Below are 72089 nucleotides of genomic sequence, written 5' to 3' on the forward strand. Positions count from 1 at the left end.
CATGCGCAGTGCCAACTTTTTTTATCTATGGAAGCATTTAAGTGAAATTTGATACTTTAGCGCTTGGAACAAAGGAAAATCTAACATTAGTTTCAAAATTTAGGTTTGCGCATGCGCAGTTCCAACTTTCTTATTTCGAAAAGCATTGAAATGGAATTCTTCTCATAAACTGAAATTGAAGTAGCACGTCAACAATGGATTGTCCATGTGCAACGCTATCTTTCATATTTGTGGCCGGATTTTTACGATTTTAACAGAAGTTGCATCTTACAAATGGGAAATGATTAATGAATGCAAGTGGAAATGCGCTTTATGTAAATCGTTTACGATTACTTTTTAACTTGTTCTACTTCCTTGCTTCCCCCCACCTTCCGTCTCAACAATTTCCACTCGTTTTATATTGATTATGAAAACTGCCGCACATTTCCATCAGGTGCATAATTTTATTCAACAAACGAACATTGTTACTAATATACCAAGTGATTGATATTTTTTTGGAGAGACTCTAGAACGACAACTGACGTTGATTTTTCGTGTCACTAAAATAAAATAAAATTATTACGTATCCACAGACCTACCAACATTTGTGACCCAATTCTCCTGAAATTTCAGTTGAAGGTACTCTATATAAAAGCAAATTGAAATCACGGATCAAAGAATAACTAATTTTTTCAGACAAAGACTGTTAATGTGGAAAAGTGTTTTTTTGTAAATCGTTTACGATTCCTATTGAATTTGTTATTTCCACTCAATCTTTAATATGTAATACATTGTATTTTCAGGATGCCATTTTATTTGCTACATCTTATTAGTACTGGCCTTAATGATATATATTTTATTTGTTACTCAGTGGTAAACGTTGATTAACAAGACAAAACGCAAACGGGTAAACGTCATCTTTAAACGCTACTGACTTGTAAAACTGACAGCTGACGTGTAAAAATTTTACACGTTAGTAATCTAGTAATTTCATTGGCCAGAATTAATGCGAAGTCTCTGTTACATGGATAATATGATATTTTAGACATTTCTTCGAGATCAATTTAAGAACTAATTATTTACGTTTACAAATGAGTAACAAATAAAATATTGTACATTATACGCCATGTAATAGTTTTTACTGGCTCTAGGAGATGACAGGCTCGCCTGACGGCTCGCCAGTCAACTTCTCCTATCACCAGTAAAAACTCACTTACCTGGCTAATAATGTAAAATACTATTTCAGATAGAACTATTACATTATTATCTATCGGTAAATTGCTTCCTTTCGTGTCAAATCGTCGACCTTTCAGTGCACAAAATTACGTCAGCGTATTCAGCGTTCAGGGGAGGGTACCCAACTCAGTCCATCATACAACACAAGCATCCATAACCGAATACGGATTCGAACTACACACGACCGAGAATTTCTTTCCTTGATCAGTACCTTTTTAAATATTGTTTAAAAAGTTGATGTTGATGAGTTGATCATGGTTAACCGGAGAGGAAACGTCAGACAAAATTTAAAACTAGCACCTTGCAGAGAAATTTATTTTTAAATATCTTTTTAAATAACCAGTAAAAAATAAAATCGATTTTGAAATTTTTTTTTCAGGATATCTCCGAAAGTTGGATTTTTTTCAGTTTCAAAAGGGAATTTTGTTAAGCATCAAAATACCAAATTTAAACTACCAATCCATCTCTTACAGTTTCCGAGATCCCCATGGTGGCTCTCGAATTTGCATCAGCCTGTACCTATGTACCTACATTATTAACTCTAGTACTTACGTATTCATATTAGGATTTTTGATGAAAAAAAAATGATATGCCATCCCAAGGGGAGTATTCCCTTTAGGTGCAATTTAAGTATTTAAAACATTTCCAACTTTCTTGGAATTAAATATCCTACAAGTTCTGTCACTAAACAAACTGTGGATGATAGTAAAAATGAAATGAAACGGTTCTGAAATGGATGGTCGGGCTAGAAATGATTTGGCGTTGCAAAAATTACATAAATTTTATTTCGTATTATTTCTGAGGGAACTTTAGACGTCAAAAGCGATACTTATCACACTAGCCAACTTTGACCTGTGTCGCGATAATTTAAATATATTTATAAACATTTTTAAAGACAACGGACAGCATAAACACCAATTTCAAGTGGGGAGAACTTATAACCTAGAACCGGATTTTCCAAACTTTCATGGTATAAGAGTACGATTGCGTTTCACATTTCAAAATATCGCGAGTGCTCAATGGTTTTCATAATGAGAAAATACCTGGAGCTGTTTTTTCTATGGTCATCATTACTAGGTAGGTAATTTATTCCTAATTATCTATGCACATGTAATTACTGGATTTCAGTTGCTGTAAATGCGGCTTGTTCATCGAACCAAGAGTGTATCCTAATTAACAACTGTCCACATTTGTATAATTTACTACTGCAGGACAAGTTATCGGAGCAAGATGTCCAAATTTTGCAAAAGTCTCAGTGTGGTTACGACAAAAAAGCAAATAAACCGACCGTTTGTTGCCAAAGAAAACCAGACGCAGTACCCGCAGGTAAGTTATTATCATCCTTGACAGATCTTAACGCATACCTACTTCTTCAGGGATAACTTCTTTTTTGATAAAAACGCAAAATGTACGTACACATATGATTTAGGTAAGGTTAGTGTGTAAATACTTGTTGGTCAGTGTAGACAATTAAAAATTCACTTTTTTATGAGGATTTGTGTAGCCTTGACTCACTACAATCACGCATCGTAGAGGCCTGGTGCGTGTCTTGCTGCAATACCTTTCGTTGAATTCTCATTACATCACATCAACCAATTTCCTACGTTAGGAATCAAATATGTACTTTTGTGTTTTGTTGCTCATTCACTTGCTACCGATTTGCTTCTTGAAAATTGTTGAAGAAACTACTTAATAAGTGTACTTAACACCATAATATTATCGTTATACTAATTAGTTAAAAACGTTACCCTATACCTGCAGAAAACCCACTTTTCTGTCCCAAATGGGCGATTCTTTCCATTTATAAGTGGCTGATGTACTTGAACTTTTCAAAAAATAAAATACAGAGAAACCAGTTTTCGCATCGCATGTAAATTGATTTGTACAAATGTACATCTCCCTAGGTAAAAACAATTTTCTGAAGCGCGTATTTGCAGTCAATATTTCAGTCGATTCCCCAATAATATTTAATTTGCAATTAGCATGGAATTATTGTACTTACTTGAAAAATGAATTTTTGAAACAGTTCTTCCACTGTTTAGAATGAAAACGACACGCAGTGCAATTTGCTCAGGATTCCAACACGCACATGAGTAGAAAATTGTTATTGTCAATTCTGTGCCGTTAAAATTTAAATCCAAGGTATCTATGTATCTTGAATCCTTTTGAAAAATTAGAATACCGTATTACTGGTGATTTGTGCGTCTCTCCGCCCTACGTTCCCCCATTGCCACATTAATACAGCAAAAATAATTTCCAAAAATTACTGTCTTTCCTGTACCACTTTTTTCTATGCCATAAACAGCATTGTAAAGCAGTAATAAAAAGAATCATGCTAATTGTGCTCGTTTTGTACTGAATTTTGCTACACCTTCCACGCTTTAAACCTCAAAATTAACCTCAATAGTTAATTAGTTTACTAGCCTGAGCTAGCGGACTACTGCGATCAGTGTTTTTTGGACATTTTAGCAAATGTCGACATTTAAGATCATTTTAAGCAACTTTCAAAGATTAAAATTTTTTCTGTCTGTATGTATGTACGTACGTTTGAAATTTTCCAAGATAACGGCTCGACGGATTTTGTTCAAATTTTGGATATGTATATTAGGCATAGGAAAAACGAAATGTAACGGGACGAATTTTTGCAAAACAAATTTGGAACCCTGCAATGGCATCGAACTTTTTTTTCAAATAGCAATCCAATATTTTTATTAAATTATTCGAAAGATTTTAAGTTTTTGTGTACACCTTAAAATTATGCTAGGTTTTATTACAAAAAAAAACGAAGAGAAAAGTGTGAAAAGTTAAGTAACTCAACTTTTTCGGCGTAATTTTGATTTCGTTATAATTTTGGTAGCGTACATTAGGCATAAAGAATGTAAGATTATAAAAAAAGGTTTTTTAATATCTGGTTTGAGGTGTTCTATCAAGAATTTTGCCCCTGATTTTTTAATCATTAGAACGATGACCTCAAATCGCTATCAAAGTTCACAACTGATTTGCGCGTTTTTGTGTATCGATTCCTACGTTGTGGGCCAAAGTTACAGACTGTTTAATTTACATTAGCATTAATTAATATTAATATAAAAAGATAAGGGAATTTTTAATTAACACCTGAACGCTAAAACTTGAAGTCATCTATCACTAACGAATAGAAACTCGTAAATTATTTTCGTTGGTAGATATGTTTTATGTTGTACCTACGTTATACAGGGTGATTCCTATAGTACCTGCCACCGTTTGGGAGCGTGTAGGTGGTGCGTAGGGGAGTATTTTGATATAGGACACTTGGGGTCGGAAATCTAAAATAAGGGTGCCAGAGCCAAATTTACCTTCTGGAATTTCGCGCCTGTATGTAGGCAACCCAACCGACCGACGTTTCGCGCGGAGCGATGCAGAGCGAGTTAGCGCGAGGAAGCGACATGGGAGGGAAGGAGGGAAAACGACAGTCAAAAGCAATAACGTTTACAAGTGTTCAACGTGGCCCCCGTTGTTCTCAATGCACTTCCTACATCTAGCCAACCACTCCCCTCGAACTCGCGTGAAGACTCCTATGTCCTGGCGAACAGCCTCTCCGGCCATGACCACGCGCGCAATTAAGTCCTCTTCGGATTCGACGGGAGTCTCGTAGACGTGCGCTTCCATCACACCCCACAAGTAAAAATCTAATGGGGTGATGTCGGGCGAGCGGGCAGGCCACTCCACCGCACCTCCACGGTCGATCCATCTGTCCGGATAGGTTTGGTCCAAGTGTTCCCTCACCTGCCGCCCGTAGTGAGCAGGGCACCCATCGTGCTGGAACCAGTGGTCCCAGTACAAGTTCACTGGAACATTCATTAAAAGTTCTGGTAGCACCTCGCGCAGGAAAATCAGGTAATTATGGGCATTTAGACGCGGAGGGAGGATGTAAGGCCCCAGTAGGTTGTCCCCCAGGATGCCAGCCCAAACGTTTAAAGAAAAAAACACCGCCGGCCGGTTGGGTTGCCTACCTACAGGCGCGAAATTCCAGAAGGTAAATTTGGCTCTGGCACCCTTATTTTAGATTTCCGACCCCAACTGTCCTATATCAAAATACTCCCCTACGCACCACCTACACGCTCCCAAACGGTGGCAGGTACTATAGGAATCACCCTGATGTATATAATATACCTAAGTTTAACGAGGATTTACAGACTAAACTCATATGTGGTTCCTGTAGCAGTTGGCTGCTATTTTCCCTTCTATTCTAAATACTCGATTCTATTCACTGAGGAGCCCGACTGAGCAACACACCAAAGGCCCATGGTGCCTACCTCCTTTTTTTCGCAACCAGGTTCAGAGCGCGTTCCTCTCAATAAAGGATATAACCCTGTTTAGCCGAAGTTGCTTCACCCTTCCGGTTTCAGATAGCTATTCCGCAGTTCGCTGGCCCCTAAATCAAGCTTATCCTATTAAACTCACCTAATCTATCTAGAGTTCGCCTGCATTCAAGCGGCGTAGCCGATCGGAACCTGTCTGCTGACAGCGCCGCCGGCTCACTGCATACGCATATATGCTTATTACTGTAACTTCTACGGAGGTTCTCCTAGGCCCAGGTCATGATGGCACCTTTCTGTTAGGCACCCGTCTGTAAACCACATGAGCCCCTCTGGTTTGAGGAACGGGCCATCCGAGTTCAGCCATTGCTCCCTTTTCGGGAGAACTTTACAACTCTTTGGTCTTAGTAAGACAGCCCGGATCACGTCCCTTTTGGCGTGGAGGGGATCGAATCTGATGGTTTTCTCCCAAATGCTCTCGTACCCAAGGCTGCCTCGATCCTTCCATTCGTCCCAATCGTTTAACCGTATGGAAACCTTCCAAGCCTCTGCCTCCACAGCTAAGTGTAAAAGCTCTACTCCCAGAAGTGCCTTCATGGCCAAAGGTGGCGTGGATTTTTATGACTTCAGTTACTCCCAGACAGGCGAGTCTCTGAACCTTTCCTAGCTGCCTCCTGTAGCACATACATGTGCGCTCAACAGTAGTATAGTTCTTATCACAACAGTATAAAGTAAATTTGGAAGCTTCCCAGTTATGACCAACGCTCCGCCTGTCACTGTATATAAGCTCCGTTCGCGTTCAGAGTGCGATGGAGCCCGTTTAGTTCTGCAGAAGAGCCCGGAATACCCCGTCCGGCCCTGCACTATTAAATGGGCTGAACGCGTTAACCGCCCGTCTAAGAGATCCCTCAGTAACCACCCGTGCAGCTACTTTTCAGTCGATCGGTCTTACACTGGCCCGGGTAGCTCCTTCTGGTGGGTCCGAAGCTACGTAGTCCCCAGAGCCTGGAAAGTGTGTTTCCAGGAGACATGTGAGACCCTTCCTCGCGATCTTCCGCATGGAAACCTCAGTGTCTCGACTTTTGCCCCTGGTCTTTTAAAAAGATCTTACGAAGTTTTTGAACTTCGGGAAGACCCTCCATATTACTACCGAAATTCGTCAATGATCCTGGTTTAGATCTTCCAACATGATCCTTGTACCTACGCTGAGTAATCTTAAGATCTTCCCAGGTCGCAGACAGCTTAGTTCGCATGGCCCTATTAAGGAACCGGCGAACCTCCTTAGGGACCTTTTCAAGGTCTGAGTTCCATCAAGGTGTTCTCTTCTTTGTTCAAAAGGTCCACAGTTTACACCTGTCCTCATGTGCCGCTGTTATGGCGTCGCTTACCTGTCACCAATCCTACTTTCCGACTAAGCAAACGTGGCCCCAGTCAGTGGATCGGGGATTCCGACACCTACAGGGCCCGCAGTGGTATACCAGATTTAGTTGGAAAAAAATGTGCCTGTTGTCCGAACGTGATGGTTCATCAGTCACTCTCCAATTCGTTATCATGTGAGGTATTGAAAAAGAGTCCCACGTCAGATCAATAACCTCTAACGCCTACGCGTTGTGACGAATGTAGGGGTTGCTCCCTGATTCAAAATAATTTCAATTAGTTGTTTGCAAGTGCCCTTCGCGTTCGTGTCCGTGTTTAAGTTTAAATACCCTATGCAAGATGCAGAATCAGATGAATGTAAATGTGCATAACTGAGTATGGATATCTGAAAAATTGGTTGTAATAATGAAGGCGATTACGGAGGACAGTAAAGAATGTAACTTCCTTTTATGGAAATGCAATAAAATTGAATGGTAGAGAGATCCAAAACATTTTTTTTTGTAAATAACTCAAAACTTGCAGTAGACTATTTAGGTTTTTTTAAAACAAAGATTTTTTTTCGAAGTCTGTTCCGCAGTTCGAAGACCGAGGTAGTACAAGGGGCCCGAGTTGGAGGCCTAGGTACGCGGCTACCCTCCTAATCGTAATCCAGAATCCAGAATGCGTCCACCCATTTGCTGAATAATCCATGGCCACTAATACTTTTTGCCGCTATCAGTTTCCGGAAAATGTCCGGCTATATCAAATTCTTAAAAAAGGGCTTCCTACGTTATACTGTCTTATAGGGGCTGTTGTTCGGCTATGTGGACCCTAGTCTCCTCTAGTGAGGAATATTTAAATCACAAGCACGGTGTGTAAGCATACTTATGTTGACGTTTGCAAATACGTTTGAATAAAGCAAGAAAAAATAAAACTAAATCTAAATCTAAATCTTACTGCGTGTGCAAGTTGTGTATTTGCGACCCCTTTCTTCAACGCCATTTTTATAATTCGCCCAATGACACTTTTGCCTTAATTATTCCAGCGCCTTCTTTGCTCCAAGGTGACCACTACTAACTCTCGTGCAGCTGTTTCAAGACTTCTGGAGCTCTACTCCCCGGAATCAACAACTGTGACCTCTGTTGTTGTCCATCGTTACTCTCCAGTGCGCGCTTTGGAACATCGTTCTCAATCACCAACGAATGCCATTGCGCCCAGTGCGCCTTCACATGTTCAGAGGCCAACACAGCTGGCTGCGAAGAATCGTCCACCAACGTCGTTCTACACATCCGTGCCATCTCTACTTCTGCCCTACTAGAATGCGTACAATATCGCGGGCAAGGTCTTCTTGACAATGCATCAGCATTCCGATACTTTGTACCTTGGTGAAGTCGTATTCTTGTATTCCTTTGATCCTTCATGCTCTGGCCTTTTGGATTTTTGAAATTTAGTAATCATCTTGACTCTGTACCAACTGACCTTAACGTAAAGTTCCGTACATGTATTTTGCAGAAGTGCTCGATGGATTTGACAGCCGCCAGTCCTCTGGTCGTATAACACAATAATTTCGTTCCGGTTTAGAGAGCACCTTACTAAAGTATCCAACAACTTTCTCCTCTCCATCTTTTTTTAGGAACAAAACATCTCCAATTGTTACGTTACTGGCGTCGGTATCCAAAATGAATCCGATCTAAGATAACACAGTATCAACTCCAGAAAGTAGGGCACTTTTTTGGGGAAAATTTTTAGATTGACTGACCAAATCCTTTGTAAGGCCTTTCGCAGTTTCTCCATGTGGTATTCGAAGGTAATTTCCGCCACAATGATGTCATCCAGGTAGACTAAACAAGTCTTCCACCATAACCATTTTAGTACATTTTCCATAATACGTTCAAACGTCGCGGGTGCGGTACAGAATCCAAACGGCATTACTGTAAAATGCCATCCTGATCCGATCATAAATACCCTCTTCTTCCGATGGCTCAATAACACTTTCAGATTCGATGTTAAATATGTTTTAACTTCATATTGGATATTGGAAGAAAGTTGAAGTTTATCCAGACACAATAACCCGCTCAATCACGTTTGAAATTCTTGACCAATCTTAAGTCTTTCGGATTACAGTATCGTCGAATTTCGTATGCATGTGAATTCATCTTCAGGAGGGCTTGAGAAATGTTTGTGACTGACTTAGAGCTCAAGCTGCGTCTTAAGCCGTAGATAGAGGTTCAGTCGGTCTGGTGCAACAAATATCTTAGTAAGTTTTTTACGGGTGCAATTCCCTTCAATTGTTAGGCCAACAATATTAGGCGGTTTAACATACTCGTAAAAGCATGTCTCTGTCGTGAACTGTAAGTTTGTTTTATTTTCTCAGATACCAGTCTTTTACCAGGCACCGATGTATGCGGACAAGATCCAAGCAAAAGAATTGTTGGAGGACAGTTAACTGAACTTCGTCAATTTCCATGGCTAGTGCTTTTGGAGTATGACAAACGTAGGTGAACAAACTTTTCTTATACATTTCCTACATCGATCGCACTCTTTCAGCAACCGGGCGCGGATTCCATTGTGGAGGGTCTCTAATAAATAAAAACTATGTACTTACTGCTGCACATTGCATTGTAAACATTCCAAGATCATGGCGATTGTAAGTTGAACTTGTACAGATCTTGACTAATACGGTTTTTAGAGTAAGTGTGCGCCTTGGTGAGCACCAATTAGACGCTGATCCAGACTGCGAGGACGGCGACAGACCAGGTTTTGAGGATTGTGCAGATTCGCCCATAGATATACCAGTAAGTGAAGTAACACTTCATCAGCAATATGCTAGACGTGAAATAGCAAAACCGAATGACATAGCCTTAGTTCGGCTAAGTACTCCCGTTACGTACTCCAGTAAGTATAACGTTAATTAAACCGATTCCGTAATACACTTTTTTTAGAGTCAATTTCTCCAATTTGCCTGCCAACGAAACCAGAATTTTTAAATAATCGCTTCAATGGGGCAGTTATGACGGTTGCTGGTTGGGGAAGAACCGAAAACAGTACACAAAGTAACACAAAGCTAAAGCTAGACGTTAGTATCTGAGAGAAAAATAAAAAAATAGTTAAAGCGAGCACTTTCAGGTACCAATTACTCAAGATGCCGAATGCCGGCAAATTTATGAAAGAAACGGCGCCACTCTCACTGACAAGCAAATTTGCGCCGGCGGTCGAAAGGGGCAAGATTCTTGTTCTGGGGATAGCGGCGGACCCCTCATGTATCTTGAAAGACAACCTGATTATATTTGGTATCTTTTTGGTATTGTGTCTTTTGGTCCAACTAGATGTGGAACGGCAGCCTTCCCAGGAATCTACACGTTTGTGCCAAAGTATCTATCCTGGATTGTAGAAAATATGAAATCGTAACATATACATCTTTTTAATTTGTTTAATCATATAATTTAAAATATAACAAGCCATTAAATAAACAGCGAACCAATCCAATTTTATGAGCTTATAGGTAGCATAATCACATTAAAATGGTTTCAAATTGTTTCGTACGGTCTCATGACGCGTTTTACAAGTTAATAAAGAAGAATGCTAATTATTGCCATATAATTAATAATTGGAAATATACGTAAATTACTCTGAATACCTACTGTAATACTTATAATACAGGCCATTTGTGTTCAAACGGGCATCTAGCGGGAAAGTTGTGGGGTAGTTGTGATTTCTTTGATTCTATATGTTTTTTGGGGTGCTGAATCCGAATCTGAGGTTTGCCAACAAAATTTCTTGACGCAACATTGAAAAAAACACAAAAGAAGTTGAAAAAGATATTTTTTTGGCAGTTTTGTGCTTACAACTTGAAAACTATCAACTATTCGAAAATAACCTTCCTATTCAAAATGAAAGTACATAAAATTTCCTACAGACCCCACTATTTAGTTTTTTTCCTCGATGAACCGTTCGGGCTCGAGCGCCAGTTGAAAATTGGGGTATTTCAGCTGTATCCGCAAATACTCATCTTTTATTATTATTTTATTATTATTCTGTGCAAATATAAATCCGTACTTTTCATTGTCTACCGGTCTCCTGAAAAGATTTTATAACTGTTCCGTCTGGTATAAAACTCTCCCACTCCTTCGCAGATGAGCCAAGGCCCATTACGTCACCGTGTACCTGCGTTTGCAGTCTGGAGACCCTCCTCCCATTCACATACATAAACACCCTCACAAAGTTACACAGATGGACGGACGGACAGTCCAAAATCATGAACTCGCTTTTTGTCGGTGGTTAACATGTAAACAGAAAAGAAATAAATCGGGTTCAGTTGTTAGCAGAAAAATTTAAGCTGGGGTAATTGCGTTACCCCACTCCGAGGAGTACGTGATTCTTCAGAACACCGGAGCAAGAGGGATAATGCCGTTGAATAGGAAATCAATATACCCCTTTTGCCATTTGAATTTTTTGAATTAATAATGACCACAGCGCCAATTTCCCAAATTCAACAATAATTATCCAAACATGCTAAGGTAGGGTTTTGTGATTTCTTTATCTGGTTCGGAAGAGAGTGGGAATAGTTTTAGATGGCACAGTATAAGTATTATATATTATAAATGATATAATAATATGATATAGTGTTGTTCGTTAGAAATTAACTTTTCATACAATTCTGGACTACAATAAACACCTTGAATGTTATAAAAATGAGAAAAAAACACCCTTACATATATGAAATTCAAATAAGAGCCGGTAAATGCAAGGAATTCACTTATTGACAACGCTTAATATTAATTTAGGGTTTTAGTGCGAAAAAACTATGTTCTGTGGAGATAGCCGAAATACGCCAATTTTCAACTGGCGCTTGAGCCCGAACGGTTTATCGAGGAAAAAACTAAATAGTGGGGTCTGTAGGAAATTTTATGTACTTTAATTTTGAATAGGAAGGTTATTTTCGAAAAGTTGATAGTTTTCAAGTTGTAAGCACAACACTGCCAAAAAATATCTTTTTCAACTTCTTTTGTATTTTTTTCAATGTTGCGTCATGAAATTTTGTTTGCAAACCTCAGATTCGGATTCAGCACCCCAAAAAACATATAGAATCAAAGAAATCAAAACTACCCCACAACTTTCCTGGTAAAAATACAATTTAACTGGATTATTATTGAAGTAAGTACTTATTTGAGCCTCTACGTGCAATAAAGAGGGAATGGAGGTGATTAGGGCGTCAGAATAAAAAATAAAATAAAATAAAAAATTAAGTAGGTACACAAAATACAAAAATACATAAAATAATAATGTTGAAATCGTCCTTCTAGAAGTGAATCTTGTCCGTGAACAAGTCCGTGCAATAATAGTTGTGTGTGCAGTAGAGATATGTATCGCTATTTATAAAAAATTGTATTTTTTACGAAATAGAAAAATTATATTGCTAAATCCTGGTTGATTCAGCCACTTACTTTGTTAAGACAAACTAAAAAAATTCAAAATTTAGTTGTATGAAATGTTCTATGCGGGCCCAACTGGAGGAATTTCTTTTCCCTGTGTTCGCAGTAGCTATGGCGCTGTGCGATACCGTGAAGAAAATGAAGACCAGTATTCAAACGAATGAAAGAATTTAAGAAACGTGAAGGATCAGAAAAAATCAATGCATTGAGGTATTCGAAAGGTTCCAAAAATATAAATAATTTAAAGAATCTTTGAAACATATAAAGAATCCGAAAAATCGAAAAACTTGAAATGATAGAATTTAAGGAATCTGAAATCTGAAAAAACAAAGAATCCAAGCAACATCATGAGGTGCATGAGAGATGGCCCTTTAGTGATCTCTCTCTGCTAATGTACGTATGTTCCTCCAGATCTGAAAAACGGTTGGGGATTTTTAAAATCGGTTTTGTGAACTCGCTTTATTATACAATGCATTAAATAGGCCCGCTCGGTAAAATTAACGAGGTTTCAGGTACATTTCTTTGTCTACCTATTGTAATTGTACCAGTATATATATTTTTTACATAGTGATGAAATTATCGGACTTTTTTTAACGAAAAATCATATGGAAAGTGGTACATTTTGTCACGATTTTTACTATGCGTTTCCATAGCATCCATTTTTGAGTGACAGTAAAATGTCAATAAAATTATTCAATTGTGGGTTATTATGGATCACTATGCAAAAAAAATTCGTGTACAACACGTGTTGAAAGTGTCTTTTTTCCATGAATTTGCTTGATTAACTCGGGCTTCGCCCTCATTAATCAAACTACAAATTCATGAAAAAAAGTATCACTTTCAAAACTAGTTTTACAAATAACTATTATAGGTTTATATATATATCACTTCCAAGAAACACTCTAACTTTCGTATAATTATGAACCGATTTCGACCAAACTTTAAGAGTTGGTGTAACTCATAAATATCTCGGTCAAGTTCTTGGATCAGCCAATGCTGCCACATTGGAACAAAATGACCGAAAGAAATCTACCTACACCTGATCGGTCGAGCCGAAAGGGATTTTTTTGGGCTCTTTTCTTCTTTTTTTCGAAGTGTGGTGACGGTCATGAACGAAACGGTTTTAGATTTGAACCTAAAAACCAGATGGATTCTAAAAAAAACGGTGGCATCCGGAGAATGATAAAGATCTCAAGGTACCCACTGATGGATGGAATAAAAGAATCTGAATAAACGGAAAAATGGGAAAACCGAAGATCACAAGACCAGTGCCGTTAGCTACGTAATTACGGACAAGGGACCTCCTACTCGCACGAGTGTGGAGGAATTAAATATAGGTAGAGATTTTAATAATTTGACTTTAGTGCATTGTTTCTGTTGTTATTGTGCGTCATAAATAATAAATTCAGCCAAACAAGTTAACTTTTTAACCTCCACTTCCAGGGCCTACGCAAATCTCCGGTAACTTAATATTTTTGCGAATGGGGCCTTTATAAAATGAGATAGTGAGGGGAATGGAAGGTTTATTTGTTTATTACCATACTGTAACTTGCGATGCGAATCTGGAAAAACAACATTCATTTTCTAGATTGTTTACGGTAGAGCTACGTGCTCAACGTAGCGTACGCTACGTCATTGTCTACCTCCGCGTCCGTGCATAAGGTTGTGCTTTCTTTATTGTCCTCTTTCTGCTTGCGTCATACATTACCTGTACACTTTAATAACACATAAAGAAAAACCTATATTTGAATGAGAGCTAAACATTAAATCAATAAGATTAGATTTTTATAAGTAAAACCACGTTAGCCATACCTACGCAAAAATGTAAATCCGTTAGTTCTCTCTTTCTATGTGATATTCTCAGAAGAAATTAAGGAACAGGAGGTAAGTTATTCTGCGACTTTTGAAGATGTAGGTCTTTAACCTTCACACACATTGCGAATTTGTTTTTGAATTTCTTCAGGATGTTAAGTGCGTTCTTCGAATTACTTCAATTCTTCGGCTTGGTTCTCTGGATGCTTCGGATTTAAGTCCTTCAAATTATTAAATTTTTTCGCAATTTTCTTTGGACCCCTCTGGCATTCTTTAGGTTCATCAGATTCTTCGATTCCCCCAAGGAATTGATGTGATTTTATTATAGATAAGTACATGGCATAGTAGAAGCTTAAATGAATTGCGTACTTAAAAGGAGATTAACGAACCTTACGAAAAAGCGGACATGCACAATTATAGGGGCCGCAATGACTAAAGTGAATCGGAGTTCACGCTCCTTCTGTCTAAGGAGCCGAATATTTAAATTTCTGTAGATGTATGTTCTGTCCATAAATTAATAGTAACTTTGAAAAAACTGATTTCTGAAGAATGGCCTTATGTCACAATTTGTATCGGGTATGCATGCAGTTCAAGATCAGTTCTTGAAAACTGAAAAGGCACAGTACATTTTTAATGTTGGTACACATATGTTGTTGAATCGGCGGACCAAAAAGTTACATTCCAAAAACTGCCCAAACCACCGAAAAAGGGGTTCTTTTATCATTCTTGTTAAAAAGACCATATTTATATACGGGTTTTAAAAAATTTACTGTATTAGTAAATATTATTTAAACCTCAGGCAACCATGCAGAATTATAATTGCGCATGCGCAACCTAACTTTTGCATTAGCCCAATCTCCATTTTTTTTAGTTTAGTTTAGTTTTTTAGTTATTTCATTGAAATTTTGTACGCAGGTACCTCAAATACAAGTAAAACTAATGTCGAATCAAATAAATTGTTTTACGCAAAAAATTTGTTTTACAAACTGTGCTGATCAGGTGGGACAGAATCAACCCCTTAAGGTGCGTTGTAAAAATGATGTATGCGTGAAGATCTCGAGGATCATTTGTACCGGATTTTTATAAATACTTTTCCCCTTCTTTCTGCTTTCTTTTATATTTCGCATCGTTTTATATTTAGTGTTGTCATATTTTTTTACGTAGGGAACTTACGTGGCGAAAATACGTCTCCAAAGTGTAATGGCGCAATTGGGTAAAGCTTTAATATTTTATTATTGTTAATAATAGTAGTATTACAATCCGAATATTAAACATTAAAAAAAATCTATTGTTTACGACAGTGAACTTGTACTGCTCACCTACACAGGGTCGCATTGCGAAGACTCTAGTTTTCCTTTAAACGGAATGTGTTGCAATGCTCTTCTGGTTTCCAAATAAGCCCAGGTTGGGATTTCCCTGGATAACGACCCTTAAAAGGAATCTTCCGAGCGATTCAAACAGCTCTTTAGTCTTCCGGCAACCACGAAAGACTGTGACAATCGTGTTTGAGTCACATCTATCGACTTAAGACACAAACCCAAAAGGATCGCCGCACGACTAGGTAACGCGGAAGTCTGCAGGCTTGTAACCCTACAAGAATTGTCGTTAGGGCAAGTAAGAAGAGCTACTGATTCAAAACTAAATAAAAATTAACAGGTCTGGGGAGAAGAATAACAATTGAAGGAAACCAAAAGGTATCTGGTGAATGGGGAACAAACAAGATAAAAAGTAATTTTGGTTTCCGATTGACGGAGATACTAAATTTGGTTTGGAATACATAGGAGTGCGGTTCTAGATTAATAGATGGGTATGAGTTCTGCTCGGTTAGGTGACCTCTGGTAAAGGTATCGGAAAAATAGAAAATCATGCTTTTATGGGGACAAGAGAAGCACAAACACTACAAAAAGATTTACTTTCAAAAGGGGGAGACGACAGTAAGTGACATCTAACGGAGAAATTTTACAACACCACGGTACCAATTTCGAATTTTCACATGCCTGTCCTGCTGATTTTCCTAGAGCAGCACGCAGCGTTGCCCCAGAATTTTGGTTGACATAATTCGCCATGTTGTTGCGGTCGGATAATCTTGTAGAAATTAACTTTCTGAGAATTTTTCGGGTAAAGCCGGAGTCGTTGTCGAGACTTGCGAATTTCAGTGATAAACCCCGTGCTGTTTTTGTCTTTTTTTCAATTTACTGCTTGGCAAGTCGGTATTTTTAGCGCATTTTTTAAGAATTTTAATTAATTTAATTAATTTTATCTTTCATGGTATTCCAATTAAAGGTGTCAACAAAAGGAACGGTTTTCTACAAACTACGGCCCTACTTGTTGACTGGGCTTTTGGGGGGGGGGGGGGGTTGAACTGGTTTTATCCTTCATGGTACTCTAATGAAAGGTCTCCTCCTCGACTCCTTATCGTGATCGGATATTAATAATTCCTTATATCTCAAGAACAGTTTGTCGAAGGATGGTAAATGAAATATAGTTCGCCATGTCGAACAAGACTAAAAAATCCGAGTGTGTTTAGGTAAGGAGGAAGCTGGAATAAGAACATTTTGAATGAACATGCTTAGTGGACCTAAAAATCGTACATTGTAAGACTCCCAATTGAGTGAATGACATTTAGCCATAGATTAACGCGCAATTTTACCCATACGATTAACGTACGGGAAAGCTAAATTACCGGTTAAATCGGATAAATGAACTTAAGATAAAATCACACTTGTCGATATAGTTCAAAGATCTGCGGAAAAACCGCATACGATTTTGCCCAGTAAAATCCCGCGTACTAGGAAAAGGAAAGTGATGAATTATCTGCATTAACAGTATATTTTTACTTATGTAGTGGAAATCGTTTATCTCTAAGTGATAATGACGAAATCCCACTTCTAGCTAAAGAATACCCATTTTTCAAAGCTTGTGTTAAATTACTGGTATCGGTGAGTGGCGCTTGCTTCCCAGCGGCTCTTCAGAATTACCCATTGACAAAAAAGCTGAAGAAGGTTGCGTCGTTTTTAACTTGTGAGATTACTGAATAAGTTGTAGTACCTCACAAGGTCACGATACTTTTTATTTTCGTCCAGTGTCTTTAACATATGTGCGAATGGATTTTACGCGTAGATATGACGTCCAGTTGAACGCTCGTGTTGGGTACCAGTAATTCATTGCACTGTGCGATTTTTTTAATAATAAAGGAAAACAAAAAATTTATTTTCCTTTTGGTAGTGGGAAGAGGTCGGCAAGTTTATTCAATAAATGACGTTCTACAAAAGCAGGTTGCTAATCAGGTACTAAACTAAAAGACGTGGTGGTTCCAGTTATTTTTCGTGCGCGCTTTGGTGTACATACAATATGACAAAATCACAAATATCCTGTGGGAATTTTTTTAATTATTTTACCATTATTGTTTTATTAGGTAAGTACCACAATTTATATCGCGTGACCTTTAGCATACCTCCACTTAATGATTTCGTTTCGTTTTGATTTAAGTTGTAATTAACGTACCATTATGACGTAACTAATATCAAACTGTTCATTAGGTAAAATACACGGTGGATCCGCACAATGTACGACACCAAATGAAAAACGAGGAAATTGCATTCCCATAAGAGAATGTCCTGCGCTGTTAGGTATTTTGGAAAAAGGTGTGATCAATCCTGACGAGATTCAGCTACTCCAACAATCTCAGTGCGGATATATCAGGAACCAACCGAAAGTCTGTTGTGAAGTTGAAACTAGTAAGTAGATGCCTACCTACAGCGTTTTAAAACTAAACATAACAATTAATTTTGAAGAATTACAAATTGAGCAAGATCTAATCCCGTATGACTGGTTTACCGATATTTTAAGTTTTCGTACCTATCTCAAATTATTGAAGCCAAACGTTCCAGTTCAAGTCAAATTCACTTGACATCAGCCATGACTTTATTTAGATGTTTTAATAACCTTGTAATCAATAATCTGTTTTATGTTCGTTGAAGAAGCTGAATTTGAATAAGTGGGTTATATACGATATAATACACAATCGTATGGACCTGCATAGTTAAAACTCTTGTCATTTATTTCAGTTTTGCGTTAATTAATTGATTATTTAGCTAATGTTTGGCATGGAAATGCATTGTAATTATCAATTTGATGAATGGCAACCACCAAGTCAAGAGTGGTCAAATCTATTTTGAGTAAAGGCCAACTGCTTATTCATGTCTCATATCAGTAAATTTATTCCATATTCCTTGAATTCGTTTAACCTTACGTGAAACGGGTGGTATTGTAGAAGTTTCGCAGTGTTTTAACCATATTTTTATTTTTCGGTAACAGTACCGTACCGATATAGCCCGAGTCCCGTTTCTCCATAGAAACCTTCAATTTGAATGTCTGTCAAGGAAAAAAATAACCGAGTTAAAGTAGAAATTCTGCTGATAAACATATCAAAAATGCATCTCCGAAAATGACCGCTAATACTGTTGAAAAGATACTTTAGCTAAACCAATCGAGGAAAAAAATTCAATTTGTAGTGAAATTATGTTGGAGCCTATGTTCTACAATTTTTTGCAACGCCGTCAGCTGATGCGCACGCTGCCTCGACCTGAGTGCGCGCTACTGAATAAATTTCAATGAACGTCCTTTCCTCTATTTCTGTCTCCTCCTCCTCTGTTTCAGGCCTGCTTATGCTTATATCTGATTCTTCCTCCACCTCCAGTACTCGTCTGCTTTCTTTCTTTATTTGGTATTTGGCCCTGCTCCACTCTTCCCATCTTTCTATGGGAATTCTCGAGACCTCCACCCTTTGGTCTATAGTGGTGTTCCATGTGAAGCAGAGTCTGCCTACTTTCCATTCCGAAGCACGTAGATTCTTGGCCATCTGCAGTATATGATCTTCCTCCTGTTTATATGCGCCCAGTATCTCAGCTGCCTATCTTCAGTCGCCTAGTGATCGTCTTTCCTCCTAGTAATTCCCTTATCTGTTGTCTTGTGAGGTTGCTGTTTTCAAGCAGTATCCGTATTGCCTTCCGTTCCGCCCTCCTCATTGTTAGCGCTGGAGTGTTCACTCCTTACAAGATTATCGGAGCTATGACCGTTCTCTCGTATGAAGTTTCGTATTCCATGTGTGACTCGAATGCGTTGATTATTCTATCTTTCACTGTGTTGTGCCTGCTGGATGTGCTGCTTATGTACGCTACCAGATATTCAATCTTGTGCTTCATGGTTATCTCCCTCGCGGCTATTGTGATCTTTCCTCCTTCCTTGTATTGGGTGTTGCTTCCTGGGTCTCTTATTATCTTGTAGCCCTTTTCGATGTTTATTCACAGGCCTGCCATCTCCAGATATACCTCGCTGGTTTGGACGAAGTCCTCGAGATCTTTTTTCTTGTCCGCGATTACGAGTAGGTCGTCCGCGTAGGCCAATAGTGTCGGTAGTTGTAACTGGCCATCTGTACTGAAGTTCCTCCTTGTTTGGTCTATGGCGTTGTCCAGTGCTATCGCGAAAAGTCTTGGTGAGAGCGCACATCCGTGTTTGATTCCTCTGATTTTTATTTGGTGCTCGGTCTTCTTCCCAAACCATTGTTACACTAGTATACTCCCTTAGGCACGCGTTTATAATTCTATTAGTTAATAATTTGGGCAGTCCCAGTAGCGTCAGAGAGGTGACTATTGCTTCATGCTTCACTTGGTCGAAGGCCTTCGCTAGGTCTATCGCTAGGAGCCATATTTTGGTTCCTGCTCTCCAGTATTCGTCTATAATCTATGCATTTTATGAAGCCTGCTTGGTATGCTGGTGTCTTGGATGTGTGGCCCTCTAGGCATTGTAGTAGGTAGGTTGCGTATATCTTGTATCCCGCACTGTATAGCGAGATTCTCCTGTAGTCGTCTGTTCCTTGTGGTGATCTGATTTTTGGGATGGGGATCTGCACTGTTTGTTGATATTCCTTGGGGACCAAGTTCCTAGTCCATACCTCTTGAATTAATACGTGTAGGTCCTTTATTAGACATTCTGAAGCGTATTATAGTAATTCGGCCTGGACCCTATCCTGCCCTAGCATTTTCCCCTTTTTCAGTTTTCCTACCATCTCCATCATTTCTTCCAGCGTGGAGGGTGGTGGTAGTGATCAGTAATCGTTCTCCTCCAATAAATGGACCTGTGCTTCTTGTTTCTCCTTCAGAAGCTTCTCCCATGCTGTCATTGGTAGGTACATATTTTTTGGTTCCTCCTTGTTTCCTCCTTCTGTTTTTTTCATGTGCTTATACATTTGCGTATTCCTCTCCATTGGTCTAAGCTTGGCGATGTTCTCTGCAAATTCAGCGAATTCCTTAATCTCATCTTGTTCAAAGGCTCTGTTTTTCTCCTTCCTGGCCTCCCTTAGCTCTTTTTTTGCTTCGCGTTTGTGCGGGTTTTGCCCAAACGTCTTCAGTGCTCTTCTGTGGTTGTCCATGGCTTGCTTTCTGTTCGGAGACATGAGAGATTTTTGGTTCCCCCTTGTTTTCTCCTTCTGTTTTTTTATGTGCAGATATATTTGCGCATTCCTCTCCATTGGGCTAACCTTGGCGATGTTCTCTTCAAACTCGGCGAATTCCTTAATCTCATGTTGTTCAAAGGCTCTGTTTTTCTCCTCCCTGGCCTCCCTTAGCTCTTTTTTTCTTCGGGCTTGTGCGGGTTTTGCCCAAACCTCTTCAGTGCTCTTCTGTGGTTGTCCATGACTTTCTTTCTGTTCAAAGACATGGGAGGCATTATAAATTAACAAATAATTCAATAATTTTTTATCTATGGACTAATTTTCATCGTTACTTTGCTATTTCAATGAAATTAATCGCAATATAACTACATAGATACCTACTCATTTAAATTTATTCCGTAGCGCGCATTCAAATCAAGGCGCCGCGCCGTCGGCGTGCGCATCCCAAGCGAGTAAATCAGCTGACGCTTTGGCGTTTTTGATAAATTTACATTAGCCATAATTTTCGGAGATGCATATTTTGAAATATCACCAGAATTTTCTAATTCAATTATTTTTTCATCGAACTGTATTAATAGACTCTCAATCAATTCGTGTTGCATCTCATAACCAATGATGATCATTCGTTTTTGCGAGATAGTGGGGTAAAACCCACCAGTAGGGTAACATCAACTAATTATAATAACACATATGCGCTGCTATAATGATGATATGGAAGTAATAAAACAAATATAATCAATGGCATGAGCACAATTTATTATTATACAATACTACTTGAATATCTAAATAACACTTAGCACCTGAAGCACTTGAACACATCACCACAATTTTGACCAAATCCATCGCACACAAATCATATTTCATTTTCTTGCCTTTTCTGTTTTTATATTTTTACATGTTTGTTTTTTCATTTTCAGTTGTTTTCTTCACTTATGTGACACTTTTATACTTTCTTACACATCAAGATATTTTTTCAGTGGGATGGATGTTATCATTTGGGAATGTCGTTTCTTTCTATCACTGATTCTAAGTATGGAGCTCGTAATTCTCAAAGTTCTTTGAATATATTATAATACGTTTATTGTATGTATTGTAAGTTGCCTCAGATTCATAAACTCATTCATTCTGACTTTCGGTGGAACCTGATGGGACAATATTATGATGACCCTGTAAGGGATGCAAGGCACGCCCTTTGCACATAGTTCCGAATTGCTGGTCCTTGGTAATCAATATAACGGGCGATCAAAAATGAGTTGCTGTCGAGTTGCCTTTGGAAGTTCAATTCCAAAGGTAACTCGTAAGCAACTCATTTTTGATCGCATAGTACCATTATCTTATAAAACAATGTAAAAAGTAATTCTAGAAGAAAAACAAAATCATTCAATAAAAGGTTTCATTATGGAGCATTAAAATAAAGATACGGCAATTCAGTTTCCTTCACTGATAATTCCAATAAAACGTAACGTGGAATAAGTTTATTTTTTCTTTTACAGTTTAAATCAAAACTGCATTGTGATGATGTTTACATTTTTTACAAACTATTTTAAAAGGTCAATTTGTCATCAGAGTTTTAAAATTGTAAATTTGAAGATGGAAATGTTCGTGCAATATTAGCATTTAAAAACGGTTTTTGTAATTAGTCACACATTAAAATCTTTATACAGGGTGGTGACTTGCGTAACGCATCATAGGGATTTAAATGTAAAATTCATAACATGCGATTATTGGCTCCCCAAATTATTTTAGAGCAAAAATGTATTAAGGTTTTTTGTAGAAAAAATTTGTTTACGCCAATCAACCGTATTAGTTTTCAAGTTTTTGCATAATAGAGACGGAAAATTGGAAAAATAAAACCCGCACCTTTTTCAATAATCTGCAATGCCATGGAATTTTCTAAAACAAAAAGATATCCAGTTATTATCCAGCAGATCGAAATGGATTTTATGATCGACTTGGTTACTGCCTTGTAGTTAATGGTGACTTATTCGAACATTTATGATAAATTATCATATTAGGAAACCGTTTTTAGTAATTTGGTCTTTCTTTATGTTGAATTCGCTGTTCTAAATATAACACTTTTTGATAGAATTTGATTTGTTTTATAGCAGACATTCCATGGCATGACGGATATTGGCGCAGTTTTTGTATTATAACATTCCAGGCATCACAGATTATTGAAATAGATGGGGGTTTTATTTTTCCAATTTTCTGTCTATTATGCAAAAAATTGAAAACTAATACGGTTGATTGGCGTAAAAAATTTGTTTCTACAAAAAACCTTAATACTTTTTTGCTCTAAAATAATTTGGGGAGCCAATAACGGCATGTTATGAGTTTTACATTGAAATCCCTATGATGCGATACGCAAGTCACCACCCTGTATATAAAATTCTACTGTGCGTGTGTTTGTGACTGAACTCCTCCTGAACGCCTAGACGGATTTTGTTGAAATTTTTTATGTCTCTGTGTGTCCCCGCAGGGTTTAGATTAACAATTGGCACCGATCGGAGTAAAGGATTTTTAAACTTATTTTTTCGTTGATTTCGTACCTACTATTTCGCCTAATGATGGATACATGCGTCAAGTCACTTGTGTCATACCGTGATGATGGGTTTCCGTTATCATTTATCCGTCAATATCGGGCGTCCAAAGTCACGGGGGAACTTCTAGTAAATGAATAAAATTTGACGGACATCTGTAATGTGAGAATGCCGCACATTATTGTGATTTGTGCATTGTTTGAAAGGAAACTCACTCTTACGCAACACCGGTTTTGGTACGCTAAGGTACATTGAATTCTAAACAAAGTCCATATATTAATCGTTCGATGTGACCATGAGGAAGGTACATGAATAGTTTGGGGATTTACTTGGAATCTCTCTGGTAGCTGTCAATTTTCGGAACAGAATTTTGGAAAACGGCAGCGGTACAATGGGAAACTGCAATCTCTCAAGCATATTCCGTCACTGTTTAAATTGTCTTCTTAGTTTCACCACAGACAACATATACTATGTCTGTGGTTTCACCAATGAGTAATTAAATAGGTTTCACTCCAATCAATATGCGCATTATTTACTTTTACCATCAGTATCTGCAGTTAAATATTAAGGATGAAATGCGCTTGCACAAATACGCAGATTTTTGCTAGCTCAGTGCCAAGATCTTAAACCTACGGAGGGATGGGTCTGTTGCATACAAGACCATTGTCAGTAACAGCACATATTAATTTCAGTTAGTTTGTTATTGGAGAATTAATCTTGAACTTTCATCAGTTTGTTTAGATATCTCCGTCCTTCAACTCCGAGTGTCGCCACATCTTTAATGTGTGGAAACCAGTAATGACGCATCACGTTTCTTATGGTAAACTGTGCGTTCTTGGTTCTCCTTATACGAAATATTTCTTTTCCCGAGAACGGTAAGCAGTTACTGGGAAACGTGCGCTAGCGGTACACATACCGTAATCTATTTATAGATATTGTACATATATCGCGAAATTCTTTAATGTTGTTTTGATATTACCTATTAGTTAGTTACCCAGACGACAGACAACATTGAAAATTGAAAAAATCGTTTGGCAATTACCCAAAAATTATGCTGAAAAACAGGGAAATAACAAGAACACTTTTTATGAGACATCTACTACAATATAACAACGCATAAACAATTAGATTCAATTACCAAATTTTCAAGGCATGCCCATTACTTTTGCTATTGTTGAAGTTCGGCGTTATTGAACTTTTAAATACTGATTTCTAAAAAACACGTGACCTCTATTATTGTTAAGGTTAATGTCAATTAAATTTACATTAAACTAAAGGGATTTATTCCCACAATCGAACAAGAGTTCGTTTCAGTTTAGCCAAGTTTAGAAAAGTATAACACGACAAATTCGGATTAGTCTTAGCCCTACGCCCCTACATGAAATTATAGGGCGTTTGATGATTAAAGCCACTTTGCACAATTGTATATTGGACCAGGCAGGGGAGGGTGAGCCATCCCTAAAGGTGCATTTTTTGAGTTTTTGGCATTTTACAGGAAAACTACACTCTTTATCATAAAGGGTGTGGTTAGCTTTTTTGTAGACCATAAAATTCTCTATCGATATCGGATATTAGGTTTTGTTCTATCGCCACTCCAAATATTAAAACAAACCCTCAAAAATGATTAGCATTTGACTAAAAACGCCTTTGAGGATTATTGGATTTCATATACTCAAAAAGATGTTCAGCCCTTCCTTCCTCTCTACATCAGAGTCTTTAATTACACCTATTCATAAACCGCTTTGTTATGACTTATGAAATAGATGTCCATTGTCCCAAACTGAAATTTTATGAAGGCGTGGGGGTGAGAAACTCTAAAAACTCAAAAAGTACACCTTTAGGGGTAGCCCACTCTCCCCTGCCAAAGGGGGGCGGATTGTTTCCCTTCTAAAAATGTTTGCTTTGGTCCAATATACAGTTGTGCAAAGTGGCTTGCTTTAATCATGCAACACCCTATAATCGCATTTTTCGACTTGCGGGCATTATTTATTATTAGATTATGGTGGGTGACTTGAAGTTAACTTTAGCTTAACATTAGTTACGAAATAGGCAATTCGTAAACGAATATGCTTGTTCGTATAAGTCATGGTTTTTTAATTATTATACATTAACTATCGCATTAGTCATTACTGTATGTCCTGCTAATAAATTCAGAATGACGGATTTGCGAATGCACCGGTGATTTCCCAGCTGTTCGCAAAGGATTCCCTTATTTACTAAAATTTGTGTGGAATTAATGCTAATCATTGTAATTTAATAACTCTAATAAGTTATATAATGAAGTACCTAAACTAAACTCAAGGTTAATACCTATGCATTCTGTTTAAATTAACTGTGCTTGCTCCTTTTTATATTATGGAACGTTTAGTAATGAGCATGACAATGTCTGCATCTACAGACCTTCAATATTTATGATAAATTTTATTCGGCTGTGCATTTTTAAAGGTACTGTAGTCCGTCTCTCACCTTGACTACACTACAGGGAACATAGGGCAACGCAATCCTTATGAGAGTTTTTAACGCGGTGATGACGAGTTTATTCAAAAGAATTTTCAAAGGTAACCCGACAGCTACTCATTTTTGATCGCATAATATAATAAAAACACATGTAGGTACTAGATAATTAATATTAAAAGAGTCATTAAGATTGATTCCGGTTTATAGTAAAGTTTTTAAGGGAAAAAAACAAGAATTACATTATAAATGAGTGCTCATGAATGTGGCAAGGTTTTGCTTAAACCAATTCCAACCATTGTTATTAATATCTAATTCTAAAGATAAGTTATATCTTGAAACTTTGACATATGCCTGGCGTCGCCGCTTCTCCCAGGGCCTTACAAGTTCTGAATTTTCTTTCAGATGGTCTGCTATCACTGTCACATTCAACACTTATGTTGTAGGTCAACCAGTAAATCCAGACGTACAGACAAGTGAACTTCTACCTGCCCCTGGGGTATGTGGAAAAATATTGGCACCAAGAATAGTCGGTGGTAAAGTTGCACGCTTAGACGAATTTCAATGGATGGCACTCATCGAATATTCAAAGCGTAATTAAGATTTCTGTTAGGGCTTGTTCATACAACGAATTTTTAAAGTCGCATTAATCGTCGTTGCATGAACCACCTTTTAATATTTTTAATTTAAATTTTGTGATTTTTAGCGACAGGCAGAGGTTTCCACTGCGGTGGTGCGTTAATTAGCGATCGTTACGTTCTAACAGCAGCCCATTGTATTAAGAACATTCCGAGAGGATGGAGATTGTAAGTTAAAGTACCGGTCAGTAACTTTTACACGAAATCGTCATTTTCATGCCTACTTTATGTCAGGTAATTTTAGTTTCGATGAGTGTGGCAGTAATGTAAATTATTTTATTTGTTACTCAGTTGTAAACGTTGATTAACAAGACAAAACGCAAACGGGTAAACGTCATGTTTAAACGCTACTGACTTGTAAAACTGACAGCAGACATGTAAAACTAACAGCAGACATGTAAAACTGACAGCAGACATGTAAAAATTTTACAAGTTAGTAATCGAGTCATTTCATTGGCCAGAATTAATGCGAAGTCTCTGTTACATGGATAACATGATATTTTAGACATTTCTTCAAGATTAATTTAAGAACTAATTATTTACGTTTACTATTGTTTACAAATGAGTAACAAATAAAATATTGTACATTATACGCCAGGTAATAGTTTTTACTGGCTCTAGGAGATGACAAGCTCGCCTAACGGCTCGCTATTCAACTTCTCCTATCGCCAGTAAAAACTCACTTACCTGGCTAATAATGTAAAATACTATTACTACTTTCCTTGCGCTCTGTCACTTTACCTGCCTCAGCGGTCACTTTTCCGGCCGAATTTGTCACATTGCTTGTCTAATTACAGAATATGACCTGCTTCTAATGACTTCTGGCATCACAGACAGATTGACATTAATCAATAGTTCTATATGAAAATTAAAATTTTATTTGAAAAAAAGACGATTTTGGGTAAAATTTAATACAAAACCCGTCAGTAATATCACACTAGTTGACTCGGGAGTTAATGTACTCGGTCCCAAAAAGGCCCCGTACTATTTCCTCGCCTGACTTTTATGTAAATAACTGTTATACGCATTTTACAGGGTAAGTGTTCGTTTAGGCGAACACAATTTACAAAGTGACATAGACTGTGAAGAGTACTGCGCGGATCCTCCACAAAATGTCGCAGTTGAGGAGTCAATTCCTCATGAGCTCTACGATCCTAAAAGTATACACCGGTATAATGATGTGGCTGTACTTCGACTTCAGCGACCGGTAGCATTTACAGGTGAAACTGTTCATTTTACTATATAACCCTTATACATTTGCGTTGTTATAGACTACATATTTCCCATTTGCTTGCCATCTACTCAGAATACAGCCTACGCAGGGCTCACCATGACAGTTGCTGGATGGGGTCGTACTGAAAACAGATCTCAAAGTGTTTCAAAGATGAAATTAGATGTCAGTATCAGGAATTCCTACTTGAATTCATTTTACAAGGCTATCATTTCAGGTTCCAGTAAGACCACAACAAGAATGCATATCAACGTACCAAAAGGCGAAGGTGGAGCTCAGAGAAGGGCAAATATGTGCCGGCGGAGTTAAAGGAAAGGATTCGTGTACCGGTGACAGTGGCGGTCCGCTTATGTATGTAAATCAAACGGAGTTTGATCAAATTTACTTTATTACTGGCATTGTATCATTTGGACCATCTAACTGTGGATTACAAGATTGGCCCGGTGTTTATACGAAGGTTGTTGACTATATCCCATGGATTATTAATAAACTAAAACCGTAGTCGTTTGTATAGTTAGCTTAAGGTTTAGTCATATAATTTAGTGTAATTATTAAGGTTTTACATTATTAACATCAAAGTTTTTTATGAATGTTGCTTATTTTAATTTCATTTTAAAAGAAGAATACCGCAATACACCATGTTAAACCGTTTACGAACAACAGTGAAACAAATATTATTTTAATGCAGGACGCAGGTTCTAAGAAGAATCGAATACTAGGCCATCAAAAATGAGTTGCTGTCGAGTCACCTTTGGAATTTTTGTTTGCATGGGAAATCGTACTTAACTTGAACTTCCAAAGGGGACTCGATAGCAAGTCATTTTTGATCACCTGTTACGACGGACATCGGATCTTACTGTATAGTACGGCAAAATACGATGGGAAAACTATTATCTACATCTCAAAAATTAAGCAAGGTTATAGCTTTTGGCTAAATTTTTTTACCCACGTCCTGAAACCTTCATTTGCATGCCAACTTTCTGCCATGAAATTTGAGATTCCATGACAGAGGCACAGCAGACTACGTTTCCTGCCACTTGTCACTTTACTGGCCGCACCTGTCCCTTTACCGGCCGCATTTTGACATTTCCATGATGTCTATAATGACTCCTGGTCATCACTGACAGATTGACATTAATCAAAAGTTTTATATACAAATTGCATCTCTGTACGATGAAAAAAAAATAGATTTTTCATCCCCTTGAAAATCAGGTGGTTTTTTTCAGAAATCGTGAGATCTTGGAAACGGTTGAACTTTACAGGCCCAAAAAATTATCTTCTTTTTTATCATAAAACAAGCTGTTTCCTCCAAATTTCAAACCCTTACGATATTTTTTCGCAAAAATAAGAATAAAAACGAAAAAAACGGGTTTTCCGGTTTTTCTAGGAAAATTGGAGGTTATGTGAAAATAGTGCAGATACAAAAGTTGTTCATTTTTTTAATATCTATAACTTTTACATTGAACATTTTCCTCTAAAAAAAAAAAAAAAAAAAAAAAAAAAAAAAAAAAAAAAAATTATTTCAAATTATTTCAACATGTCACAAACTTAAATTTATTCATGTTTAACAATAAAACTTACAAAATGGAAGACGGTCTACCTATGGGAAATCCCATAAGTGGACTATTAGCAAACATCTTTATTGATCACCTTCAACTTCCAATTAAAAATCTACCAAATTTCAAACATGTTACCACCTGGTTAAGATATGTAGACGACATATTTGTCATTTGGACTGGGACAATAGAACAACTTCATCACTTCCACACAACTATCAACAATATTTCAGACATAAAATTTACATTAGAAACAGAATCAAATAACACACTTAATTTTCTAGACATCACTCTATACAACAATAACAACCACATATCATACAATATATACAGGAAACCAACTACCACTGATGTTATAATACCCTACAACTCCTATCACTCACCTAACATAAAAATGGCCGCCTTCAACTTCCTCTTTAATAGACTACTAAACACCCCCCTAAACCCATTAGATTTTCATAACGAATACAACACGATCCTTCAGATAGCTCAAAATAACAACTACAAACCTACCCTCATTAATAACATTTTTAAAAGAATCAAGTACAAACATTTGCTCAAAAACATATATCCACATCATAAACACAGCAATAAATACATAACCATCCCATACTACAAACACATACATACACACCTACAAAAAGCACTAAACCCCTACAACATCACCCTCACTAACACCACACACCCTACATTACAAAAAATTCTAACCAACTACAAACCAAAGGAACCACATCATTTACAGTCAGGAATATACAAAATCACATGTAACGATTGCAACTGCATATATATAGGACAAACCACAAGAAAATTGCTAACAAGATTCACCGAACACAACAAAAACAAACCACATTCAGCCATAGGTACCCACATAAATAACACAAAACACACAATATCAATAGACAATACAAAAATTCTACACAAAACCAACAATTACAAAAAATTAACAATACTAGAACACTATGAAATTCACAAAGCGTTACAAGATCCTAATTTCAAATTAATAAATGACATAACTGAATTCAATGATAATCATCTTTATAAATACGTTGCCCATTCACATAACACGCCACTGCCTCATACATAACCTCACATACTGATACACACACACACTGCACTTAAAACATGTAAGTAATTAATTTATATCTGATATACGATTTACTAACCTTTAATTCAATTTCAGCGCTCACACATACATCATTCAATTCAATTTTATATAAAAATATGGACATTACATCATACATTTCCATCTTGTTACAAAATGTAATTCAGTAGACGGTAAGATAGATTTTGAAAAAATTTCACGCGTTCAACATATATATGTATTTTAGCTACGGCCTGATGAAGCCCTATAAGGCGAAATCGATAGCCCATAGAAAAACAATAAAATTATAGGTTTTTATTATACTCTGATCTATTAATTAACACGACAAAGCCTATCATGGAGTTCTACATAAATCACATTTTCCTCTAAAATTAATAGTTTAGCCACAATTTGCAAAACACCACTTTCAACCCCCGTGATTTCACCCGCGGAAAAATTCAGCTGTTTTAATTATTTTTTCCCAATTTCTATTCATTTCACCTGCCTGAAAAACCTGGTTTCGCCCGGTAACTAATTTTTTTTTGTAAAAAAATATATGGCCTGGACTATACGATTTCGGGTCAAATTAAATACAAAACTCGTCAGTAAAATGACATTACTTAACTCGAAAATTAAAGAACTCGGCCCCAAAGGGCCTCGCACTTCAATATTTCCTCGCCAGTAATGTGTCATTTTCCTGACATTTATGTAAATAACTATTAAACAAATGTACGGGATATTCTATAAAATCTTAAATGGGATGATTTATCGAAAACTAATATTAAAAACCAGAAAATGTATAAGTAAACTGATATGAATTTTTCTCTGTCTGGCAAGGGTAGTGAAAATGTCCCTCGAAATGTCCTTATAGGAGTGTTTACGGTTAGGTCACAATTTACATTCATATGGTGCAATATGAAGAACTACACTAGTGAAATGAGAGTTAAATTCATATGGTTCAAGAAGGAAATTGGCTTCTTATGTGTACAGTTTTTTCTTTTTCCAGTATTCCCATGACATGCGCTGATTCCGTCAAAGCGCTATGGAATTTCACTGTTCTTATTTGATTTACTGTTTAGAAATCCCTGGATGTTGCGCTAAAAAATAAGAGCAGTTTGTAATTGCATCCCTGTGTCTAAAATGAACCTCATTATAGTCTAACGCGTCAAGTAAATGATATGGGAGGCTAAGCATGACAAAATGGACCGCAGATAGAATAGCTTGCAGACCTCCATATCATCCTGTTGCACGTGAGATCTCGCTGTAACCAGGAATGCCTTATAATAATATCATGTTTCTTGAAGCCCCCTTAAAGAATTGCTAGGTTTCCATGGATGATTATTCAACTACAACATAAAATCTCAAACGCACTCTTTAGATTTTTGTTAAATATTCCATAACGAATTTGCAAGAGGAATCCGTTAGTAGAGCAGTAAAAGAAACTCAACACTACGATCAAAACTTACTTACGACAAGAGTACGAGACGACCAAGTGTTAGTGAATAAAATGTTGTATATATTTCGTAAAATCTATTTACGACAAACGGTTTCCATTTGCTCATACCTCACATAAAAATGTCCTTCGGTGGATAATGATGTCCGTATAAAATAGGCTTGGTATTGGCCTCTTTACAGCGACAAAGTTTCGGAAAATTGACTACCGGAAACTGAAGATTGGATCTTTAGCGACGGCGACTTTTGCTTCTGTGGATTCTCTGGGAATCGGAACCCTCTGGATGTAATTTTGGCGGACGTTAAACTTCTGAATTAAGAGATTACAGGCAAACAAGAGTTTCTTACCACGGGTTTTTGTAAACGGTTTATTTGAATCGCTTTGAACGTTTTGTGACTAAGCAAATTTATATACTCTATTTTAATTCGTGTCTTTTTCGGGCACTTTATCCTCATAACGTCAACAATACTACTTTGTTTCAACGGAAACACTCATCAACACGTTTAATCAATGTGTCCTTACTCGAACACGTTACGCTGTCTAATTTTATGCAATAGCTCTTACACAATAATCCTTTTCTTTGGCGTGGATAAAACTGACACGTTTAAATCAATTCGCTTTCAGGGGTTGGGTTCTTAAACTGTAAAAATCATGAAACTCGCGTGGAACTGTTAGTTTCAAGAAATACGCGAAATAACAAGTTGGTTCTGGACTGAATTTATTATCCTACGACCCGTAGAAATTTCTATGACTTGGCTTCACAACACTCGCAGCAATCGATGTGGTTACTCTTTTTTAAGTCAAAACCCGAATCTCTCGAAAAAAAACTATATTTTGAGCAGTTGGAGTTGGAGCCAACGGCTTCCGGAACTCATTATGAAGTCAACACGCTATAGGATTAAAATACGCAGAAAGAAAATGATGGCTAAATTAAAAATGTAAATTTTTATCAAGCTTGTACTTGGACCACCATATATACTCTGCTATCAAACTAATTATATACAATACAGACCATAAGATTGTCTTGAAAACGAGTCATCCGAGTTTGTACCCGTCCATGGATTGAGCATAAGTTTTGGCGCCCCAAAAACTTCGAAATTTTTGAACTTGCTTCCGTTTTTTGCTAATAAACTCCTAAACAACGAGTCAATTAAAGAGCGATAAATTATACGTTGACTTACTCCCTCAACTTTAAATCTCGATCAATTTATGAATTTAATGGCGAGATCAAAGAATTTGACCAATTTTAACCATACTTTTATAATATGTCAAATTCAAGAAACACTTTGGGAATATCCTAATAAGCGTTTCTCGGCCTCTTTGATACGGTTGAACCCTCATCGTGCTCTATGCCATCATCTTCTGGGTCATCTTCCATCTCCTCCATCAATTCACTGCTGAGATCCTCTTCTTCCTCCAATGGTCGAGGGGTAATAAATACTTCTTCCTCAACAAGGGCGTTGGGAGCACGCCTGCTGTATTTAAGTTCTGCCTTTCGACAGGGGCACGTTGCAAGTGAAGGTACGAGTATACTTTTGCAAAGGTTACCATCTTGAAGTACTGAACCCACAGTTTAGCTGTTGTATCTGTGATACAATAAAGAAATGCACCGACGTGCTAGGCTGTACGACAATTTGCCTAACTACATGCAAAGAGTTTGCCGATCAGATTGATTTATGGTGACTGAATAGTTATTTGAAAAAGATGTCCCTTTATCAAAGGTTATGATTATACTTACTTTCACTGACTTCTAAAAATTGATCACAGTTATCTGCAGAAAATGTACCCTAGGCGACAGGAGTAAGGAAATACAAGTATACCTACATGTTATTAATTTCTCATTATGAATTTAGGATATGTATGACAAACCAAGCATAGAGAATTTCCTCAATTTAGAGCATGGATAAAGAATGGACAAATATGGAAAGATAGACGAGAGGCTATAATTTTGGCCAACATTAAAGTAAATGATCAAACGAAATGGGAGCAGTTTCATGAAATAAATATCAATAATTGTCATTCAAGTTTCTACTGCTAGAAAGTAACGTTATAAAATTTCGATATTTATTATATGCAGTACCTACATGAGACTGCTTGCGTATTTAATGAAAAGACGCATAAATTCTAACTTGTAAAAAATGTAGGTTAAGGTTGTATACAAAATTTATCTCCATTTAAGACTAATCAAAGCGAGGTAAGGATTAGGCTTGTATAATTAACAAAAATCGTCTGGCCATTACAGAGTATGCTCAAGAAGCACTACCTACTTCATTTTAATTATGGTGATTTGGCCATATTCAATATAGTTATAGTGAAGATTGAAGGTAATTAATTTCATTCTGATTACACGATTGCGTGTCTGTGAAGATTTTCACAAAGCACTAGTAGATGCCTACCGTTTGATAAAGGAAATGCTTTTAAAACTTAATTGTTATTGACTACTATTGATGGTGGTTATTATACCTATAGCTGATTAATGGAGCCATTTAATTAGATAAGAATTTAAATTTTAAATAGGTGTGTTATGGTTGCAACACTCCCATTAATTTCATTCATGAATCATCATGCATTTCAATAGTATTGATAAAACATCCAAAGGTCTATATTTTAGCGAATTGTGTACTTAATAAAACTTTTAGAATTGCATTTTTTTTAAATAACTGTGGATTTGTTACTTATATCGTAATGTTGGGTATAATTGATATAAATGAAAAAGCCTGGAAACCGATCTCTCCCATTACAGACCTCATTCAGAACGGAACGTCGCAAGGTTCAATGAATGCCGTCCGCGGCATCTTGGTTACCGTTGAGTTTTTGAACGGAGGATCGCGCCCTTGGCGGGACTTCTTGAATAAAGGCACCATTTGAATGTGTGAACACTAGAACTACGTTTATTCGGGGTGTCTACATACAAAATTTCATCTAAATATCTTAAAAAATAAGAAAATCGGATTGCGCATGCGCAAAACAAATTTTGATTCTGTATTAGTTTTACTTTTACCCTTCCTTATTTTTTGACCTACACAGCCCATTCACAATTGATCCACAAATTTGATAAAGAATCCACCTGCAAAGGCAAGCCGCCAAAGGACTAATATTACTAAATTAAATGAAAAATTCCAATCAATGAAGCAAAATACCCCAAATCCTTTGTTTGGATTCGATTCTTCTCAATAAGTGTAATATAAAATCTGTTCATGCAAATGTTTCTCACAGGTCGATTCCTTTAGGAATATTAAAATTCTCACATTATACTACCTTACTTGTGAGTATAAAAGCACACTCACCGCTGAATAAGTCAAAATTGAGTGCCAACGTTTGAAGAGGCAACACATATATCAGGAGGGCTCTTAAAACAATTTTGTGACATTCACTATTTTTGATAATGCAATTAGGTTTGCTTTTCTCAACGGATTCTCCATTTTTCGTGTTAACACCGTTCCCTTCTTAGCCGGTGCCATAGAGGCGATTCCGGCACCTTCCATAGAGATAGAATCGAACCCAAGACGCCATCCAGATCGTTGTCGAAACATCTCCGCGTTTAGATGAAGACCAAGAGGGCTTCCAAACTATGAAGGAGAACAAGTCACCACTCTCCCCGCTGTTCGTTGTCGTAGTCAAGAGGAACAGCAACGACTCTAGAAGATGATCCCACTTCTAATGAGTCATCCCCTTTGAAGAAAAGTGCTGCCTCGACCAAAAAAGAGATCTTCCGAACAAAAAAATTGGTAAATCTACAACGTACATATATGAAATGAGTTTTATGACTAATGTATTTATACCTATCTGTAGCCATACGGAGCATAATTATAGCGCCCATTTATCGTGCAATTACATAATTTAAAATTCTTTGCACTAAAACGGAAACTTGGTAGTACGGAATTTTACTCGAATAATCTGCTGACCTATAACTGGGACGTAAAATCTTCAATGTACCACCGTCGTTGCTTCATTCACCTTTCAAGATTGTATTTTTCAGGCAATAACGTTAACATTCAGGCCATTTATTCAGATGCATCGGGAGAAAAAAATAAGGGGAATAAACTACACGTGAACACTTCTTTTAAAGTGTAACTTGATTTGACCAAACTAAGCACGTCTAATTGCAAGCAACGCGATTTTTATTATATTTCTTCACCGTAGAAGGAATTGTTTTCCAGGTGAGTTAGTTTTAATTAATTTAAAAGATTAAATAAGAATTGCAATCTTTAAGTGTTTTCTGTAAGCAATTATTACTTACGGTTTGTTTATCATAACCATTAAGGCTAGACTTCCAATATAATCTGTATCATAATAATAAAGTTTTATTGAAGATTGTTGCACTTTAATTGCAATACAATTTGTAACGGCTAACAAGTCGTTGCCATATTAACATCTACCTACATTTTATTATTGGGTTCGTCGTTAATATTTTTAATTCGTTGTATTCTATTTTAATTATACGAGGCATGTAGCGTAAATATTTGATCGCAATCTAAAGCTGATTTAATATTACACAAAAGTACATTAAAATTTCCCCGGGTGGTGGTCGTTTTGGACCTGGTATTAGATAAGATCATGAAAATTAAATAACACTTAACACGATAAAATTCCATAACTTGTAGCTAATGTTAAATTATCTATCACGCTCGATCTTCATATCGGTTCATACTTTTGGTGGTCGCCCATTTCACAGATCAATGACATTTTAAATCTGGCGATATTAATTGGCACACATAATCCGCAAAAGAACGAAGCATATCATCTATAACTAAAAATACTAATAGAGATACGAGTAATATGACAGGTAAGGTGAGCAATCTAAACCGTAATCGAAGCGATTAGGTTCGCAATGACCATTAAAGTGAAGGCCAAAAATTCGCCTGTTACAGTTGCACTGCACTTAATTAGATATACTTTATTAACACGATTGCAAAATAAATTCCATTAAGTTACTGCGAATTTCAGCTTGTAAAGGTTTTTCACAATTGGTCGAGCCAGCCGATTATCCTTGGCATTAATTCTAACCTCTTGAAACAAAAAATACTTTGGTGGTCTGTAATAAATAATAGAGCCTGTCATTTGCCTCTGTATGTTTGATAAGAGGTAAATTTAACGGGTGTTTAATAACCAGTGCGGTTGGGCCAAAAATGTTTCAAAACCGTCATTTTTTTGGGATAAGGTAAAAACGTTTGATCTTGATTTCAAGAAGTGAAATTTTGATAATAAAATGTACTATGTACTTACAATTGTCTATTTTAAACACAGAGTAATATCTGAGTGAAATTAAACTTTTCACTTGTTGCTGTATGTCCTCTTTTTGTTGGATTATTGTGTCTGTCTTTCGAAATTAACACTTTACAATGTTGGATAGCATTTGTGCATTTAAGGGATGTAAAATGTTCTGCTATACTCTAATGCGAGATCTCCAGCACCAGCACTACTTGCCATCTCCTCCCTTAACCCCCTAGCGATATCGTTTCAAACACTTCATACCACGAGAATGGAATATCGGAAAGTCATTATATACATTTAGCAATGTGACAGGGATGGCCGGAAAAGTGACAGGTGCGGCCGGTTAAGTGACATGCAGCAGTAAAAGTAGTCTGGTCTGTCTCTGTCATGGAAACTATAAAATTTCTTGACATAAGGTAGGCATGAAAATGAAGGTTTCATGGCGATTTTGGGTAAAAGGCTTTACCAAAATATACCTATTTGCAAAAAATGCCTACCTACAAAGGAAAATAAAATTTAGTGGTTACTTTATTGACAAGCTAACAAAAAACCAAGGAATGTTGTAGAGATCGCAGGAGAGGTTTGCATTAAGAATTCATCTAAAAAAGGAAAAATTTTGAGCTAGTCGATGACAAAAAATAATTGTATTTTATACGGTTTTAGTTCAAAATTTCAAAGTTTTGTTGAACGAACGGTTTCAAACAACTTTTATAAAATAGAAAAGCTGCATGGATATTTGTAAACGTATAGTGGGTTGGATTGGTAGAGCAGCCTTGGCTGAAACCCCGCCCACTTAAAAATAAAGACAAAAATAAAATATACAATGTATAGGCTGCTGGGTTGCTTAAAAGGGATACCTATGTGGGGAGAATTTTGTATGGGGGGTCAATTTTAAAACTTGCAGTCGGTCATATTTTCCAAACTAAAGAAGATATTGAAAATCGCGCAAAACCGTTTCGGATGTATCGAGGGGGAACCAGAATGACGTTATGAGTGATAAACCCCCTACCCCCCTTAACCCCCGGCCCACACTCTTCAAAAATCCTAAATGGCAACCGCATACTTGTGACACGCTACTGAAAAATGCTTTCCAGTGGTACCAATAAAGTCAATATTCATTAAGACAATTTAAACAAAAATTTAATAATTATACAAAAACAAACTAAATGTTGACATTGAGGGATTTATGGCAAATTGGCCAAGAACTTCAACCTGAGCTGCTTCATTAAGCAATCTTGGTTGGTTTCTTTTTTTATTGATAACAGATCCCGTTTCTTCGAATTTAGCAACCGAATCTTGAACATAGGCATGGCTTAATTTTTCTTTTTTTATTGTTTATTATTAAATTTTTGTTAAATTGTCTTAATGAATTTTGACTTTATTGGTACCACTGGAAAGCATTTTTTAATAGCTTTTCACGATGTGTGACAAGTAGGGCCCTACGGGGTTGCCATTTAGGATTTTTGAAGAGGGGGGTGGGGGCTGTGGGTTTAAGGGGGATGGGGGGTTGTCACTCATAACGTCATTCTGGTTCCCCCTCGACAAAATTGTCCCTTATGTGATGGTTTTGTCTGTCTGTCCGTCCGTCTATACCTCGTGTAACTCGAGAACGAAAAGAGACAGAATCGCCAATCGATTACCACCAGTTGAACGATCAGTGCTATTGATTATGAATCGGATTAAAAGTCGTGTTCCGGAATGCCAGCTGTCCAAAAATTCACCTACTGAAAATCTATGTGATGCTTTATATTTTGTTGATATTTATTGACAGTTGACATCAAAACATACACCGCGTCACAATAGATCTTCAACTGCCATCGTATGATATGACCGAGTTCTCGCTTATAACAGCTTATGTTGCATTCTAAGGAAATCAACCGTGAGACGACAGCCGAAAATCTGTTGAGAATTGTGGTAATAACAGAAATTACAGAATTACGGTTTTGTAATTAATCTAATCATTTTATTGATTAATATCAATAATAAAACAGCTGTAAGTGAAACGTTTCTGTGAGCTTTCATTTTGGAAATGGCGGCCGATGTGTCGTAAAATTCTGAACTTTTTGCAAAGCGCAAATGCATCTAGGGTTCAAAATTGTGGTTTTAGGTAGCGTATAAACGAAGCTAGGTTTTGATCACTTTAATCTCCCCAGGGGCAATTTTTATACCTTTGCAAATTACATGCAAAACTTTAGAATTTTTCACTGGTGGATTAGCAGTGAAAAAAGCCGCCAAAAAATATGGTGGCGATAAGAAAAATGTATCCTCCACGTTTATGGAGGGTGGTGATACTTGGTGTAACGGTTTTTGAGTTGGCATTTGGAGATTGTAAGGTAGAATAGTGATCTTAACTTTAGCATAGCCCTCTTCTAAAGTCGAAATTAAGTGCATTTCATTGGCATTAGCTGTCAGTACAGCATCTCTTCTTACACGGAAATATAACGCGGTGCCAAAATTGACCCAATTTTATTTTACTTGAGAACAGTATCCTGTTAATTGGTACTTACAGTGGTCAGCCAATAATAAACGAAAGACCCAAAAAAGAGCATAATGTATGAGAAACATATACTTAGTTTAAAAATAAGTGCACAATTGTGATGTTTCCCCTTCTGCGCTAAGGAAAAGTTGTAATTTGTGAAATTAGTTGAATGGATATTGCGGAAAGGTTATAAACAACTGGACGTTTTACTACTGCAAAATCGTGCAATATAAATGCAGACCAAACCACTAAAATACTCGATTAAATAGTGACCCCCGTCGCTATTTTGGAAATTATGTTCATCTCGCGTGGGCGACTTTATGGACAACTAAATTTTATAAGAGTTTATTTGCAGCTACACCCATTGATACATTCTTAAAAAATAAAAGGTCATACGATTTTCAAGGAAGATTAGATTATAGTGGCGTTTTAATACCAACATAAAAGTTAATTACTATATAACGTTAAATAGAGATTTTTCTAAAAATTGTTGTCGAAATGGCAAGGTTATTACCCACACGTTTGTTTTGCAATTACACTAATACTCTGAAATACTTTACCATCGATTGTTATTTAAATAGATGCCAGTTAAACACGTAATTTTTGTCCCTGATGCTAATTTTCCACGCAAATTTCACCGTTTATGTATAAACATCTGGTTTTGGCCTCCATTGCTTCATTTCTGAAAGCGCATTTGTGCACTAAATATAGGGCGATTAGTCAGTCCGATAAGAAAAAAAGTAGCAACCTGCATTTAGTGCCATAAATAAAATAGTCACATTTTTCACTGTCCATATGAATAATTTTATGATCGACTCGAAAACCTTACCTCGCTCTACTTTTATTTGCTATAATACCTCAACTTCGCATTCACAAAAAGTGGCAATTCTCTTGCATTGATGGTTTCGATGTCGTTAATCGCGTGAGAAAATCATTAGACGAAATTACGTAGGTAACGCATTATTATAGTGGTGTAATCATGTATAACAACATTGCGTTCTTCCATTTTCTGTCCAGTTGAATATTTTTTCATGGTTTCTGGAGCATTTGTGGGGATTAGCGCGCGTGTTTGAGTGGAAAGTAATTTCCCTCTCTATCGGATTAATGTTACATATATTGGACACTGCCTAAAATTGTTTAAAGAAGGGAGTCCAATTGAAAAAGTGAAAGTGATTAATCTCGTCTTACTTTTCCACGCTACTAGTTTTAATTATTTCTCAGAATTTGATGATACTATTATTGGAATAGGTACTTAATTGAGGATGAGCACTTTTTTTAAGTTAATTTCAGGCTATTAATTTTAAGATGTCTTAGATGCCAGTATCCATCAACCGTAGGAGTTTCCCCTAAAAGTAACTTTGCAATTATTTCACAATAAATATCACTAGCCCTTAATTTAAAGGGTACCTAATAACAAAATGATTTATCTGCTTGTACTACGAAACGAAGCTTAAATAAAAAAATCACGTCTGATTCCCACCCTATTTACAAATACAGGTGAATGGCAAAGAACAAGCTTACTGGGTGAATACGTCTTGTCAGTCCACCGTCGATTAACGCGAAGAACTAGCGCAGCTTTGTGATCTTCATCTTAATCTTTACGTCTTTTTGTGTTACCGTTACTGACGCAAGCGCATGCCTAGACAGCACTCTCATTAGGAATAAAAAAAATAACATTTTCAAAGCGTAATTGCTAATTATTGTCAGATAGGTCCATTATATTCAAATTCGTGGATAAACAAATGATACGGTGGTTTGTGGAATAAAGATGGAAACTGATACGTCCGAATCGGTACCGATTGTTAAAAATGGTAATTGTGATTATAAGTGCAAATATGACGGCGTCGTGCAAACGGCGGCCGTCAAAATTCCAGTGGACGAGCGTCTCGCGATCCGACGTAAGTCGTTTGTGCCCATGTCGAGCATGGAAGAAGAAAATTTAAGGGAACGTTTGCATCTCGCGCAACTGAAACAGTGCTCAAATATTGTGTCCCAGGATATTAGATATAACAGGGATTCGTTCAAGAGACTCTTTCAATCAAAGGTAACATGTTTTCTAAACTAACACTTATGTATTCATTTAAGATCTACGAGTAGAACTGACAATTGAAAGATCCTATCTGTACGTGCGTGTAGGTGGTTTCTTTACAGATGTATTTATAAATTAACTTTATTTTATCACGACAGCCTTTGCGATTGCCGCCGATATTTTGACTTGATGACACGCCAAAGAAGCTGATTTTTATGTGATATAAATTTAAACATTGATTTGCTTCTGGTGAATTCGTCGAAATTGTTCGTTCGTGTTTAATTGCATATTTTCTAAAGTCACATTACCACATTAAATAGATTAAAACCTGTCGATTTATACCGTGACGTAAAAAAAATTGCACTACTCAATAGCGTTCAGAATGAGTTCAAAAAATCTATTTTATTTGCTTTTAACTAACTGTAGTATTATTTCTTTCTCAATTCGTATCTAAAATTTGCTTAGCAATTAATGTCAGTCATTCTTGCTTCTAATGAAAGCAAGCACTCTGCTTATGTTCAAATTTAATTAAAATTACAAGCTAAACTGCTACAGTATGTATTTACCAAGCGGAAATGTCAACTTTAGCTGGGCAAATAAGATGAAATGTGCCTTCGTTCATGAAACTTAAACATGAAACATTCGCAGAGGGGTATTTCCTTAGATCAGTTTCGAGCATTCTGCCAGCTACTCCGAAGTAGGTCTATTTCCTGCAGTTTTCCTAATTCGCAAGGTAAATACCGGAGTAGTATAGAACAACTTAAGACCTTCTGCAGGGGCACCTCTAAAAAGTATTATGCGGGTCACTCTGTAATTGGGCGTAAGCCTGTTGAGAGCCTAGAATAAGAGGGACAGTAAATAAATAAATAAATAAATGAAACGGAAAAAATGTTAATCTGAAAAAATCGAGAAAATGCAATACCCATTCGCCCATTCTACAAACTTTGTCCTAATATTTACCTTCTGTAACAGTTTAGTTTATTCTTATTCAAATTTCAAAATTACCGCTTGCTAGGTTAGGCAGGATATAGGTGAGATGGCGTCACTTGTACGCGTGTTTCTTTCCTCGCGCAGGATCGCGTTAATTTTTCACTTCATTTCCGTTTTAAAGCCAACGAGGTTGTACTTGTTGTAGAGCGTGGCATTGTGAATTCTTCTTAAACCAGTGGGTAATATTTGCCATCATTCATGTGAAATCTCTGGCAATTTTACCTTGTCATTGGCGTCGTCGAGTAGTGTAACTCAGAAGCCGTTTTCTCCATTGTGAGGCTATATATCTGGTTGAAGTTCATCGCCCTACCTACATGTAAGTGAAATGGCGTTGACTTTCTTTTACGTTATGTTATCTAAAATTCTTTCAGAGTCACAATTTGAGGTTGGATAATTTCCCTATTTCATTGATTTAAGTATTTTTCATTACCCTCCTGACGATTTCAGGTATGTTATTAAAAATCTCGTTAAGGGAGTGTTACATCTTCATTACTTTTAGGGGGTCCATGTAGTAGATGAATTCTTGTACCGGTCAATCCATGTAGTAGGTCAATCCTTGTACAGACGAATCCTTGTATGTAAATGAATTTGCATCTTGCGAATATTCCGGAGTACGAACACCTGTTGATTGCCGGCAGCTATCCGGCGTACCACCGAGTAGATAAGCGCTAACACCTAAACGATACCGGGAGCGACCAGCTGATTGTGGAATTTTCGGAAGATACGATCTTTTACACAACCTTTTTGTTATTTGCTTCAATACCATTAATCTAGTGTAACCTTCCGACGATTTATGATTGGAGCTTTGTATTTTGTTCGCATCTAGTGTTTGAGGTCGTGTCTCTCTTCAAGAGCAACGCACCTGTATTTAACGTATGGGTAAACGAGCCGGCTACGAGTAAGCTATTTTTCTTGGCCCTTCCGGCTCATATAATCGTTCCGAGCGTTGTAGCTTGGGGTTTGTTTTTGTGTTACAGAACTGGAACTTCGAAGGAGAGCTCTTTTTCGGAGAAGACAGCGTATGTGTTATTCAAGTTAAGATTTTTAATTTGCTTGTACCCAGTGTTGCCTATATGAGTTGTTATTCGGGTTAACTTAATTCAATCTTTGAATCCATTGAAATCTTAACTACATTTTTGCTCGATCATTGTTGTAGGGGTCTGGTAACGTAATTATTAGGGAAGTGTTCAGGAATTTATTTGGGGATTATTTTTGTCATTTAAAGTATTTGTTATTGTCGTATTGAAGATACATTTTATTTGCCGATCCTGCACCGTTTTGCCAGGATTAATAAATCAGAATTGCTCGTAGTGAATTTATTATTTGGCTCTCTTGTGTTTTCCCAATTTCTATACAGGAGAGGTCAGAATTTGTGCAAAATTGGGTGGCGCTCAACTAATCATTTCTAGTGACTACCAAAGATCAAAAACTTATGTTATATGCCCAAACGAACAAACCGCTGTGGAAGATTCTCATCTCGAGCCCTTCTTTTAATTAAGAATCTGAGCTAGCTGGCCGTTTATGCGGCGGGGTTTGAGTTTTACAGCGCCGAACGAACCTCACGTTATACTTCTTCCCCGTGAAAGTCGCGGAGTAGACATTTATTTGGCTCTTCGGGATCTCAGTTTCAGGAATTTAAACAAGGCGACACTTTTCACACCTAGAATTACATACGGGTATACCAAGGAACATAGGAGGACAAGAAGAGGTACATAACAGATTAAATTAAAAAAACCTTGCCATGATGATATCTTGAAGTGACCGGAATTATCAAAAAAGCAATAAACAGGTGTTCAAGTACATATCGTTTGTTTCTTAACAACTATTGTATTACGTGAGAAATAAATCTTAATTTTGAGAAATATGGACCATTTAACAGACTTTTTGGTTCATTCATGATTAAGGTAGTAAGAAAAAGATAAAAATAAGTTTTCTAATGACGTATCACATGACATCTTGCCATTAAAAAATTCAAGATGGCGATCGCACTCAAATACCCTGTATAAAGAAATTCTTTTTAACCTCAAAATATGTGACATAATTTCAAATGAAAGCGTTCTAATTTTCATGTCTATCATCTCAATCGGTTTGAGCATGACAGTTCCATCTTTAATGGAGACCATGTGTATTCCAGTCCTTTAGATATACAGGGTGATTCCTATAGTACCTGCCACCGTTTGGGAGCGTATAGGGGGTGCCTAGGGGAGTATTTTGATATAAGACACTTGGGGTCGGAAATCTAAAATAAGGGCGCCAGAACCAAATTTATCTTCTGGAATTTCACGCCTGTATGTAGGCAACCCAACCGACCGACGTTTCGCGCGGAGCGATGCAGAGCGAGTTAGCGCGAGGAAGCGAAATGGGAGGGAAGGAGGGAAAACGACAGTCAAAAGCAATAACGTTTACAAGTGTTCAACGTGGCCACCGTTGTTCTCAATGCACTTCCTACATCTAGCCAACTATTATTATACTATTGCCATAGTGTTTATTCACTTGATACGCGTCGTTGCAGACGGGATTTCGTGGGGTTAAACAAAATTCTGATCAAGTGTCAGCCACACATCGCCGCCTGAGATCGCTCCGTGTGCACCGCCGGCCGGTTGGGTTGCCTACCTACAGGCGCGAAATTCCAGAAGGTAATTTGGCTCTGGCACCCTTATTTTAGATTTCCGACCCCAAGTGTCCTATATCAAAATACTCCCCTACGCACCACCTACACGCTCCCAAACGGTGGCAGGTACTATAGGAATCACCCTGTATAGCAAAAGCCTCGGTATTAAATATTGACAAATTCGTAATTTGTATTGCCCTGTACCTAAATCAAAATAAGCGCAACCACATCCATGTTTTTTTGAACCATCCGTATATATAACTGTGCTTTTTCTAAATCCTTTCCGAAATACCCAACCAACACCAACATTTCTTTTAAGAATCTTTTTATGGCATCCAAAATTAAATAAAGTTTGCTACCAATCTACGTATTCAGTAGCGTAGTTTTCCACTACTACTTTACAACTACTAGTTTAGTTACATACTCTTAAATAGTGCACATTTATGGATAGAGCAACAGAGAAAACTTATTATATTACATAATCAAATTGAAGAGAAAAACTAAAATAGTTGTATTAATTAATTTTATAATTTTACTAATTGGATCATGTTTTTTATGGTGTCATATTGAAAAAAGGTTCATTCATAGTACATCATGAAAAATAGTGCGTTCCATTAAAAAAGGGACCCTCTTAGTTTTGTGCACGTATGCCGCTGTAAATAATTTCTAAGCGTATAGGTTACTTACAAATTTTAAATCATTTTTAATATATATATTTAAATTTAAATTGCTTTGACATAAACTAACAAAAGAAAAACGTGTTATGATTATGTAATATAGTAAGTTTTTTATGTTGTTATATCCAAAAAAGTGTACTCTTAAGGACTATGTAACGAAAACTGGTAGTTGCAGTTAAAAAAAATACGCCCCCCTCGACCATGCAGAAATATACCACTGCCCACAAATTTAAAAATAAGTAGATAAGTAGCAAACTTTTTATAATTTTGGATATCATGAAATCTTGTTTTGAAAATACATCCAGTATTCCAGACAAAATGTTCATCCTGTATATAAATGAGAGGAAATCTAAATTATCATATGAATACGTTATAAAATTCTCCTTAAATTCAGCCAATTCAGACAGAGCGGCTGGACGATTATTTGTCCAAACCTAAAAAATCTGCTCCCCACCAAAGTTTTGTTATTGGGTGCCTAAGAATAATTGAAGTTCTTATTACAATTTCATTGATTTAAGATATTAATACTAGACTTAACTGGAAAAGTAACATCTACAAATTTTACCTCCGTTGTCGGAATATCCTTATGATATGAAAAAAGGCAAATGTAGATTTAGTTGTTGCAATTTCTAAGCAGCATTTATGCATTTTTTCAGCCATCCATGTCATTTTTTCTATGAGAATTTCCACAAAAGGCAAAAGCCGTCAGCGTTATAATTAATTTTTTATTATGGTTCGCCGTGTACCTACTTATACATATACAACAAGGAACTCTGAGGTTAGAGGTAAACCATTAGATGCGATTGTTGGACATATTATTTTATTAGAATTATTATAGTGTGGACGTTTGAAAACTTACAATGGCTATATTTTTTTTATTAAACTACGCCCACCACCCCCTTATGCAGAATCCATACTAACGTAAAAATCTTAAATTAAAATACTTACCCCAATTGTGATCCCTCTCTGGAAAGTTTATTAAACATGCTTTTCACTGGTTATAAAAAACTAACCTCAAATTCAAGACAATTTTTATTACAACATAAACAAATTCACAGCACAAAAAAATTACAATAAATGTGTCAAAATTTTGGCCATTTTGTTCGAGACAGAAGCAATAAAGATTTCGAATTTTTGTATAACGTCGGGAGACCCACTCAATTGGACCCTTTCTACCAATCCAATGTCCTGGATAAAATCTATCTAGCCACTGTCTCGTAGCAAGAGCATAATGAGGAGGGACCTCGTCCTGCTAAAAATGTACAATGTTTGCATTAAGATTTACATTTATCTCTAAATCTTTTTGATTTTTTACTTCATGATAATTGAAGACTCTATCGAATTGATAGGGATCTCCTCGTAAACCTCGCCAGTTAAATGATTCTCGATGAAAAATTTGGTCTCCTAGTATTCCCGCCCAGAAATCAAGTTTAAGTTTGTTTGTTTACATGACCATTAGAAAAAAGCGCATTCGTCACTAAAACAAATGTTACTAGTCAGTCAGTGGGTCAGCATTGAACATTGTCAGTCAGGGATCATCATCACCATGTTCTTGCAAAATTTTCATTTTGTACGAGTTCAATTTGTGCATTTTTGATACTCTTCGGACAGATGTTCGCCCGTTATTGATCCAAACTGCCGTGTGGATACATCAGGATTATTAGTAACCTGACCAAGAACGTCTACTTGCATCTCTTCGATCCAAAATGTTGGGTCCCTGTCTTTTTTATTTACAACAGATCTTGTTTCTTGGAATTCTAACTAAATCTCTCAAATAAAGATGAACATTATTGATCACTATAAAAAAAATAATTGGGACACCCTGTATATATTAATTAAGTACCATTGTATGTAATATACAATTACGGAACCGGTAGTCGCAGTTTACAAAAGAAATGATCGTTACGCCCTCGGTTACAACCCAATTCGTCTCGCTTATGCAGTTAAACCCCAATAAATTATCCCCTGAAACTGATATAAGTACAGTAGACTAGTAATTCGGCTGATATCGGACCACGGTACTGCCGGATCAGTAAAAATTTCGGATTACTGAATCTTCATCAATAAAAACGCTTTAAACGCACAAAACAAGTGTTTTATTGTACTAAAACAACTAATAAACGGTATTTTAGAATCAAAAATGACCTATTCAAAAATTATTTCTAAGAAATAATATTTATATAGTGCAAAAACCATACTAAAAATGAAAAATAAACATAGTTTTAATAACGTCTCAACTTGAATCCAATACTCGTCCAAGTGCACCGGATTACTAGAGTTCCGGATTATAGAGTCTACTGTGTGGGCAAAAATGCTTGCTTCAAAACTATCGTATGTAACCGTTACCACCGTAAAGGTGGACCGCGGCGACAGAACTTACGGGCAGTTACACAAAAAAAAATCCAGGATTATTGTTTAATCCGGTATTAAGACATTTGATTGGCTTTATATTGCAGTAGGCAGCCAATCAAATGTCAAAATTCTTGTTTAAACTCAGATTTGGCAAATAATGTAGGATTTTTTTTCCTGCCACCGGCCGTTAGCTTGCTATTTTTGACGTCGAAATTAAATTCAGACTTGTCAGATTTTACAATGATTTATATGGCTTCTGCTATAAAATAGAGTTTTGTATTATACACAACGATAAAGGGAAACTAACCATCTCGTGAAAGTGTTTTTTCATGAAACCACAATTTTTATTTATGGAATTTTTTATTGTACTTATATTAAAAATTAAATTAGTAGGTGTATTTTCCAGTTAAACCGGAAGTCATGTTCTTTGTTCTTTACAGTATATACACATACCAAATTTGAAAACTATTGATTTGCAAATAACGGAGATAATTTATCGAAAATATTTATCATTAAAAAAATTCCAAAGGTGTCTCGACAGCAACTCTTTTTTGATCGCATTGTACCTACTAAACAGCATGTGCCTGGTCCAACAAATTAATTCTGGGAAAAATGGTCGTAATGGTCCATAAAACTGGTGGAACACAATATTTATCATTTCAACACTTTGAAATCATAAACAAACGCATAATAGACGTCTAATGCGTTTAGGAGATTTTCCAACAAAACACCACATTCTGCAGTTTTACTATTTACGACAAATAGGATAAAATGCACAAGAATTCCTCCTGGTCGGGTAATCGTACGCATGGTCTCTTGAACTAAGCTGACTCTCAAATGATTTCTAATGCAACCAAAATAAGGTGTATAAATGCAGAGGGTTTTACTAATCAAAAATTGCCCATACCTTTGGAATAGCTAGACTACTCATTTCTTTTGAGAATCTGATAACTTCTATAGTAATTACCTACATAGAACAAAATTCTATTTGTCTAAGAAAGGTATGTCGGGGTTGTAGCGAAATTTTACAATTCATTCACAGCGAAAGTATTTTCTCTAATGACCGGAAGTCATGTTGACATGTGCGGATGCAGTGTTATTACCCACAGTGTAGCGTTTTGTACTTTAACTTGTTGACAACGATTAGCTTATCCAAACCGAGCGAGAGAACAAGTACAAATTTAGTAACTTGTGGGTGAGTTGTTTGGCAGTTCTTCCTTCACCAATGAGCGGCTTACATCTATCAAATAAGATCTTTACCAGTCTTCTCCGGTTTTTCACTGCTCAAGATTTTGTTTCTCACTTGAACGGATGGACGAGAAAAAAAAGTTAGAAGCAGTAAATTATCGCATTTCCATTTTCAAAAATACGCCCCCACCTTTTAGTAGGTGTATCAATGGTATTTACGATCTAATCAAATTTGTTAATCAATGACAGTGCCATTTTTATGAGGCATTTCAAATACCACAAATTTTTTCGAGGATTTCTCCATACCTCTGGTAGCGGAATGTGGTTGGTATTCAAATTATAGTAATCAACAAGGTTCTATGGCATGTATATGTAGCAAATTTGGATGATCCATTTTGAACATCAGTAAGTATGGCATATCTCAACCGGTCCACGAAGAGATTACTAACAAAAACAACATTCTTTTCGCAACACCATAATATAATTATTGTATGTATCTGTCTCCACACTCTTTGAAGGGAACAGGTAACACGTAGAAGTACCATTTGATGAACTAGCGTCAAAACAAAACAATAGCGACACTGTGTGATTTCTCAAATACAACAATTAATACTGTTAGTAAAGCAAGGCACGTAGGGAATGGCATTTAAAAATTCCATAATAAAACGTGCTGTAGTTAAACATTAATACTCCCTGAAGCCGGTTCACATTTATCAACCAGAAATGACCATCTAATTTTGAAAAGCGCAGTACAAAACGTTTTTTCTCAATCCAGTTCATTTAAAAATCGCCTCGAGCGTTAATTTAGATCTTTTAAAAGCAATGACAGCGGCTACCAACGAAATCGCTAAATTGCTTCACTCATTTCTTCTCTGTCGAAAGTAAATTAAAATTGTTTCGGACGGTATAGTTCGAATTGGAAAATCTGTGCTTGGTGGCGTTTATCATTATCGCCAATCAGACTGTTGAAAGAGAATTTATTGGGCTTTCTTCTTTTTTGTTAATTAAATCGAAGGTAGCAACCAATATTTAAGGTGATTGCTTAATGAAGATGTAAAGACAATTTGAATGGGATTAAGAAATTTATAATTACAGACAATGCGGCTAAGAGGTATTCGCTAATGGAGGTCTTTTGCTTAAGTCATTACGCTTTTGGCTCTGATATGAATCGATGCACTTTAGAAGTAGGTGGTATCGCTATGAGTGATTAAAACAGCGTTTCGTGCTTCAATTTAATTGGTCCTGGTTGGAAATGGTATTGCTTACTTCACCACAAGTTATAATATATCTTAACTGGCTTCGGGGTATATTTTTCAGTGTGTCATTGCAATACCGTTGCCTTGTAATTTGTAATGACGCATTCATACTCGCAGTTTTGTGATTTAGTTCATGTAGCGCTTTTTATGGAGATTAAGGAAATCATAAAAAAACCATTAAAATCGATTCTCAAAACTTAGTGATTCTAAGCGTCGTTAATTAAAAACGCATGCATCAATATAATGCATAAAAACGAACCCTTATCCCTATTCTCCAGCATCCTTCACCATTACGTTTTTACCTACTATCTATAACAAGTTAAAAAGTAATCGTAAACGATTTACATAAAGCGCATTTCCACTTGCATTCATTTCCCATTTGTAAGATGCAACTTCTGTTAAAATCGTAAAAATCGGGCCACAAATATGAAAGATAGCGTTGCACATGGGCAATCCATTTTTGACGTGCTACTTCAATTTCAGTTTATGAGAAGAATTTCATTTCAATGCTTTTCGAAATAAGAAAGTTGGAACTGCGCATGCGCAAACCTAAATTTTGAAACTAATGTTAGATTTTCCTTTGTTCCAAGCGCCAAAGTATCAAATTTCACTTAAATGCGTCCATAGATAAAAAAAAGTTGGCACTGCGCATGGGCAAAATAAAATTTCTAAACTGGCGCTAGATTTTCCTTTATTCCAAGCACCTATGTATCAAATTTCATTTAAATGCTTCCATAAATAAAAAAGTTGACACTGCGCATGCGCGAAACCAAATTTTGAAACTGGCGTTAGATTTTCCTTTATTCCAAGTGCCTATGTATCACATTTCATTTAAATTCTTCCATAAATAAAAAAGTTGGCACTGCGCATGCGCAAAACCAAATTTTGAAATTGGCGTTTAATTTTCCTTTATTCGAAGTGCTTATGTATCAAATTTCGTTTAAATTCTTCCATAAATAAAAAAGTTGGCACTGCGCATGTGCAAAACCAAATTTTGAAATTGGCGTTTGATTTTCCTTTATCCCAAGTGCCTATGTATCAAATTTCGTTTAAATTCTTCCATAAATAAAAAAGTTGGCACTGCGCATGCGCAATACCAAATTTTGAAATTGGCGTTTGATTTTCCTTTATCCCAAGTGCCTATGTATCAAATTTCGTTTAAATTCTTCCATAAATAAAAAAATTGGCACTGCGCATGCGCAAAACCAAATTTTGAAATTGGCGTTTGATTTTCCTTTATTCCAAGTGCCTATGTATCAAATTTCATTCAAATACTTTTATAAGAAAAAAAGTTTGCAATTCGGTTTATAAATGGTCGAGATGCGAAAATGGCACTGTGAATTTTGAATCGATTCGACTCAACTTTTGGCATTGCGTATTATATGGCTAAGGCTATGCTCATATTGAATTTCATGCAATTCAGTTCATAACTAACGGAGATGTAAAAGCGATCGGACATTTCTAAACAAAATTATCGTTCACACGGACAGATAGAGGGACAGACAGGCAAAGGAACAGACGGACAGACCAACAGACAGACGACAGACAACAATACAAAATTATAAATGATCTCTAGGATGTTTAATAAACGGCAAAAGTGTAAAATTATGGAACATGTAAAAAACGGTTTGTTGGTTTTTTTACAATAACTTTTTTAGCAATAAACGCAGAAAAATTCCTTCCTTGGTGCAAGACTAGACACCATAACGAACCAAATAGCGAAAAAAGCAGAACAATAGCTCTTAAGATAAAGAACTAGTAGCGTCGCAAAACGAGCGGACGGACGGACGGACAGCCGGACGGACGGACGGACGGACGGACAAAGTGGCCACAATAGCGCATTTGTTTTTAATTTTTGTGGAAATGCGCTAAAAAGGCCTTGGCTCGCTGGCAGTAGCGGTAAAATACATACGAACGACCTACCTATGATAATGGAATTTCGAGCCCTTCGGGGCCCCACGTCATACGGTGCAGGAGTTAGTCCTGTCGGCAGTAATGGTCGGAAACGAAGCGGAACAGGTCGGCAACCAGGTCACGGCGCAAGTAAGAGCTTCTGGAAGAAATGTTGACACTGGCCATGACAAGGACAGCGTGGTAGGTTAGCAAAGGAGAGACCCCGAAGACTGTCCTCCTTATGAGGGGAGATGTGATAAGGAGGTCTCATGGTCCCAGTTCCTTCCTCTGAAAAGAAATTAACGGGATTCGAAAAAGGTTAGCCTCTTCCAATTTCCAAAGCCCTATTTGGGCTAGTTAGAATGCTCCTCGGTATCAAAACTTTCTTAATAGAAACTATATCTGAGGCACGCAGTAACTGATTAATGAACATAAAATTATGCTATGCAATGGATGTAGAAGTCACGCCGCATCCTAGGTTAGACCGTTTTTCATAACTCTGTGGTAAAAGTGAAAATTGTATTGTATTGTAATTTTTGCGTTATACCTACACAACGATAAAGGGAAACTAACTATCTCGATCAATTTAATCTCAATGGTTAAAGTATCCCTTTATCATCTCTTATACCCCTTACCTTGTGGAAGTTTGGCCTCTTATCTCCCCGTAAAATTTGAGAAATCGAATGCTCTGGTTGAATGAAAATTTAATAAATACGCACATGACTTTAGTTGATTGAATATATATTAATAAAAACAAAGGCGATCAAGTTCAATTTTTCGTTATACGTTCTTGATCAATGTGACATAAAATAAATAAAATAAAAAAATAAAAAATTCAATCCCAATTCGTGATCACGCCCATGCTAAATTCCTTTTCTAAAATTCAGGTATACCGGATAATGAGTTAGTGGTACAGTTTCCTGTTTAATAAATACGTAGTACGGACACTCCGAAATACTAAACACATTTTGAATCCAACCGAAGGACTAATATTGTGTACTGAATTAAAGGCAAAATTCCAATCAATGCACTAAAATTATTTGTTTGAATTCGATTCTTATCAATCAGTACAATACAAAATCTGTTTATGCAAATGGTTTTGACGGGTCGATTCCTTTAGGAATATTACAAACAAAATTATTTAAAAAAATTCCTAAAAATAATGGACTACTACTTCATACAAATAAAAAAACTTAAAATACTTTTCAGTAATTAACGTGGATGAGATACCTTTGAAGTTGCAATTGGTCTTATCTCTCCCGGGAAAATGCCGCTTCCTTTGGAAATATGGAAACGGACCGCCTCAATGGTACAGTTGACTCCGTGGTGAATGTAAAACAAAAATGTGCCTGTGTGTTGCGAATCCGAGCAAACCGACTTCAATTTAGCGATAGTAATACTTACATCGTGATTATATACATAAAGGAACAAAATGCCAATTTTTCACTGTGTTGATACTAATATTGCCCAATTTATTAACTAGGTGTAACTGCAACGATGAATTGTTTAAAGTCCTTGTCGTATGCCGTTCGATACAAAATTTTATTTATCGCACCATGCGCTGTCCAATGGCGCCACTCTCAACTTTGACACACTTGTTTTTAACCAGCCGTTACTAATAGCAATTCGAAAAAAATCATCACTTTCAACCATCAATTTATTTATTTGCGGTTTGATTTTAGACACATTCCTACTGGGACATGTTTCGCACAAATTGTATCACTTGTAAATTAACGGCCTTGTTACAAATTAGGCTAAAACTACTATCCCAACGCAAAATTAAGCTTACATGTAACTCGCACTTGTCACCAACCGGTTTTTACTTACACTTACGAGGCGATTGAAATTTAGCAACAAATAGCTGGTTTTTGTATTAACATGGTGAACGCAAGCAAGGATCTCTCGCAATACGTTATCGCTGATTATCCTCGAACATATTTTCGTTCACGTTCCCTATGAAGCGGTACATGTATAAATTTTTCTATGCTGAACAAAATGCAAATACTTTTCTAATTCAAAAGCGACCACCCGTTACACACTTGAGGTCTAATGGTGAGCGGGTGGATACACCGAACCGCATTCTCACTTTTGCAAAGAATTCTCTACCAAAAAGCGAAATGTAAACGCTTAGGGGGAAACAACTTTGCATTTTTGGTGTACACCCCTCTGAATTAATTTGAAGTAGCGTGAATTAATTTGAATTTAGGCGAATTATTTTGAATTAACGTAAATTAATTTGAATTAACGTGAAATATTGTATTAAGTTGAATTAATTTGAATTAATAAGAATTATTCTGAATTGACTTGAATTAATTTGAATTTTTTTGCATTTATATATCACTTTCAAGAAACATTAACTTTCGTAATTATGAGCCGATTTTGACCAAACTTTATGGGTTGTTGTAACTCGTAAGTATCTCAGTCATGTTTGTGAATTTACACAATTTTAGAACAAAATGGCATATGATTTATTACTAAAGAAGTGCACTAAAAGCTTGCCAGGATTTAAATAATGAGTTAGTTATAATTATAAATAAGTTTAGAAGTGGAATGAATACCGCGATACAGAATAGTATATTAAAGCATAAGTTGCAGAAGGCGCTATATTCTAGCACGAGTTCAAGTTTTGAACCTGAGCCGCGTAGCGGCGAAGGTTCGAATGAACGAGTGCTAGAAAGGCCTTCTGCAACATATGCTTTATACTATTTTCTCTGTTGAGCATTTTAATTGTATTAAAAAAATTAACAATTCTGACATTTTCTGTAATAAATATTTCAATAAAGAAATTAAGTTGGCAACACCAACAATTTTTCAATAAAGAAATTAAGTTGGCTACGCTACATTTTGAAAAAATTCAATTTAACAAGCGCGTCAAATACGAATTTGTGCAGTATATTTTAGTTTTTTCAATAAAAAGTGAATAATGTGCGAAGAAATTCTTCCTTCCACTCCTCCAGAGCTTCGACAGTTAGCAGAAGAGACTGTTCATAATTTGCTACCAGGCAATAATTCCACAATTATTCTAAAAGTTTATAATAATTGTACATTTAGTGACAAAGATTAGTTTTGTAATTTTGTTAGGTTATAAAACCTCATTTGTATTAAATGTGGATTTCTCTAAGTACCTACACTGAATTTTCAATACCTAATGATTTCAATTACCCGTATCGTTAATAACTGTAACATAATGTTATAACAATAAGTGAAATTAGTCCACATTTTACTAAACCGTTGAGATAAGTATTAACGTCTAAATAATCCAGGCAGAACTTTGAATTGAACATTCGCGTATATGATCAGCGTGGATGATTTAGACGAGCATGCCAACCACTGAATACCAAATGTTCTTAAAAATCTGTCAGTTGTGGAAAATAGTTACCAAAAATAGTGTTGGAATGAAACTCATTCCAGCACTATTTTTGATATCGGAATACTGTCATTATAAACGCAAAACAGAGAAAAGAAGTTTCTCTCAGACGGTTAAACATTGCGGTAATATAAGGCAAAGAATAAGCGCTTTGTTGAGCATCGATTATCCACACAGAAGTTATACCACCCATTCGTTCTGGCGGATCAGCTCACATTCGGAAAAAGGACCTTTAATCCGGCTTATATTCAATACCACTGATCCTTGAACTCGTAGAAATCGATTGGCGAAAGTTTAACATCGCTGTCTCTTTTCGTTTTCGAGTTAGACGAGGAACAGACAGACAGATAGACGGGTAAAACCATCACATAAGGGGATTTTTTCTTTCAAAAACTCCCCTAAAACAGAACATGTGCACCCTCGCGATATAAACACTCATTTTAGTCCGTTGTTTATAATATACTACTTAGCAACTCGATCACTGATATAATTACCAAAAAAGGATACAAAATGTATCATGACTAAACTGTCGGTTGTCAGATTTCATGTTCATTTACAGCAACCATAAATTTGTAGTCGAGTTTCAACTAAATTAATTTTACCTCGGCTACAATTGAATTCGGAGGCGGTAATAAACAATTTGTGATCGCTTTATATGGTCATGTTTATTAATAAAAACCCCGTATTTATTGATATATACAAATAGCAATACATTAGTCGCGACAATAACACACGAAAAAAATCTACAAGAGATTTTGCAACTTCATTTGCGTTTTGAGGCGTTAGAGAGTGTGAAGCCAAGGCAACGAACGCTTTCAATTTATCTACTCACTGATTTAAATAATATTATGTAAATTACGTTCGAATTTTCATCATAGCAGTCGCACCTCTTGTTTACTCATCACTTCAAATAGAGAACTAATCTAATTTAATTTCAAAGTCGGGTCGCCAGTTTTAAAATGTTAACACTTTCAATTAAAATCGACCTATGAAAGGAAGAGATGTGCAAACGGTGTAACTGTCAAATAATAAATCACATGCTAAACGAATTGACGCATGATCTTATGCTGGGAATTGTTTATATAATACATTTAAATATTGTTACCCTATGCAAAGAAACATTAGTGTTAAAATTCATAAAGGGTGCACCCAGCAAACAAAATTTTTGGTATTTGTCTAGGAATTGATTTTTTCTTCAAATTTACACTCATTTTTGGATAAATTTTGAGTTCATTGGGAAAGCCCTCAGACTACCAAACTTTTAACACTCCGTTAGGAAGTTTGTCATCTTGCTGTAGGAACTAGAAAAATCTCACACCGGTAAGGGCACATTTTAAAACCTACAGGAAATTGTCCATTGCATGAAAGGGATCAGACTGCAGATGAATTACAATTTATTTATTTATTTATTATCCCTCTACAAAGTACCTATGTAAAATTACAAGGATCCTTTAAAAAATTCTCGTTTAGTAACTCCCCCGTTACATATTAGGTACATTCGGTAACAAATCGTTTAATATGTTTTGACACGATGTAGGCAGCAAACAAGCTTGTACGAAAGACCTAAAATATACGTTTGTAAAGATTTCGTATTTATCTGATTTTACGCTTGAAACATTACGCCTCCATAGCAATGATGAATGGTATTCATAATTACGTTGAACACAAAAACTTGGTTTCGGTTACAAACGGAATTAGATAATAATAAAGTGTTAGGCGTAGGATGTTAAAACCACTTCTGCTTTGCCTAACTACATTTTAAAAAAATAAAATGGCTATTTTTTTTAAATTAATAGTAAGATTAAAATACTGAATTGTAAAATGATACGTGCCCAAGGACGTTAAGTTGCCTTTTATTATTCTTATAACGCGCCGACTTGTTACTTTTGGAAGTTAATTTGCGTTCATTATTTCACTTGTGGTAAAAGCTAATTGATTTTTATATCCCAGCGGTATCTTTGAGTTGCAACCGAAATTATACGTAATATCAAAATCCAGGTAAAGTCAAGTTGCTGTACTACATTTCGTGAAGGAATTTTAATATCGTACCATAAAAGACACTCTAAAAGTAACACATGATTCGGGAAAGTTGAGAGCAATACGAGGAAATCAATGCATCCAAATTTATATTTTTATAGTCGAAACTTAATTTTTTTACTTCTGTGTGTTATTGACCCAGAACAGCGTCTAAGGACCAAGCAAAAATTCAAAATTAAAATTAAACAACCAGCTTAGACACTAGTACATATATTATTTTTATATATTATGTTATATTTTTCGAAGGCAGGGGGCGGCGCTTACAGAAATGTGACATCGAGGCGACACACCATCCGGAAGGCCGCTCTCGGCCTTGACCACTGCAATTACAAGAAACACAAGGATCACCTCTGCCTTGCATTCAGATACATAGCTACGCAAAAACCTTTGTTTCTATTGACTATTTCTTAATGATTTGTGATAGTGAACTAATGATAATGATTGTATAAACCCACCATAATAATTACAATTCAATTGTATCGAAAACTAGTATGTAATCAAACATTAACTCAAGGGGTAGTGGAAATAAAAAATTTACCCTTTAAACTACAGGTTGCAACCATAGTTACCCAATAGTGATGCAAGGTTTAACAAGTTAAAAAGTAATCGTAAACGATTTACATAAAGCGCATTTCCACTTGCATTCATTTCCCATTTGTAAGATGCAACTTCTGTTAAAATCGTAAAAATCCGGCCACAAATATAAAAGATAGCGTTGCACATGGGCAATCCATTGTTGACGTGCTACTTCAATTTCAGTTTATGCGAAGAATTTCATTTCAATGCTTTTCTAAATAAGAAAGTTGGAACTGCACATGCGCATACCTAAATTTTAAAACTAATGTTAGATTTTCCTTTGTTCCAAGCGCCTAAGTATCAAATTTCACTTAAATAGTTCCATAGATAAAAAAGTTGGCACGGCGCATGCGCAAAATTAAATTTTGAAACTGGCGCTAGATTTTCCTTTATTCCAAGTGCCTATGTATCACATTTCATTTAAATTCTTCCATAAATAAAAAAGTTGGCACTGCGCAAGCGCAAAACCAAATTTTGAAATTGGCGTTTGATTTTCCTTTATTCCAAGTGCCTATGTATCAAATTTCATTCAAATACTTTTATAAGTAAAAAAGTTTGCAATTCGGTTTAAAAATGGTCGAGATGCGAAAAGGGCACTGTGAATTTTGAATCGATTCGATTCAACTTTTGGCATTGCGTATTATATGGTTAAAGCTATGCCCATATTGAATTTCATGCAATTCAGTTCATAACTAACGGAGATGTAAAAGCGATCGAACATTTCTAAACAAAGTTATCGTTCACACGGACAGATAGATGGACAGACAGACAAAGGAACAGACGGAGAGACCAACCGGCAGGCGACAGATAGCAATGCAAAATTATAAACGATCTCTAGGATCGTTAATAAACGGCAAAAGTGTAAAATTATGGAACATGTAAAAAACGGTTTTTTGTTTTTTTTACAATAACTTTTTTTGTAAGCGGTACAGAAAAAATTCCTTCCTTGGTACAAGACTCGACACCATAACGAACCAAATAGCGAAAAAAGTAGAACAATAGCTCTTAAGATAAAAAACTAGTAGCGTCGCAAAGTTAGCGGACGGACGGACGGACGGACGGACGGACAAAGTGGCCACAATAGCGCATTTTTTTTTTTATTTTTGTGGAAATACGCTAAAAACCAATGCTGTATAAACTAGATTTCATTTATTTGGCTTAAACTTTCTGATTATTTCTTTCTTTAGTTTTTGCTAATTCAGTACCTAATGGATTTGGAACAGGATTTTCCTGAAAACTTCAGTCGTATCCATATCTAGGTACTACAGAATCCAGAAACTGTGACTTGCAATAATTTTCCGTAAATGCGTCTATAGAAAAGACACAAAGAACTTTCATATACTTACATGATCAAAAAGAAAACGATAGGTAATAACGTAGGTAACTTTTTGTCCAATACAGTCTAGTATTATTATAAAATTTATTATATGAGAAAATTGAACTGTCAGTTCAATATTCTCATGATACACAAGATACTATACTTATGATTAATTCAAAGAAGTAAATAAGTTACCATTATGAGAGTGCAAAGTAAACCTTCAATCAAAGCAGTTGATGAAGTGGATGTCAATAATATCGTGTAAAGAGCTGCAACTTCTTGTTTGTCGCAGTAGGGGTTCAATTCATGCCTCTGGTGTAGATTATTACGAAAGGCCATACAAAACGTTAACCAATTATTATGGATGCCAATAAAAATTTGTAAAGCGTAATCAAAATCTTTATTGTTTCATTCTGCAACGTTCCCATTTTACTTTATTATTTATTGTAAATCTGTTTTATTAATTGTAATTATAACGTTTACTTTTTTCAGTGAAGCGGTAATGAATCATTCGTTATTTCGCATTTAGAACTGTTAAATGGTAGTCTCGTATAATAAAAGTTCAATTAATAAATCTTGTTTATGAATCGCGTAATAACATTATATGAAATGAGAATTTCTGATGTGGGAAGAAGGCGATTCTCAAACGTGCATTTCTTTTGCGAGAGCCGTGCATTTGTAAAGACTCGTTTCCCATCGAGTGTTCAATAAAAATGTAAATAACTTTGATCAAAACTGGCACACCACGTTTGGTAACGGCCCTTTCCAAATTACCTTTTATGCTAAATTAAACATAAAAGGCGGCGTTCACATGAAATTGCTTTTAATGGAGTTGTTACTGTCTGTACTCGTTTTACATTACATTGCATAGTTGATTGTGGAATTTCTTAACGAATGGACATGTCTAGTTTGCTTCTCATTTCTGTTTTTAGTCAAGTATTACAGAGTTCAGACAAATTGTTTACGGAATTGCCATCCTGCATCGAACGTTTTAGGTGCACGTATAGATGTAGAATGTAATGAAAGGTTGTTAGACATAAATCACAATAAAGCGCTTCAGTGATTTTAATTTTTTCTAATTTATAGTAAGAAGGAAGCCCCAATTTGACACATTATTTGATTAGTTGTGCCTAATTAATGTTACGTTCACGTTTTTTCTTGTAGAGTGCTTTATAAATAGATTAACCTACCGCCATAATTTATGCATTCCTTTTCTCATGCAAGTTGCTGAATAGATTTACTGTAGCTAATTTGAAAATTAATAAACACAGCGGTGAGAACTTTTTGCGTGCAGGTGTTAATATTACTAGGCCTTATATGAAAAGCCGCCTAGACTCAATAAGTTTATCCTTGCATCAAAAGAAAAACTGGAAAATCTTTTTCAATGCTGATAGCTGATAACTTGGCCCAGTGATGTCAACCCTTACTCTCAAAAAATACCACAGCTTTCACTAAATAGATCATTTTTCCAGCTGTATATTTTTCAAAATACCACGAGTTAAGAGATCTTTACTTTTAAACGCATAGTATCTTGCACTAGGTAATTGTAGGCTAATCGCTTTTAAGATGGTGAATTTATATTAATTAAAATGGAAAATTGAGTTTTTTTAGCTAAAATTTTTTTTCCTAATTCACTACAGCCTCTAGCTGCAAGTCTGTAGTTACGTCACGCTCGTGCTCAACACTATTTTTGAAATTTGTGTAGTGATGTTGCTTTAGTATCTGATAAACTTTCTGAGTTTGCTTTATCCTTTAAAAGCCTTTTTTTCTTATTTGTCTTACTCTTTGTTTATTACTTTGAGATTTGGAAGCTAGTCTATTCTATTCACAGGTGAGCCCGACCAAGTTGCTTCACCCTACCCGGTTCCAGATAGCTGCACCTAAGAGCTGTCTCTGATCAAGGAGCCACAGTGACAAACCACATGCTCGATCTGTTTCGCCACAGAATCTGGAGCTTCTTACCACTGAGCCTGAAATTCATTGGTCACCCGGTCTTTAATCCTGGTCCTGGCAACGGAGGGAGCAATTCCTAGGGTAGGCTAGGACCCGATGAAGTCCCCACCACGGGCCACCCTTTCGGTGCCCCCTATTACGCAGTGTGCTGGCATCCATTGAATTTTCAGGGGTAACTTATTAAATAGTATATTAAGATACAAGTATTTTTTTTATCAATTTGCTACAAGAAGTAACTAAAACATGGAATATCTCGGAAACCGTTTGAAGCACCCTTTGACATTTTCTATCAAATTAAAGGTCTCGGAAAAAAACAACAATGAAGAAAAAAATGGAGAGTGCTATTTGAAAAAATGGTGTTACGGATATTTAAACATTTAAAAGTTGTGTGCTTTAACTTTTAACTTTTTTAGACGATAATTCCTTAATAAAGCAGTGAAAACTGTTTTCCAATATCTCTTACCGTTTTCGAATAATAAATTTTTAAAGTTACCCCTGAAAATTTAATTTTTGACATAAAAACTTGAATATCAACGAAGCTCTTGGAGCAAACATCAACTATCTTTTCAATTTCAAAGGTTCTCCATATCTTTCTAACTGACGCTCGTCAAGAATAACCCTGTATAGCCATGCCCGTTCCCCCTTCCGTTAAGCACTAAGTCTGTAAACCACACGATCTCCTCAGGTTTGAGGAACGGGCAATCCGAGTTCAGCCACTGCTCCCTGTCCGGGAGAATGACTTTTCTAACTCTTCGGTCTTAGTAAGACAGCCCGGATCACATCCCTTCTAGCGAGAAGGGGATCGGATCTGCCGGGTTTCCTCCCACATCCGCCCGTGTCCAAGGCTGCCTCGATCCTTCCATCCGTCTCAATCGTTTAGCCGTATATAAACCGTATAGCCTAAGAAGTTCCTCTATGGTAAGTTGCTGTAGGTTTCATGGCTTTAATGACTGCCAATATTTCACTGACCTGTTCCAACCCAGTTGATGTCCTCGAAGAGTGAGCCCTTCCAGGTCCACTCTCCTTCTAATCGTAAATGGAATAACCTCGTTTAGTTCCGGCTTAAAGGGGAGGCCATGGCCACTGCATCCCATCTACCAGGCACCGCAGCATTGAAGACAACCGTGCGGACGGGATATCCTGACTCAGCTTCCGAGCATGGTGTTGATGCATCTTACGATTGACCCATCACGGCCTCACCAATTGAATCGAACGTGTTGTTGTCAAACGTACCCTGTAAGCATGTTGGCATGGAATTGGAGGAGGTCTCAAATCCAGGATGGATAAGTAAGAGTAATCAGGTACGCCTGCAAGACATTGACTTTGACATCGAACAGCGTGCAGGAATTCGTCATGGAAAACTGATGCTCTTTCACACTGTCTAGAAAATTGTGGGCATTGTCGACGAGCCGAGGAGAACCCTACAGAATGAAAATGGTCGCGACGAAAGAAAAACAACTTTTGGTTCCTATAAAGAAAGTTACAGAAGTGCTGAAGGAGCTACACGATGGGACGGCCGGTGGCCACTTGGGAGTTAAGAGAAAAAGTGCGGGAAAGATTTTATTGGGCGAATCTCAAAGGCAATGTAGCAGAATAGTGCCGCATGTGTGCGTAACAATACAATGTTGGAAGTCCCTTCGAAAGAGTTACAATAGACATAGCTGGACCATTCCTAGAAACTGATAGAGAAAAGGAGTACATTATGGTTGTGATGGACTATTTCAGCAACTAGTGGAGGTCTACGCTTGTCGCTTTGCCAAACCAAAAAGCGGTTACCGCCGCAGACGTTTTGGTGAGGGAATGGATTTGCCGATTTGGAGCTCCGCATGAAATTCATTTGGGCCAAGGCAGAAATGTCGAATCTCTATTATTCCAGCATGTCTGCAGTACAACTCGATTGCACCCACAATCCGATGGAATGGTGGAAAGAATGAACACAACTTTTAATAGACATTTCTCCAAAGTTGTGACCACCAACGAGACTGGAATCAAATCTGCCATTATTCCGTATGCCTTATCGCTCTTCGGTGCATGAAACTGCCGGACAGACTGCAAGTTTTGGAAAAAAATAAGGCTTCCATGTGACCTGAAGTTTGGATGGAAGCCTGGAGAGCGCATCGCCGATGATCCGTATGTCAGCAACTACAGAACTACTGTGGTGCCAACTGCCAATACGACCGGCAACACAATTTGCGTGTATAAGGAAAGAGAAAGTAAAGTAAATGAACAAAACTTTTACTAAAATCCTTATACAAGTGCAGTAGGCACTCCCTCACAACAGTGAGATGCTCGGTCACACTCTGTCTGGAATAGATAATTTAACTATGCAACCAACGATACCTGAGATTGACTTTTAAAAATGATGAGTAGACAGTTGGATATCGTTATACAGTTAACATTAATCACAAAACCGCCATGGGAGAACTGCTCTTGCAAAATACTATTCGTCTGTGTAAATAATATAACTTTCGAGTTGATCGTTTTGTAGATATCACCAAAATTTCAAATATTAATCACCAAATTACCCCACCGTGAATGTGTCATTATTAAAAAAAAGGAAGTTAATATCAACATTTTCTTCTTACGCAAATAAATCGATCCATATACAGATGGCATGTATTATGTATATTTAAAGTTATTTTATCTTATTAGTTATGGCAGTGACAGTAATCCTCTTTCATCGATCGTAATTCTGGTGGGCAGAAAACCATCATGTCACGGTCCCCGTCATGGTTTAGTTTGATATTGTGCTATACATTTAGTTCATCTACTCTCATGAGTTGGAAATAGAAGACATTGGTAACCTTAAATACGTACTGGCCGTTAATTAAACGTGTACCTAATTAAATTTAACATTTCGAGCCAGTTGTGAAGGTTCGAGTCACGAATGGAAGCTTAGCAGAGCGTACTTATCGTAAAAAACGTGTAAAGACCTTCCTACGTTACATTAAAAATACTAGTCAAAAGATAAAATAAGAATTTATGTGCCGATTCTGAAAATGGCCACATATAATATGCTTTAATGGTATCTCTTAATTTCCATATATTATGTGGTAGGCGGATTACATACCGACTTATTTATTCTCTCTGTATTATTACGTGTTTATTTGATTTTTAGGGAGATGAAGCGTTATTTCACGACACTATCACCATACATTTTAATTCTTTAAATAATGTAACTGGTACCACAATTTGAAGTTATGCAGTCAAACTCTTCCTTTAGTTCCAAAAACAAGGTACATCGTCACATAAAACTTGTTCTCAGTTTGGTTCTCGTAGATTCTAATCGACTGGCCACTTGTGAACGGCAAGCAATTTAATGGACGCTACTGCACCTCTAGTTTTAATCAACAATAGCCATCTTCGTAACAGTTAAAATTAAATAATTCAACCGTTCAAAAGCTGCCTTTCGTACATGGAAGGTGTTACTTATAGTTTTACGACTTGTCTATAATTAAGAGAATGTTTGGGTGAAGTGATTTTATGGTCAATAAACGCTCAGTCGTGCATAATTCTCGCACAAGGTTTTATTGTTGCAACTGCCAGTTAGGTTTCCTGTGGACTTTTATTGCCATAAAAAAACTTTTTAATGAAACTTTTCTACAACTTTCCCTATGGTAGGTAGGATCTATTTGATTTTTGATAGCTGGTACAAAATGAAGGAACCTTTCCATACCCGGTAGATATAGACGAATACGTATGAAAATGAAATCAGGAATATTGCATTATGGACCAGGTCAAAGATGTTCGTCTGTCTTGTAACGGCTTAGTTAAATTTACAAGGATCGAAGACCTTACTTGCATAAAATAAAATTGATACTCTACGGCACTGGCAAAAATTATAATTCGACAATTAATTTTTAATTTACGCACGACTAGCTCACTAATAAAATGTTTTTTTCGTACTTCCGAGACTAAAGTGACAACTTCACTCCACTATGACAAGTAGTGAAGTGTCACTTTTTGTCCCGCCGGGATTAAATTTGGCCGAAAATCCCGGAAGGATGAAATTACTATCAAGGCAATTTCAGTAGGTTGTTCCACATTTTGTATGCGGCACTACTTCTTAAACGCATCGTACTGCTGCTCATATAGTTTTTTTGGATTTCGGTGGTATCAATTCTTTACCTACTTTGGTTGCTTTTTATCAATATCAAATACGCCTTTGTCACTCACCACCAAAATTATGACACTAGCAATGACAGTTTCCAAATTATTTTTGTTACCATAGCATAGGCCATAGGGTTTGGTTACAGTGACTTTATAGGGACAGTGGCGACAACTTATCATAAATCGGCCATATTGGAGCAAACTAATAATAACAATCATAACTAATAGATGGCGCCAACCATTTATCCGATTTACAGCGACTGTAGTAAGTACTGGTTACACCTCTGAGGTTTACACTAACTGATTGTGACGAAACTCTGGGGAATGGTTAGACGCTATAGTTGGACGTACAGTGACTGTGTTAGGGACATGACAACAGTTCTCAGAGATTTAGAAATAGGTAAAGACAAAATTCACAGGTAGAAAAATGTGTTTATTTACAATGGCCAGCAACTGATTTGCTGGCGTATATTGCACTTGAGGCCTTGCGTTTCATTGATCTTATTTTTAACCTGAATGTTACAAATCTATTAATAAATTTATATTTTAACCGGTGACATTCGGGGATTGAAACATCTTTGGAGTTCATTTTCTCCAAGTAAAACTCCTTTGAATTAATATTTTGAGTTGAAACTATGGGAAAAAACTTTTTAAATATCCATTCTAATTGCAAAACAAAATGAAAAAATTCTTCTGTACAGAAGAAAAGTGTATTTTCTTTGAATCTTTTAAGATTAGTAAACTTAGAAAACACATTTTTTATCGGTTTTTTGGAACCCACAGCCGCCAAACATCGTGGACATGTTTTTGAAGTTTTCATTATACTGTGGACTAAATATATCCACAAACGTTGTACAAAGAATTTAGTTCACTAAAATTTAAATTATATCCATCGTAATTTACTTGTTCTGGAATCTTTACTTCATCATATTTTCGGATAAGATGAGGTAAGGTGTCTAAAAAACCTGACAAAAATTCTCTATCATCTTCATCGTAGCTGCCTCTGATGGGGTTTTTTAAATACTGCGCGACACAAATCAACTTTAAATGGTTTTTGACTTGTAAAGCATTTGGTACTACTTGTTTGCTTCTTAAAACACAAAACAGATTTTCCAAGCAGTCCTGAGTAAACCTACTAGTCAGAATAAACTTATATTGTTTGTTTTCTAGAAGATGTTCTTGGAGTTCTAACAGTGACTGCGTTGTAATTAACACACCTGTCTGCGAAGGTTTCCAAACTTTCTTCACTCCAACTTCTAAAGATTTAAAAATGTGCATAAAATCCTTTAAAAAGGTTATGGAATCCGTATATGCACATTTATTATACTTGCTTAATGCACTCGATGGATGTCGGGATGTCATTAAATAAAACCATTGTTCGACTTGATCCAAAAACCAAGCAGTTGTCAAGTACTCGGGTTTTTTCATTTCTTCTGCAAGAAACTTGAGGGCACTGCTAACATTGTGGCTAATTATGTTGGTAGAAGTAGATACCTTCATCTTATTAAAATGTGATGGCAGCAAATCAGCTTCTGACAATCTTGGTGCCAATTTAAATTCGTGTTCTTCTTGGTATGCCGCAATTTCCGAAATATGATTTGCTCTTATTTCATTGGTGGGCAATTTATATTTTTCTTTTAGCGTGTCGGGTATTCTTATTATTTTATTTGACAAAAGCATAGATTTAATATTCTTAAAAAGATGTGGTGCATCAGCAAACATATATACATACTCATTGTTATTTATTGGGTGGGGAATTTTGCATTTAGTTTCAGAATGCCTTCCTGCCATAACACCCAATGCTTTCCACAATGCTTGATTAGAAGCACCCATATCTGATGTTACGCTTAGAATGTTCAGTTTTAATTCTTCCGCTCTTTTAAGGATTTCCATTATAATGTCTTTAAAAACTGTACCATTCACCGAATTGCTAGTATAATAGTAAGCAACGACCTGTTTCCAACGCACAGTAATTCCACCCAACATAAAAACTAGCACATGAGTTGCTATTCCAGTATGCTCTGGTAAAGTCACATCACCAAAATATTTGGAAAGAGATGAATCGTACGTGTTGCCTGGAGTGATGGCCATTTCGTCTAACACTAAAACACAATCTTTTTCAAATTCACAAAATGATTCAACTTTTGTTTGTAAAAACTCGAAAACTTCAATTAAAATCCCACTATCAAATGTTAGATTCTGTAGTCTTCTTTGCAGGGTTCGTTTTGAAGGAAGAGGATGGCCTTGTTTTAGCAGCTCCTCATAGCCATTACCTCCACAACTGAATTTGAGTTTGAGCGATTTAGTAATTGTAGAATTTGACCACTTCAAGCCCTTACTTGATCGGTTGCTTTTTCGTTTCTTCAAAACCTCTACTTGATCCTCATTAAAAATATTTCTTAATATAGGATATTCATCTGGAATATTGCTTGCCTTATCTTTTAAGGTTTTGTTTTCCTTCTTAATGTTACATAACATTTGTTTGTACCGTCTGGCCTTTTGTCTTTCTCTTATATACATTTTTTCATATCGCAAAAATTTAGATTTGCAGTCTTTATGAACATCAATGAATGAAGTCGAAGCTGTTAAGGTTGACGGTGACGATTCTCGAATATTTTCATCTAACGTGACAGAAAGGATGTCTGATGATGCCGCTGATGTTGAAGGTTCTGGATCACTGATACCATAATCCGTGGTTTGATCTAAGACATAAAAAATGTATTTTACATCTGCTAGTAGGTATACTACTATACACATTTTGCAATTTTAGAATAGCAATTTATATAACCAGTTTTGATGTTTGTTTACGGAAATTGTCAATGAAAAAGGTATAGGTACAGTAATTATTTTTAAGCAATTGAGTATAAACTTACTTAATTCTTGGACTGACGTATTTTCTGGTGTAGGTGCTTTTCTTGTTAATGTTGATTTGGAGAAAGCAAACATTGTCGGAACAGCATTACATTTTAGTACACGCTTTCCATCTACGCGGGTCTTTTCCCACATCTCGGGACCAAAGTGGACCTACAGAAATAACTAGTTATTTAATAATATATGTACTCCATGTTAATTAAGAAGTGTAAAAGTTATCTCGTAGGACATGATTAAATAAACTTAGAATAAACTTACTTCGCATAAGCGCATTGCATCAGTTGGTTGCCAGTTGCCTTTTTTCATTTTGATTATCCATTCCATCCATTCCTGCTTTCTTTTTGGGTCCCTCGGAAATCGTTTCATCAAGAAACCTTTCTTTGCGGAATTGCTGCATCCTTCAGCGGCACACCCACCCATTATATCTAAAAACTAGACACATGTCCTTCGTCAAACAAACAAAATTGTATTACCCAATTAAGAAAATACTTACATTTCTATTAACTTTTAACACACTAAACTACGTCTTTACGTAGAACCGATTATTTGCAATACAAATTTTAGTTTAAACAGCACCTTTAATGACAAATTTCGTAAAACAAAAAACACGTGTAAAATATTAGCGATTTACAAATTGTGAGGCGCCCTCTCCCGACAGTTATTTGAGTTAGTATTGTGCTGTCAGCGTATTATCTGAACGTCAAAAACAGTTTCAAACGGTAATGTAAATCGCGAATAGCCCTGATTTTGCTCCAATATGGCGATCGGAACCAACTTCCAATCAAAAACGAGTACCGGGTTGTCGCCACTGTGCCTATAAAGTCACTGTAGGTTTGGTGTACTGACGCAACGTTCCTATGGTAACTTGTTAAACAGCGATTTTTTGAAAGAACGCGTTCTCTAACTCCATACATATTAAGTGTTTCAGTTTCGGAAGTACGAAAAATATCGTATATACCTTGCGACTGAAGTAGTGTCTTAATCCCTCAGGTAAATTATGGCCCTCCCTTCGGTCGGGCCATAAACTTTACCTTCGGGATTAAAAGTACTACTTCAGTCCCGCGGTATATAATATACTATTATACCCCTTACCATGTGGAAGTTTAGCCTAATCTCTTTTAAAAATTTGAAATTCAAAATCTTCAAATTCCAAAGGTCTGATTTGATTAAACCCGAATAAATGCGCATATGAACCTAGTTGGTTGAATACAACGTGGAAACGCCGCTAGTATTAGGGGTACCCTCCCAGATCATCCAGGAATGGACGAAATATTTTCATTGTGAAAATGAATCATGGCAGAAAACTCAAGTGGATATTTGCTTCATACTCTTAGTTTAGTTTAAATTCAATAACACATTAAAAATTTCAATTATACATATATTAATAAAAGCGATTAATTTCCATTTTTCTTCACGTGTACTTGGATGCAAAATATTGGTTTGACTCATAAAACGAAATACAACGAAAAAATCCGATGCCAATTTCGTGATCACGTGTCCATGCTAAATTTCTACCGCAAACCTTCACACATAAACCAAACAAATATTTCTCGTACCCGAAATGGTACGCACGTGTTTTTAACTTCCCCAAAAATTAATTCTCATTACATTGCGTACCTTTTTAAACGAATTGGACCCTCTGTCACGTCAAAAAACTTTATTCTCAATGCCATCTCATATACATTTAAAAATTAATCAATTCTAAGTGTCTCTGACATCCTCCCACCTGAGGCAAAATTTTAACAAAAATGTGGCTCATAAGAAATCAGAGATACCGTGAACAAACAATCAGAAAATAAAAGTTAACATAGAAAAGGAATTAATTTAAATCCTATAAAACTCTGAATATTTTGAAGGTGTTTTAATCTTCCGTCCACTCCGCGTAACGTAACGTATATCACTTTTGTACGTTTCGGGTACTCTGCTTTTTGACACTCCCGTTTTCGCGTCATCGTCCTCAATTACACTTTCAAAAACAGGCACTTCAATATTTTCACACTGACTTCGAGAAGAAATATCTGAGTCGTTATTCGTTCTATCCTCATTTAGAGTAAAATCGACGGCGCACTCCAGAGGGTACAAACGTTGTACAGGTCTCAGAAGTTGTCCCCTTTCGGTAATAACTCTCACAAGTCGCTTATTGCCATCCTTTCCTGGAAGAAGGGTTACCACTCGACCAAGCGGCCAGTTAACTCGCTTGTCTTTATCATTACCAACCAACACGATATCCCCCACTCTAACTTGTCGGTTACATCGCCCCTTGAACCATAATTTTAACTGCCCTAAGTACTCATTGCGGAATCTTCGTCGAAGATCAGCAACCAATTTTTGCCGATACACAACTTTCCTAGATAGAGTCTTTTGATCAACCTCATCACAGTCTGAAACTCCACTCTCTACTTGATCTCTAAGGAACATCATGGGCGTTAAAGGTACTAAATCTTTTGCATCATCAGAACAAATAAGTGGCCTTGAATTGATCACGGCTTCACAATCACACATTACTGTCATTAAACTTTCATAATCTAGTGAAGAACGTCCCAACACTTTGCGTAATAACTGCTTTAAAACTCCCACAAGTCTTTCCCAAAAACCTCCCCACCACGCTGCCGTAGGTGGGTTGAATCGCCATTGAATACGTTCAATACCACTGCTCTCGGCGATTTCTTCAAAGTTTACTCGCGAAAAAGCATTTTCAGTGCCTACAAAATTAGTCCCATTGTCACTATATATAGTCTTCGGACGACCCCGTCGGGCAATAAACCGTCTTAAAGCCTGCATGAAACTAACCACCGATAATGCAGTACAAATTTCAAGATGTACAGCACGATATACGGCACACGTGAAGAGGCATACCCAAACCTTTTCTCCAGTTTTCAGATATAAAGGCCCCGCTAAGTCCACACCCGTTACTTCAAACGCGTTAGCATCCCGAACACGATCAACTGGCAAAGGAGGTGTCCTCACAACAAAAGGTTTGGCATTTTGTCTCCTGCACACTACACAACGTGAAATTGCTGATTTTATAGTTCGTCGTCCTCCTAGAATCCAATACCTTTGACGTAACTGACTCATAAGTCCCTGTGCTCCACTATGACATGATCTTAAATGCTCTTGGAATATAAGCTGATTGACCAAAAAATGCCTTGCTGGCAAAACTATGGGAAATAGAAAATTTTGACAATCGTTTCGGTTACTAATCCGTGACTTCAACCTAATTAGGTCGTTTTTGTCTTTATAAATGTCCATGCCACATAGTCTCTTATCGTTATTATTTGAAAAAGACTCCTTTTGCACAACTCGTAGGACAAATATTTCAGCTCGTTTAATTTCTTCAGAACTCAAGTTACCTTTGAGTCGATCTTTATTTCTTAAATTGTAAATGCATCGTAATATCCATGCACACATACGGAGGGTTTTTTGATAATGAGAAAAATAATCGAAATGCCAATCACTTGATGACATTTTTGGTTGCTCGTCATTAATCAGTGTCGTAACCAATTTTTTCTTCCTCTCTTGATTGATCTCCTGTTCATTGTAATCTAAATCTGATTGAGGATCAATAGATACGTCTTGATAAAGCCATTGTGGTCCCTCCCACCATTTTGACTCAAGTAACTGTTTGGCTGAACAACCTCGTGAAGGTAGGTCAGC

The 72089-nt window shown here is 36.5% G+C and overlaps 4 protein-coding genes and 1 long non-coding RNA gene across 5 annotated transcripts in view; 3 read left to right on the forward strand and 2 right to left on the reverse strand.

Moving 5' to 3' along the window:
• The first annotated feature begins 2131 nt into the window (after positions 1 to 2131).
• On the forward strand, positions 2132 to 10352 carry LOC116166556 (CLIP domain-containing serine protease 14D-like). The gene is made up of 7 exons (XM_031481552.1): positions 2132 to 2292; positions 2344 to 2541; positions 9241 to 9360; positions 9414 to 9513; positions 9556 to 9761; positions 9809 to 9942; positions 9993 to 10352. Exons 1-7 carry the CDS (start codon positions 2235 to 2237, stop codon positions 10272 to 10274), a joined length of 1098 nt encoding a protein of 365 aa, XP_031337412.1. The 5' UTR covers positions 2132 to 2234; the 3' UTR covers positions 10275 to 10352.
• Positions 10353 to 17011: 6659 nt separating this feature from the next.
• On the forward strand, positions 17012 to 28014 carry LOC116166552 (serine protease easter-like). Its single transcript, XM_031481546.1, has 7 exons — positions 17012 to 17525; positions 17650 to 17847; positions 26002 to 26148; positions 26262 to 26361; positions 27229 to 27413; positions 27465 to 27589; positions 27642 to 28014. Exons 1-7 carry the CDS (start codon positions 17462 to 17464, stop codon positions 27924 to 27926), a joined length of 1104 nt encoding a protein of 367 aa, XP_031337406.1. The 5' UTR covers positions 17012 to 17461; the 3' UTR covers positions 27927 to 28014.
• A 946-nt stretch (positions 28015 to 28960) lies between these two features.
• Positions 28961 to 30276, forward strand: LOC116166557. Its single transcript, XM_031481554.1, has 2 exons — positions 28961 to 30104; positions 30161 to 30276. Exon 1 carries the CDS (start codon positions 28985 to 28987, stop codon positions 30062 to 30064), a length of 1080 nt encoding a protein of 359 aa, XP_031337414.1. The 5' UTR covers positions 28961 to 28984; the 3' UTR covers positions 30065 to 30104; positions 30161 to 30276.
• A 4101-nt stretch (positions 30277 to 34377) lies between these two features.
• LOC116166577 lies at positions 34378 to 35706 on the reverse strand. Its single transcript, XR_004144345.1, has 2 exons — positions 35297 to 35706; positions 34378 to 35248 (listed from the first exon to the last, which is right to left on the reverse strand). It is a non-coding gene; the product is annotated as an uncharacterized LOC116166577 (long non-coding RNA).
• Positions 35707 to 70073: 34367 nt separating this feature from the next.
• The window catches only part of LOC116166396, a 5564-nt gene continuing 3548 nt past the window's right edge, over positions 70074 to 72089 (reverse strand). The window contains exon 2 of the mRNA XM_031481352.1: positions 70074 to 72089. This exon is cut by the window's right edge and continues 1493 nt beyond it. Coding sequence (XP_031337212.1) covers positions 70260 to 72089 — 1830 coding nt within the window. The 3' untranslated portion in view covers positions 70074 to 70259.

The sequence above is a fragment of the Photinus pyralis genome, unplaced genomic scaffold (genome assembly GCF_008802855.1).
Source record: "Photinus pyralis isolate 1611_PpyrPB1 unplaced genomic scaffold, Ppyr1.3 Ppyr1.4_LG3b, whole genome shotgun sequence".
Lineage (NCBI taxonomy): Eukaryota > Metazoa > Arthropoda > Insecta > Coleoptera > Lampyridae > Photinus > Photinus pyralis.

What these genes read in the sequence shown, in the direction of transcription:
- LOC116166556 (XM_031481552.1), top strand. Translation starts at nt 2,235, where the DNA reads ATGGTTTTCATAATGAGAAAATACCTGGAGCTGTTTTTTCTATGGTCA. An exon ending in ACCAGACGCAGTACCCGCAG is followed by an intron (nt 2,542 to 9,240) that starts GTAAGTTATTAT and finishes TTATTTTCTCAG; the next exon opens with ATACCAGTCTTTTACCAGGC. An exon ending in ATTCCAAGATCATGGCGATT is followed by an intron (nt 9,514 to 9,555) that starts GTAAGTTGAACT and finishes TACGGTTTTTAG; the next exon opens with AGTAAGTGTGCGCCTTGGTG.
- LOC116166552 (XM_031481546.1), top strand. Translation starts at nt 17,462, where the DNA reads ATGACAAAATCACAAATATCCTGTGGGAATTTTTTTAATTATTTTACC. An exon ending in GCGACCGGTAGCATTTACAG is followed by an intron (nt 27,414 to 27,464) that starts GTGAAACTGTTC and finishes GCGTTGTTATAG; the next exon opens with ACTACATATTTCCCATTTGC. An exon ending in TTTCAAAGATGAAATTAGAT is followed by an intron (nt 27,590 to 27,641) that starts GTCAGTATCAGG and finishes CTATCATTTCAG; the next exon opens with GTTCCAGTAAGACCACAACA.
- LOC116166557 (XM_031481554.1), top strand. Translation starts at nt 28,985, where the DNA reads ATGTTTAACAATAAAACTTACAAAATGGAAGACGGTCTACCTATGGGA.